Source organism: Budorcas taxicolor, chromosome 23 (genome assembly GCF_023091745.1).
Source record: "Budorcas taxicolor isolate Tak-1 chromosome 23, Takin1.1, whole genome shotgun sequence".
NCBI classification, from domain to species: Eukaryota; Metazoa; Chordata; class Mammalia; order Artiodactyla; family Bovidae; genus Budorcas; species Budorcas taxicolor.
Window position 1 is genome coordinate 29771501 of NC_068932.1, and position 72089 is coordinate 29843589.

A 72089-nucleotide genomic window follows, 5' to 3' on the forward strand; every position below is an offset into this window, starting at 1 on the left:
AGTGATGCAATCGGAAATGTGCTTCAGAAAATATTCAGTTACTATTCACATGGAAACTGGACTGGAAAGGGAGGGGACTTGCAGCCGAGATACTGGTATGAATAGGTCAAGAAGAAACAAGGCTCTGGAAAAATTAGGGCAGTGGCAGTGGGAAGGGAGAGGAGAGGGTTTTGGGGGGCCCCAGGAGCAGAATGGATAAGATGGGGTAAGGGAGAGGAGGGAACCCATCAGGACCCCTGAGAGGCAGAGAATAGCACAGCACTTATTGGATGTTCCTGGAGAAGGAAATGGCAATCCACTCCAGTACTATTGCCTGCAAAATCTCATGGACAGAGGAGCCTGGTAGGAGTCTATGGGGTCGCAAAGAGTCGGACACGACTGAGCGACTTCACTTCACTTCACTTCTATTGGATGTTCAGTAGTGGTAGGCACCTGGTGCAAGTCTCAGCCCACAGGATCCTCACTGCCCCCTAGAGGGAGGCAGCCCCATGTCACAGATGTGGTCACTGAGACACCAAGAGGTCAAACAACGTGCCCAAGCACACTCAGCTGGTTAAACGGCACAAGGATTCGAACTGGAACGAACATCTGTTGCCACAGCCGACCCTCTTCATCACAAGACCAGGCTGAATCACAGAAATTAGGAAGCTAAGAATTCAAGCAAGTTAGGGCAGGAGAGGCTGAAAAGCCAGAGAAGAACCTAGAAAGCATCAGAGAGCTGGAGGAGACCCTGGGGAGTCCAGGCGTCGAGGCAGGAGGGAGCTTCGGGAAGCTACTTACCAAGCACTTACCTCATGCCCAGAGCCACAGCAGGTACTATAAGCACCCTCTGAAGCCAGCAGCTGCCCTATGAAGTAGGTACAATCACTCTTATTCCTCTGATTTTTGATAAAAACACTGAAGCTCAGGGTTTGTGTATAGATGAGGTTCTGGGATTTAAAGTCACACCTGTTTTTTATCAAAGCCTGAGCTCTTAATCAACATTTGGCCAAAACTGACACAAAGTTAACACAAATGAGCAAAAGAGGCCACTGCACATGACTACCAAGAGGCATTGTGGCCAGAGAGCTCAGCACCTATGTCAGAGCGCTGCAGAGAGGGCTAGACGGGGTGCTAGTCCTAGTTAAGCTAAGAGAACGCGGGTGAGATGGGACTGTCCCAGGCAACCTACGCATGTGTTCATCTGGCTCAAAGGACGCTGGCTTTCAAAAAACGAATTAATTAAGCAACAAAGCAAAATGGTAGTGAGGGTGGAGTCAGTTAACAGTGAGTGGAAAAGAAATAGGGGCATGAGGAGCCGGAAAGAGTGCAGAGGGATGCAGCGTCCTCAGAAAGTCTGAAAACATTGAAAATAACTTGCGAGGCAGCAGGACCTGCCATCTGTGATCAGGGACACTGTCCATCCTGTCCTTATACAGGGCTCAGCGTAGGCACTTCCCACGTACATACTGATTCATTAATCAGGACCGAGAAAGGGGTTGTTTGCTGGAGAGAAAAATACTGAATATATTTGTAGTCAGAAGGATAAGTCTATGGGGCTGCGGGGGGCTGGGGGGGGGGGCGGGGATAAAAGATGCAAATACAAAAGAATTCAATAACAATTTGATTATTATAAATTAATAATACCCTCAAGTGTATAAGTGGGCAAAGAATTTGCCTTGAAAAGGAGAACTTTCTTCTCTAAAGAAATAATAAAATGAAGCTGTTGTGAGCAAAGGAGTTGCCAGTTGAAATAGACAGCTCTTCAGCAGAGGGAATGGAAGAGCCTCGGGGTAAGGACAGCTCCCGTGGTGAGGGTATCAGCAACACCCACTCCACACTTCAACCATCAGCTGAGCCCCACCAGGTGAGCTTCTTCACCTTCTGGAGCCCCACCCACCACCCCAGCAGCCAGAACCCTTCCTGCACTAGCGCAGCCTCCAGCTCCGTGGTTCCTAAAGAATAAGGAAGCCGAAAGCAGCGAGGGGTCCCGGAGTTAAGCTTCAAGCTGCAGACTCACTCTGGCCAGTGACTTGCTTTGTCACCCAGAATGGGTGCCTCCCTTCTCAGGGGCTCCGTTTCCTCCTCTATCAAACGTAGAGGTTGAACTTGATCAATGGGTCCCCAAAAACTAAAGCCTCAGGGTAGGCAATGATGATGCAGGTGTTTTTAACACTTAATTCCTGTATAAGGCATACAGAAAAGTACAAGTTTTATAAGTGCAGAGTTCTCTGGATTTTCACAAACTGGACATGCTATGAAACCAGCACCCAGATGAAGAAGCAGAGCATCACCAGCAGCTTTAGAGTCTTTCATGCTCCCTTCCAGTTACTTACCCTCAAGCCCAGGTAACCAGATCCTGACCTCTGGCCACATAGACCAGCCTTACCTGTGTCTCCTGGAGGGAGCCTCACCTATGCTCATCCTTTCTCTATGTGACTCCTGGAGGGCGCCCTATTTGTGCCTAGTTTCCTCCATTTAGCATCTTCCATGGTGCTGTGTGTAATAAGGATGTTTGCAACAAAACAATCCCCCAAAATGAGAAAAAAAAAAGTGAAGCTAATATCATAAGTTTTACCATGAGTTAAAATGTGTTTAAGTTAACTGTCCTCTATTCTGAGATGATGTGTGCGTATCTATTTCGTAATAGTGTCCTGGAAGTTTGGTTGGTTTTTGTTTTGTTTAATGGTTGGTATATTTGGGTTTGTCTCTGTTTAGCAAATTCTCTCTTTAAATTATGTTGACTTGAAATTTGACTGGGCCAGGATGGTGGGCCCTGCTGGTCTGAGCTCCCTGTTCTGGGCCCTCTACTAGGCAGAGTTTCAAGTCTCAGCTTTCTGATTGGAACCGTCTGATGGCTAACTCTGAAAGATAATTCCACAGATTTTCAGCTGTGCCTGGGAAGCTGCAGAACTAAAACATTTGACTTTTCTCGAAAGGAGAGAGAAATTGGAGGAGGGATTTGTAGCCTCCATGTACTGGGTCCACACAGTGACCCATAAACAATAGCTTTAAATTCTTTTTAAATAAGACTGCTGTTCAGTTGATAAGTCGTGTCCAATTCTTTGCAATCCCATGGACTGCAGCAACCCCAGGCCTCCCTGTCCTTCACTATCTCCTGGAGTTGACTCAAATTCATGTCAGTCCTTATAGGAACTTTGAAACAGTATGCCTCCATTTCTTCCTTAGTCCTTCATGCTGTTGTTTTTATATTTTAACAACTTCAGTCAGTTCAGTTCAGTTGCTCAGTCATGTCTGACTCTTTGTGATCCCATAAACTGCAGCACACCAAGCTTCCCTGTCCATCACCAACTCCCAAAGTTGATCAAATTCATGTCCATTGAGTCAGTGATGCCATCCAACCATCTCATCCTGTCGTCCCCTTCTCCTCCTGCCCTCAATCCCTCCCAGCATCAGGGTCTTTTCCAAAGAGTCCATTCTTAGCATCAGGTGGCCAAAGTATTGGAGTTTCAGCTTCAGCATCAGTCCTTCCAATGACTACTCAGGACTGATTTCCTTTAGGATTCACTATATAAACCATACTCTCTTCAGCTTTTATACCACGTCCATCTCCTCTAAGCAGTACATAAAGGTACCAGTTTTCAACATCTTACCAATATGTTGGAACTATCATATATAAAATTTTGTCAATGTGGTATTTTTGAAATGATATATCAAGATTATTCTTCTTTTCATTTCCCAGACAAAATGTTTGAGATAGAGCATCTTTTCATTGCTGTTTAGTCGTTAAGTTGTGTCCAACTCTTTGTGACCCCATGAACTGCAGCACTGCAGACTTCCCTGTCCTTCGCTATCTCCTGGAGTTTGCTCAGACTCATGTCCACTGAGTCAGTGATGCTATCTAGCCATCTCATCCTCTGCCATCCTCTTCTTCTCCTGCCTTTAATCTTTCCCAGCATCAGGGTCTTTTCCAGTGAGTTGGCTCTTCACTTCAGGAGACCTAAGTATTGGAGCTTCAGCTTCAGCATCAGTCCTTCCAATGAATATTCAGGATTGATTTCCTTTAGGATTGACTGGTTTGATTTCCTTGCAGTCCAAGGGATTCTGAAGAAAGACTAGATGAGGTTTTTTCAGGCAAGAGAGAAGTCTTGTAACCCACTCATAGGACAGGATCAGAAAACAGAGCAAGAAAGCATCAAGTCTGATAGTCCTCAGCCCAGGGTTTCAGGGAAGAGGAGGGTGGGCCATGGGCTGTGTCCCCAGGCCCTCAGAGCCAAAGCAGGACTTTGAAGAGATGGCAGTGCCTTGTGACAGGCACTCAGGTTAAAAAAAAAAAAAAAAAGGACACGTTGCACTCACTTCTGGGGCAGAAGGTAAGAAAATGGCCCAGGCTGCTATAAACATACAATTTGTGGTGGAGTTTGAGCCTGTCTATACCAGCATCTGGAGAAGGCAATGGCACCCCACTCTAGTACTCTTGCCTGGAAAATCCCATGGATGGAGGAGCCTGGTAGGCTGCAGTCCATGGGGTCGCTAAGAGTTGGACACAACTGAGTGACTTCACTTTCACTTTTTACTTTCATGCATTGGAGAAGGAAATGGCAACCCACTCCAGTATTCTTGCCTAGAGAGTCCCAGGGACGGGGGGAGCCTGGTGGGCTGCTGTCTATGGGGTCGCACAGAGTCGGACATGACTGAAGCGACTTAGCAGCAGTAGCAGCATACCAGCATCCATTCAACGTGCACCCTATGGAGAAACCTCAAAAGAAAAACTAGTCTCCTCCCTGCCCTGAAGGAGCCGTGGAGGCAAACGGACAAACATGAAGCTAAAAAAAGTAAGAAAATCCCAGTGTTCCCAGTTTTCAAAAAATAACTGTCTGGTGAGATGATGGTGTCTGTGATGGAATCTTCCATCAAGATCGATTCAAGGAGAACTCCCTTCCCTAAATGTGTGCAGTTACTGAGGCAACTGCATCTCCCCACCCCTACCATCATGGTCCAACCCATTAGCTCTAATTTTGCCCACCTGGTCACTGTTAGTTTTTTAACATAATTATTGTTAAATCCAGCACAGATACAAAACACATGAAAGAAATTTGAGGCCTAATAAACAATAACAAACACCCTAACCACAGCCCTGTGTTACCCCATTTCTTCTTCTCCAAAATGTTGCTGCAAAAGCTAATGGCAGTCTCATATATTTTCTACTGTGTGACTGGATCATTCGTTTGACTACTAAAGAATTCATTTTCCTTTAAGGTAGAATAATTTTCTGATGGTTATTTTGGGGTTCTCAAGTCCATCGAGCACCCCTTCATAGTGCCCTTCTGCACAGCTGCTGACAACACACTGGTTACCCTGCACTGACTCAGTTTAAGAAGGTGAAAAATTCAGGATGTGGATGGTTGTTGACAGTTGCACAACAATGTGAATATACTTAGTCACTGAAATGTACAGTTAAATGTGGTTAAAATTATTTTATGACTTTTACTACAATTTAAAAAAAAATTTTTTCAAGTTTGTGGGGATTCATGTCCCATATACTTGGTATAAATCTCATCCATGAATTTCAGTGTGCTGTCCCGGCTTCTCTGTGTTTTTAGGGAATGATTTGAAGAGATTCAAAACCTATGACACAACAGCCATCACCTTGCCAGAATCTGAACTTTTGTTTTCAAATTCTGATCCTATGAGTTTCTCATTCTTTGTACTCCATCTGCTTTCAGGAACCAGCCACCAGAGTACTGGCATTAAAACTGCCAAGCACCCCTCCTGTCTTCTCCCAGCCTTCTGACTACCCGCTTCTGTCTCTCCCTAGGAGCCAGCAGGGCTCAAGCTGAAAGGTGTCACCAAAGGCAGCCTGTGAGTCTTTATGTCATTGTTGGTATAAATCCCCAGCTGCCAGGAAAAACCAAGGGCAAGCCCTCCCTCACAGCTTGTGAGTACGTGAATACCTGCTCCAACCTGACAATAAATGGTTGTTACTGCGGGGTGGCTAAATGCTGGCCCTGGCCTTTAGGCTGGATAGGTACTGAACGCGAGGATGGTGGGGCGGGCCCCTCTCACAGCATAAGCAACACAGGTTTTTTTTTTTTTTTGGCTGAACCGGGTCTTCATCATGATGCCCAGGTTTCTCACCACGGTGGCTTCTTTTGTTGCAGGGCACAGACTCTAGGGCGCACGAGGTCAATAGCTGTGCAGGAGCTTAGTTCCTCCACGGCATGTGGAGGACCAGGGATCAAACCCATGTCCCTGGCATTGGCAGGCACATGCCTAACCGCTGGGCCACCAGGGAAGCCCCCCACAGATGGATTTTTAACCAGAGGGTGAGCAAGCTTCCAGAAGGCAGCCTCTGGGCTATTCACAGCAGAGGCCCCATATCATAGCCATTTTTGAATCCCATCTTGTACCTAAAACTTCAAGGGACGGTAAAGGAAGAAAGACAAAGACACAGAAGAGCAGCTTCCCTGAAATTCTTCCACAAATTTAGCACAATGCCTGCTTTCGCACTCAAACTTTTATCATTTAAAGTGAAGAAGAGTGATTCATTTGATCCTCATTTTTAACTCCTCATCGTCTCCTCTGAGCTCTTGCACATCACAGTTTTATTTCGGTCCTCGGTCTTTTTGGGGCCATCTCGTCTAGTTTATGGCTCTTGAACTTCATGCCAAGACACGCGGGTCGGGCAGGAAGCTCTTGGCACCAGGAAATTTTTGTTTCTTGGGCTTGAGCCAATTAAATCAAACTCTGCTCTGAGGCTGCCTTGGGAAGTGACAGGCTTAACAGCCTGGTGAACGAACAGTGGAGTTGCCGTCACACTTGAGTTACAGTCTGTTTAAACTCCAAAACAGCTGCAATTCACAGCTCCCATTTCCTGAGAAAGGGGAAGTTTCAGGATATCACAGAGGAGAAGATGGTCTGGATCCTCAAGGAGGTAGGGGTGGGGCTCCAACTTTCAGGTGGATGAGAGGCTGATTAGTAAGTTCTATTATCAGAGGGAAAACATCTGTTTTAAGTCTAATCTTATGGAACATATTCGAAATATGAGCAAGGGGGAACCAAAGGCATTCAAGAATTGATCTCTGGCTGATCAAAATATATCCTGTTACTGTGTGGCACTGCTTCTGTGTTTTCCTAGCTTTGTTACAAATATAGCCTGAGAACTGGCTGTCTATCTTGCTTCCTCCCACACAGCAAGTTGGAATCAATGACCCTTGGGAGGAAAGAAGGCAGGATGAGTGGTGTAAATGTTGACAAGTCCATTCGTAGGTATTCTGGCAATTTAGGGTCACCCTATCAGTCAAGTTTTCTTTGCTGCCCCCCTGGTTCAATACAGATGGAAAGTGAATGTGTTAGTTGCTCAGCCGTGTCCAACTCTTTGTGACCCCACGAGCTGGAGCCCACAGGCTCCGCTGTCCACAGAATTCTTCAGGCAAGAGTACGGGAGTGGGTAGCCATTCCCTTCTCCAGGGGATCTTCCCAACCCAGGGATGGACCCTGGGTCTCCTGCATTGCAGGCAGATTCTTTACCATCCGAGCTACCAGGGAAGCTCTAGTAAACACAGATTAGTTCATTTTCTGCTCCCCAGCTGGAGACAGTAATGGGCACTGGCCCACGCCAGCCATGCTTTGGTGAAAAGCCAACGTATGCTTCTACTTACCTTTCACAAATCAAAGATGATTTGATTTACTGCCCAAATCAAAGATGTAATTTAAGATTCAATGAGACTGGTTTTAAAAAGATATAGCCATGCAACAGAATAGTCTACAGTCATTAAAAACAGTTGGATCTATGTGTACCAAAATGGAAAAATAACTTGGTATATATATTGCCAAGTTAAAAAAGGAAACTGCATATGTATAGAATGGCCCCATGTCTGTACATATGATGTGCATGTGTGCAGAAATATTCTTCTATCTGTGCACACACATTCAACATACTACTGAATACTAAACACAAAGAAAGAAACTGGCAAAAAATATGCTGCAAATAGTGGTTATACGTTACAAGGTATGTCTTGGGTTCCTAAATAAGCAGACCCAAAGATAAGGATTTGCATGGAAATGGCCTCTTGGGAGATGACTCCAGGAAAAAGGAAAATGAGTCCCAGGAGGAAAGGAAGAAAATAAAGGGTGTGTCATTGAACAAGATCCCACATCAGCAAGAAGGGCTCAGTTCCACTGAGAAACCCCAGGAGAGAGTGTAGACCACACCTCGGACATCCCGGCTAAGGGCTGAGGGGTTCATTTTCCCAATCCAATGCTCACAGTCTGAGGCCTCAGAATTATAAGCTCTGCCAGCCCTTCAGGCTGCTCCACGTGTGCAAGTGCAGGGAAGGCCCAAGGACAGGAAGTCACAGGAACCAGCCAAAGACCACTTCCTACAAGCAATGAGACAAAGGGACATCCACACTGTCCACTGCAGACTGGATCACAGAAGGCTGTCATTGTCGACATGATTTTTTGTTGGTTTATTTTTTTTTTTGGTATATCAATGACATTTTAAAACCAGAGGCAGGGAAGGAAAATAAAAATACTCAAAAAAACACTGGGCTTTTAGAGAAAAGAAAAAGAGGCTGAAAATTAAGTCAGAAGAGATACAGGGAGGCCAGGGAAGTCTCCCCAAAGGGCACTCCCGCACCACCTAGAACATGTGCCCTAAAGAGGAGCCTACCCCACACACAGTAGGGTAGATGGTGCCGGGAGGACAGAAACAGCAGAGACGAAGCCCATTCTGACATTTTAATCTCAGGTCATAAATACAGTCTCGTGCGCATGAAGGGGATCATAAATGAGGGACTAGCACCGGGAACGTGGCCATCGCAGAGCATTGCCTGCTTCACCAGCGCGGGCCAGAGGGCTCCCTGTGGCCGCTCGGGGCGCCCACCCGATCAAGCACTCGGCTTATAGGTACCCTCCTTCTGGGGCAGCAATCTATTCTTGGCTCATTCAATTAAAAAAAAAAAAATCATAAAAGATTGCGTGTCTGCAAGAAAATATCAAAGAGGATAAGAACATTCTCAGTTCTTCTCAGAGTCTAAAAGTAAAAAGGGGCAGTAAGGAAGAAGGAGGGGACATGGGGGAAATGTCAGGGGTGTGCCGGGCTTCTTCCTTTCCCCAGAGCATTTTCGTTTGGTTTTTTGTCTTGTTTTTTGTTTTTTATAAAAACCAAGGAGGTATTAAGGCTGTTTGGAGATGGGCTGCGTCTCTCTGATGAGCCACTCGAGGGCTTCCTGGCGGCCCTGCTTTTGCAGCTCCTTCCCGATCACGTCCCTGCAGGTCAGGTGGTAGCTGTTGAGCCAGTCGCACTGCCAGAGGGAGGGAAGACAGACGCGTTTTCACCATCACACCTGCACCAAAGCCTGCCCATCGAGCAGTGGGGCCCCACATGCAGAGCTCACAGGGTGAGAGTAAAGGAGCACAGGACCCTCCCTCCCTGCCCAGGGACAGCGACCTCCTTGTGTTCTGCCGCCCTGGAAACAGACAGGACGAGCCACAGGGCTGATGGTGCAAACGTTCCCAGAACCGTCTGCTGCACACGGGCGTCAGTGACTCTGGGGGAACAGTGAACACCTGACGGCAGGCTGTGGCTCTGGGCTCCCCTGAGTGCAGGGAGACTGGCAGCCAGAGCTCCCTTCAACAGCCCCTGCCTGGAAGCCACGATGAGAGAGAGGGGACCAGGGGGTCACCTCGACCGCTGTGAAGACACACCTGAGGCTGTCCTACCGAGGCACTGATTTCCTATTCCGTATCCACCTCCTACAAAGCTGAATAAAGTAGGATCAGCTAGGTCCATGACAGTCATGCCAGTGTGGCCGTCCAGATGCACCCAAAGCCTCTGGTGGTCAAGGGCTGTGCTGCAGAGTGGGGTGGGCAGTAAGCTTGACTTTCAGACACTCAACTGAATGAGGCCACCACACCAGGAGATTAAAAAGGAGGCAAAAAGGAAGGACTTGGGGTGTGTGTGGCAGGGGGTGGGGTGTTGACGTGCTGAATCTGATAACAGAAATTGTGCCTGTGTAAAAGGTTAGATCTCCTCCTCGTGAGGAGGCAGGGAGGCTGAAGTATGGAAGAAAGCAAGTTCTACCTAGAGCAGAACCCACTCTCTACTGTCCATGAAGGGGGCCTGCCCATTTCACATTAGACAAACAGGGGGATGCTGCCAATGGCTTTGACCCAACTAGGACTCCAACTCTCACTGATAAGAGTCACTAGTCTGTCTGGGAGGTGGGGGCATGGGGGTGGAGGGCTGCAGTACCAAAAACAAGCAAGCTGCTACATGTCAGCAGCAAGGCCAAGCAGGGCTGTAAGGCAGCTCAACAGTGCAAGAGACAGGAGCAACAAGGGGCCACAGAGAAACTCCCAAGACTCTTTTGGTTGGGGGAAAACGGGGCCCCACCAGCAGCCAAAGCACCACCACAAAAGCCCTGGCAGCCTGCAGCGCCCACACTCGTGTCCAAAGTCCTCTGCTGCCACCTGGTGACAGAGGGATGGGAATGCAGACCCAACCCCAAAATGCTAAGACTGTGAGACAGTAAAGGGCAAGCACTGGGAGTTTCAAAGCCCGGTGGGCAGTATCTTGTTGTGGGGTATCTCTATGTCTTAAGACAGAATGAAGTCCCAGATTTATTGAATGGTATATGGGAAATGAACCCTTCTGCTACATGAGATAATAAATATATTCTGCTTGGTTATATCAAATACTGTCCTCTACTTGTTATTTGTGGAAACTTGCTAATGATTCCAAGGTAAGAAAATATTCCCTGTCCTACAAAAACTGACTGACTAAGAGAATAGTTCAGTGATTTGAGTCCATAAGATATAGTCATGAACAATGGTCCAGTCACAGGTTAACAAAACTCTCCCTCAAGGAAAAACTGGCCTCGCTTAACTTTCCTCATGCGCTGTTTCCCTGGATAAAACGGAAAGTCACATGAGAGAAATGTCTCCTGACTTGTACAGCTCACATGGACAGCAAGGCCTCTCTGACCCGGGATTACTTGGCGGACGACACAGCCTTCAGCATCCAAGAGTGCAAAGCAACTTATTAGTAGAGACTCTTTTGCTCAGAGCCTGGAAGCTGTGCTTGGGGGCCATGAGAAGAGACTGGTTCCTCGGGGCTGAGGGTTGCAAGTGGGGGCTCCCACGCTCACTTCTGTGTTCTTATCCGCTCCCACCTAAGCTACCCCTGCGGGGACCAGGGAAGACCCCCAGGACCACAGGAGAGAGTCTTCCTGCTGAAGAGACACAGCCGGTGCTGCTTCCTGTTCCATATCCATCTCTGACCTGAATAGAGCAGCCTCGGGGGCCTGTGTCGGTCCCGTGAGCAGGAACGCTTGGCTGAACCAAGGACACTGAGGTCAAGAACAAGTGCCCACACACGGAGGGCATCAGAGTGAGAAGTGGATGACCTTCCTGTCAGCCATCTGTGAACTGATGAGGCAGAAGAAGGGGCCTCTGGTGGAGAGAGCCCCATCCCACAGGCCTGTAGCAGGGGCTCTTCAGCCCCCCGAGGCACCTTCCTCTGGTGCCAAAAACAAGACCCACGAGGGCTCCACTGAGCATACAGTCCCACCTCACAGCCCCTGGGATGAGGCCAGCGGCTGCCCCTGGTAACAACCACCTCTTATTCCCACCACGCTGCCCTGCCTTTGGCTCCTGCTAAAGTCTGCCTTTTGCTGGACTTCCAGCCACCTGCCTTGCTCTGGAACTGGTATCCTTCTGGCTTCTATCTTCCTGGCTCAAGCCTGACCACTTCACAGCAGATAGCTGGAGTGGTGTTATTTCTACCATTTTTGACCCTCGTCCCTGCTCTGACCTTGATCGCCTGGCCTGACCCTTCCAGTCCGCCTCCACAGTTCTGGACCTGAGCCTGGGGACCCACCCGAGGGTCTCAAGGGGTTTCAAGACCTGTCACCCTCTGAGCTCGACAGGTGAGCACGGCCATGCTTCTGCTCTGTGAAGGGTTTCAGAGCCCAGAGCAACCACCCACCTTGTCTGTGTGAAAACCACGCATATGATCATAGATTGTGCTTCTCAGTTCCTTAGTGTTTCAAGCAACACGAGAAAACAATCTGGTGTGTGCAACAGCCAACAGCCCCCCTGCCCACCTGGCTTTTTGTGGGAAGACACACAGTCCATATTTGCTAAACATGCCTCCCAGCAGTTACGGCCCCTGCCCTCCTGAGAGGCAAGAGCACACTGTTCATTCCCACCTGTGAACACTACAGCCTCCGAGGGTGGGGCAAACAGGGCTGTTATCTACCTCGAAACCCAACACCTACAGGAAAAGCACCTACAGTCCTTGGGAAACCTAGGATGTTCCAACTCAACTGGCCTAGACTCTTGACTTCAAAGTGAGGATGGAGGGGAAGGCACAGGGCAGAAAAGGACTTAAAAGTGAGGATGAACGGGAGGACTCAGGGCAGCTCTCCACCCCCCACCCCACACACACACTTCTGCCCCCTGCCCCAGGACACCCTTGTTACCTCTTTGTCTGTTAGAGAATCCACATCTATCATTTTGGTCTGTATTGGAACCAAAGTCAGAGGTTCAAAGGTCAGGCTTCCACGGTTGTTGAAGTTATACTATGGGAGAGGGAAGACAATAGGAGCGTTTACTCCTCTTCACCATGATGACCCACCCTGAGGTCACTCCCCCCAGACAAGACCGCCCCTCAGCCAGGTGTAGCAAGAAATCAAGAGTGGTTAGCCGGTCACCATTTCTAACAGATGAAGGAGACACGAACAGGGCAGGGCCACTTTCCAAGAGCTGCTCCGCTGTGCAGACCACAGCCTGCACCTTCAGGAAAGGACAGACTGAGTGCTGAGGACCTGGTCAGCAGGTGTACAAGGCTCCTGTCTGCTGTGATGGGGAGAAGGTATGGCAGGGGGCGGGGCATCTAGAAGCAGGCACATCTCTGGTTTGCTTCTCAAGCCTCTGCTAAGCTATAAGCCCCCAGCAGATCTTTTTGGTTTTTTTTTTTAACATCAAGTACACGACCTGCCTTGCCCCAGCCAGGCCCCTCAGGTGATGTTAAGAGGTCTGTCCAGTGCACGAGGCATGGAACGGCAGAGCACACAGGCCATGCTGGGTCTCTCTTTCTGGCAGGGCCTGTGGGATGGGGAGAGGCAAGGCTGCTCCAGTGACGTCAGTGTGCAAGCAGAGAGCAGACCCCGGGGGCCAGCCGCCCTGCAGGCCTAGGAAGTCACTTCCCTCCAGCTGTGGAGGAGGAGCAAACAGGTCTTGGAGGTAAAGCCTAGCACCTAAAACCTACCTCCTCTTGGTAATGTGAAGGGGAGTGGGCACCACACCCGTCTTCTCGCCCATGTGTGGTACCTGACCCAGCGGCTAGCTCAGGCTTCCTCAGTTTTACCTGATAACAATCATCTGGGACATTTGTTGAAAACAGTTCCCAGGTCCCAGCCCTGGAGATTCAGTTTCAACATCTGGAGGGAGATTTTAAACAAGCACCCCCCACCACCCCCCTCCATGCCCACACACACACAGTGAAGGTTTCATGATGAGACCCTGCCTCCAGTAAACTCAGAGCCCCACGTTATATGAAGCCTGAGGCTCCCTAATGTCCCGCTCAGGGTTCCCAGTTCACTCAGGATTTTCTTTCTAGCTTTGCAGAAGAGAATGAATTCCAGGAAAAGACCCCAATACCAAGGGAAGGAGACTCCATTTTGGCCCCAGAATGGCATGCTCTTGGTTTGAAGGACAAAAGCCCTCATCCTCCCCCATGAAGGAATAAGGCAATTTTTAAAACAAAATAAATACACCATTACTCACCTTGGTCTTAACAGGCACCACCAGGACAACATTCTCAATGCGAATTCCAAAAGCTCCATCTTCATAATACCCAGGCTCTAAAACAAACCAAACCCCTGAATGAGGAGCAGCCTGCGATGAAGACACGCACAGAGAAGCTCTCACTGCTGGGATGACCACACTTCGAAGGAGAAATAGCGGGAGGGCCACTCAATCCAGTGCAAGAGCCCAGATACACCTCTTCCCGTGAGGCACTTTTATCTAGAGGTCCAGAGACAGAAAGGCTTGGAATTCCTGAGAACTGGCTGCAGGGTAGGGAGTAAAATAACAGAAAATCCGCCAAACGAAGTATGGGGCAGAGCCGTAAGACACAATGATGCAGGTGTTAAAATACGTTCACCAAGATTTGGTAACGACATAGGGACATATTAGGTAAGAAAGCAGAATACAGGCCATATGTCCAGTGCAATTTCAATGATACTAAAAAGGGTATGCACATATATAAAGAAACAAGAAGTCAACATATCCAAATGTTAAGTCATGTTTCCCCTGGGTGGCTGGATTACAAATGATTTTCATTTTCTTCTTTATATCATTCCACAGTCTCACATTTTCTACAATGAATATGTATTACTTTTATAATCAAAAAATGTGGTTGTTGTCTAATTCAAAGTGACAGGAAGTCAAAGTGTTAGTCGCTCAGTTGGGTCTGACTGTTTTTGACCCCGTGGACTGTAGCCCACCAGGCTCCTCTGTTCATGGAATTCTCCAAGCAAGAATCCTAGAGAGGGTGGCTACTCCCTTCTCCGGGGCATCTTCCCGACCCAGGGATAGAACCCAGGTCTCCTGCACTGCAGGCAGATTCTTTACCATCTCAACCACAAGGTGATAGAAGGGGCAAAATTTTTCCAGTTTACTTTATAATAATTAAAATATAAGAAACAACACAGAGCTTTCAAAAAGGCAGAGGATCCACGTGCAGCCTCTAGGTGAGGGACACCTACCATCAGTGACGATCATGCCGGCCTCCAAGGGCTCATCAGAGAATGTTTTATAACTGATGCCACATGGACCTTCATGAACATTCAGAAAAGACCCAACACCATGCCCCGTTCCATGCAGGTAATCCAGGCCAGAATCCCATAACGCTGAGCGGGCAAAGGAGTCAAGGAGGTGGCCTGAAAGACACATAAAGGACCACTTGGTGATACCTGTACAGCACTTCCCAACTTGCAAAGCACTTCAGAGATTAGATTTGTTAGCTTTGGCTCCAGAAGATGAAACAGAAACCAGAGGGTAAAAGTCACTGGAGGATTCAGGTTTCAGTCCAGCACAAAGAACTTTCTGACAACCAGAGTTCCTGAGCAGGACGGCTCCCCCACCAGTTGGAGCTCACTCTACAGCTGGAGGATGCTGGTCAGGGACATCACCCGCGGCAGGTAAAGGCTGAGGTAGATGGCACAAACATTCCCTTCCCAGTGCTGGAACCCTACAGTTTTGGAACTACAAAATGAGATCCTAACCAGACTGCAAGCATGAGGAAAGCGGTACCTGGGGAGATGAGTGCCAGGGCAGTCTAAGCAGATTCGAGGACCGGGTCTTATCAACTTCCCATGCAATGGCCCACCCACCAGTCCTCAGGCAACAAGGCCTAGCTCTCAAGTCAGGCTCCCAGTAAAATAAATCCCTACACGGGTCCTGAAAGGAGCACTGGCCCAACAGCCGGGGCAGACAGGAGGCTGCACCAGCTTCCCCCGGGGCCTTCATGCCTTGCTGCCCTCTCCTGAGAGCCACCCCCCGAGCTCACCCAACACAAGTGGTCAGGAGGGAGGTACAGCTGACCCTGGGCCCGATCCCAAGTCTGGCTCCCTGGAGGTCCTCTCCGCTCAGTCCAGCAGCACCCCCACTTGCCCAGGCTGGGCCTGGAGTAGTCTGGGGGCTGTTATGGCAAGGGGAAGACATGTGTTTTCACCCAAATTTAGACATGCTTGATGCCTGAACAAGAAAAAGCCTGCCCTGTGACACAAGGCACCACCTACCTTTGGTTCCAGTAGGGAAAACCGCTGCGCTCACAGCTATGTGGCCCTTGAGGACATATGTGAAGCATTCCTGCCAAAGAAAACCCAGGGGGCATGTTCAAGATGGGCATAGATGCTTTCATCCTGCAGTTTTCAGGTGGTTCTGAAAACCTTGCCTCTTAAGGTTTCATAGCAATCAGTTCAGTTCAGTCGCTCAGTCATGTCTGACTCTTTGCGACCCCATGAACCGCAGCACACCAGGCCTCCCTGTCCATCACCAACTCCCAGAGTTCACTCAAACCTATGTCCATTGAGTCAGTGATGCCATCCAACCACCTCATCCTCTGTTGTCCCCTTTTCCTCGTGCCCTCAATCTTTCCCAGCACCAGGGTCTTTACAAATGAGTCAGCTCTTCACATCAGGTAGCCAAAGTACTGGAGTTTCAGCTTCAAAATCAGTCCTACCAATGAACTCCCAGGACTGATATCCTTTAGGATGGACTGGTTGGATCTCCTTGCAGTCCAAGGGACTCTCAAGAGTCTTCTCCAACACCACAGTTCAAAAGCATCAATTCTTCGGCGCTCAGCTTTCTTCACAGTCCAACTCTCACGTCCATACATGACCACTGGAAAGACCACAGCCTTGACTAGATGGACCTTAGTTGGCAAAGTAATGTCTCTGCTTTTAAATATGCTATCTAGGTTGGTCATAACTTTCCTTCCAAGGAGTAAGCATCTTTTAATTTCATGGCTGCAGTCACCATCTGCAGTGATTTTGGAGCCCAAAAAAGAAAGTCAGCCACTGTTTCCACTGTTCATAGCATTACCACAGAGAAAATCAGGGGAACAGGAAAAGAAATGGTGGGAAAAAAACTTGGCCTTGGGACCAATTTTCTAGAAAATCTTGAAATTCAACGTAGTAAAAGAGAACTGTCCAAGAGATGACCCCACTAGTCTTTCCTTTGAAATGAACTCTCTACCATTAGAGCCTCAGAAAGACTGAGAAAAAGTAGTAAGAAGTACTGATGACACTGCCTAACACTATCAAGCTACTCCTCGGTGCCAGGCACAATACTAAGCACTGTATGTCTAACCCCACATTTCAGGATGGAGGCACTCCTGCCCCCTCACTTTACAGAGCAATGAAGTCATTAACATGCCAGGTCACGCAGTTCATAAGTGGCAGCATCTGGCCTTGGAGCCAGGTGGTCTTGCTACTCCTCCGTGCACCTCACCACCATCTATACTCAGCGCTTAGTCCTGACTGCCCAGACAAGAAAAGTGCTGTTTGGATGGGTAGTGGCTTGCCAGTAAGGTGCAAAATCAGCACTAAAAAGCACATTGTTCAATCTGGTCCAGACTGAACACAGGAACCCCTGGTAATTAGTCACTCAGTCGTGTCTGACTCTTTGAGACGCCATGGCTCCTCTGTCCATGGAATTTTCCAAGCAAGAATGCTGGAGTGGGTAGTCATTCCCTTCTTCAAAGGATGTTCCTGACCCAGGGATCGAACCCAGGTCTCCTGCACAGCAGGCAGATTCTTTACCATCTAAGCCACCAAGGAAGCCCCAAACTAAAGGTATCTGGACCCAAGGTCAAACTCGTCCAAGGTGCTGGTGCCAACTAATGAAGGACACGAGGGACCAGCACTAGGGTGTCTGCCCTGCGGCACCCCACAAAGCCCTCCTCCCTGGACAAGCTTCCTGAAGGAGCTCCCAGGGAAAAGGGAGAGACTCAGAGATTCAGCCAGTATTTGCCAAGCAGTGGCTATGATCCAGGAACCAGCTGGGCTCACAGAACCTTCTCAGCCAGCCTTGGAGGTGAGTACTCTGCCCTCATTTTTATGATGGTCTAAGTGTCTAGGATCAAGGTCATGGAGCCTGGGAACAGCAGAGATCTGAAGCCCAGTGTCTAGACTCCTAGTATACATCTCTCTACCTTATAGCTGTATGCCAGAAAGCCCAGACACCAAGCAATGCATGTCATTTCAGAGGGTTCCTAGAGAGCTGAGCCTATAAACAGGAACACTGAAATTGAAAAAAGAAGGGGGGTAGCTTTCAGAATCAAATCTAGACACTGTTCATAAAAAAAAAAAAGAAAAAATTCACTACCCTGCTCCCTTCCCCAAAGAAGGCCAAAGTTGTTTAAACTTGAATCTGAGCCTGACCTTAGCAGACAGAACGCTCTTAAAATCTCTCCAATAATCAGTTAAATGGATGTCATAAAGCAGATAAGCCTGACTCCACAGTAATGAGCTATTTTACTGTCCCACGTGTAACTTTTACTTATTTATACAATCCCTTTTCATGAGACGGAGTGGTCGGAGAAAGCAGAGGGCCTCTCGAGTGTTCTCTTACCTTCTCATAAGCCGTAGGAGTTCCAAAATGCATGGTGCGAGTGACGTCTGTGGTTCCATCCCTGCCCAAAAGAAAGGACAAGTTAAGAGTTCACTCCAAAGAAGCTCTTCCTCAAATACGAGACAGGTGAAGATGTGGAAAAAATTGAACCCTCATGCACTGACTGGTGGCCATGTAAAATAGAACAGCCACTTTGGAAAACAGTTTGCTGGTTCATAAAAGGTCTCTTAAACATGGAGTGACCTTATGACCCAGCACTTCTACTCCCCCGAGTAAACCCCCGAGAGTGAGAGAATGTCCACACAAACACATATACACTCATGTTCGCGGCAGCAGCGCTCTTCATATCCCAAACATGGAAACAACCTAAATGTTCAACCAGTGACGGGTAAACAAGACGCAGTACATACATGCAATGAAACAGCATTCGGGAATGAAAAGGAAGGAAGCACCGGTGCGCGCTACAGCATGGATGAGCCTTGAAGGCATTATGCTAAGCGACAGAAGTCAGACACTGACGCCATATATTAACATCACATAATTCCATTTATAGGAAATGTCCAGAACAGGCAAGTGCATACAGACTGAAGTACGTTCGTGGTTCCCTGGCTAGGGGAAGATGGAAAGTGACTGCCAATGGGAATAGTCTTTCTTTCTTGGGGGGTGATGAAAATACTCTAAAATTGATGGTGGTGACAGTTGCACAACTCTAGGAACAAACTAAAAATCATCAACTGTACACTTTAAAAAGTTGAATTATATTTCAATAAAGTCATTATAAAAAATAAAATGAAACACAGTGTGAAGCAAGGATGGCCCAGCGCAGTGGGAGTGAACTCAGTCAGGCGTTGACACACACACACTCGTAGTCTACAATGTGAGGACTGTTTCATGGAAAACACCATTCCTGGGGTTATGAATGAAAGGGAAATGGACCTTCTGGCAAAAGAAGGTCAAACTCTAACTCCTCCTGCCAGGATGGCAAGCAGTTTACTAGAACCTAAAAATACCCAAATGCATCTTTTAAAACACCCCAATCTACCCCCAACAGAGAAAGGATAACTTCTAGAATGCTGCTAGAAAGTAGAAGTGACCCAAAGTTACACCATTACCCAAGTAATCTCAATACTCTTAGTTCTAGGCTGTTATTAACACCAACTTATACTTCCCAGGCTAGATTGTGGCTTCCACATACTTGGCTGAGCTCATTTAATAACAAGGTTCTCCACCAGGCAAAGTCCCAGCTGCAGTGGAAAATGGAGTATTAAAAGGCCTGGCTTGGGGCTGGTGCACGGGGATGACCCAGAGAGATGTTATGGGGAGGGACGTGGGAGGGGGGTTCATGTTTGGGAACGCATGTACACCCGTGGTGGATTCATGTCAATGTATGGCAAAACCAATACAGTATTGCAAAGTAAAACAAAGTAAAAATAAAAATTTAAAGAGAAAAAAAATAAAATAAAAGGCCTGGCTCATGCTCTCTCGACGCAGGTAACACCTATTCCAGCTCCTCCTCATGGGTCCCACCTCAAGGCCCAGTCAAGTCGTGGGTTCTCTGAGAAACTAGTCTAGATGGTGACTGTGAAAGCAGCAAGGCATGAAGAGCGAAATTCAGAAGCTCAGGGATGGCCCTCATTTCTCACTCATCCTTTCAAAATTAAGCCCTCACTCCCCAAGGCCCTGAGGTCACCGCAAGTAGGGGAGCTGGCAGGTAGTTTATGCGCTGGGGCAGAAGACTTCCCAATGGTTCTGAAAGCCTACTTTCAGTTATTTATTTAGTATTTAACAGCTTCCAGCCAAGGACTAAACATTTCTAACAAACAGTCTTTTGTGGGAACAGAATTACAACTGGACTATTTCAACAAGGGGTGAGGAAAAGGACAAGACATGGGAACAATTCCATCAGTGGCCGGCGCGGAATGAGATGACCCGCTGAGAGATCTCAGCTGGAGCCTGCCCTGTCCACCTACTCAACTGCCCTGACTTAGCGGAGGCAGGCTCTCCAGTAGCCCCAATTCACTTACTTGTATTGAGCACCCGAGTCAATGAGGTACACCTCATCCAGAGACAAGGTCCTATTCGTCTCAGGGACCGGCCTAAGAAAATTAATTACAAATTAATTATTCCACAAATGTAAATGCTTCCTGAAGCCGGGAGGAGGGAATACAAGAGATCTTTGCACTAGCCTAACAACTTATGTAAGCCTGAAATTATATCAAACCCAAGTTACCCAATAGGTTAATTATTGCAAGTACTATTAACTAGTCAACCTATCTCCCCAACTAGATAAGGAGCTCAAGAGAAGGAAGAATAACATATTTCTTTATATCTACCTCCATTTGTGACTAGAACAAAATAAGTGTTCATGAGATAACTGTAAAAACTACAAAAATAATTATCAATAGAAGCAAGAGGACCAAGCTTGAGAAGAGAGCAGTCTGGAGTCATTTGTCTTTATTTGGGGTGTGTGGTGGGGAGTGGTAGCAGAGGATGGTTCAGTCCCCTGCCTCAAGCCTCCACTTCTCTCCCTCAGTCCTAACCCCACAGGGAGCCTCCCCACTTGCTTCCTAGACCACCAGAGGGGCAGAAGGCAAGTGCCTCACTTTGGAAGAAAAACTAAAGGGACTTTTGCTGGGGAAAGGAGTAGGTCATGATGCTCTTATACTAGAGCACTATTTTCAAATGGATGTGAGGTATTTTTTAAAGTACTTTGATCCCTCCATATCTCCTTCCAGACAATACACTGCACTGGGAAAAGCTAGACAGGACATGAGCATTCCAAGTCTCCGCCCTGCAGTGCAGAGAGGGTCTCACAGAGGTTCTCCTTCATTTGCAGGCAGTAAGGAGGCCAGTAGGCATTCGATCCCAATGACTAGAAAAGACCACCAGATATGGGCCCAGCACCCTGCTTCTCAACAGGCTTCCAACAGCCACAGTGAAGAAACACAAAGGGAAAGTGAGATTCTCCCTACTTGGACTGAATTTTTTTTTTTAAGTTCTAGGGTCGTATCCAGCCAGGAAATTCATCACCTGTGCTAAATATAAGACAAGAACTCAAGTCCTTTTGATAGTTTAATGTTGGAACAGAAGCATTAATATGAGAGAACTGTAATAGCCACACCCGTGACTGTCTCCCACACAGCAGCTTCAAAATTTGTCCCAAGACTAAAAACTCTAAAAGTGATTAGTGAAAAGGATGGAGGGGGGACTTGTGCCCAAGTACAGCACAGTGATACAGCCAGAGTGCTCCACCATGATGCATGTCACAGATGGGAAGCAAAGAACTCAAGATACTCCACACGAGGCAAAACCACGTGAGCCAGGCAAAGCTGAAGCTGGAGCCCATGCAGGAAGCCTAATTCCACATCCCACCACCTCCACAGGTGGGTCTAGCTCTCCCAAATTCATCATTGCCCTCCTGGTCTCACAGTGGAAGGAAGCTCGGCTCTGTGGGTCCATGGGCTCATGTGGTACAAATCCCCATAGGCTGGGGAGGAAAGGGGGTACAGATTATCTCCTTAAGCATAACGGGGTGCTCCACAACCTAGTGGTAAGTTTGTTTGGTATGGAGGTCATGGAGCTCACAAGATGTTTGGACTAGTGCGTCAAGAAGGCTGTCGCCGTCAGAAAAGAAAAACACTAAAACTTCTAACTATCAAGATTCAGGGATTATGACAAGAGACACTGCAGTCTCAGAAGGAAAGAGGGATGATCCGTTTGACTACATCATGGAGAATGTCGATGGGCAACTTCGGTGCCAAAGAGTCGCTCCCAAAAGGCAGAGGCTTCGGATTGAGAGACAAGACCTCAAAGATCTTATTTCACACATAACAACAATCTCAACAGACACATGGAGGTGGGCGCAGGGGCCTCTGATAAAACAATGTCTCTCCCCTGCTCAGGCTCCTGTGCAGAAGCAGCAGCAAAGCCAGGCAGCGTGCTCCTCCGCATGCCTTACGCGTAGTGAATGATGGCGCCATTGGGTCCCGTACTGGAAATGGTTGGGAAGCTCAGGTCCACAAAGTCAGCCTGCTGCCTGGAACAGAGAGACACACACAGAGCAGAGCGGTCTAAAGGTTCTTACTGTACCAGGAATCAGCGCCCCGTCCAGCTTCACTGAATGTGCCAAGGACAGGAGCACAACACTCACAGGGCACCCCACAGTGACCCTTACCTGCGGAATTCTTCAGCTTTGTTGGCAGCTGAGATCTCTGTCACACCACCTTTGGGCACCTACGAGGAAGTCGCTTATAAACCACTGGGGTGTGATAAATTCACGGGTCTCCCACATACTATGAAAAGTGTTAGTCGCTCGGTCATGTCTGACTCTTTGCGACCCCACAGACTGTAGGCTGCTAGGCTCCTCTGTTATAGGGAGTACATTAAAAGCTTACTTTTTCCTCAATCTCCGTGTTCCAACTATCCATCCTACAGGACACAGCTTATGTCTCATCTTCAACAAGGAGGGAATTCCCAAAGGCTCTTACCAAAGCTATCTAAAAGTAAAAGGACTTCTATCCACTGAATTTTTCACTCAACTTTTCCCTCAGTATTATATTCTAAAACTTCCCCAAATTTAATACATGTAAATTTAAAACTTCAAAAGCATTCCCACCTACAATAGCCCAAGAAAAAGATCCTAAATAAAGATAAATGCAAAGATTATTACAAGGTGCTTGGTAACTGCAAAAACAAAAAACCACTCTTAACATTTGAAAATAGGAGGAATGGGTAAATAAAGCAGCCTAGCCACTAAACACAGTCTCCATTTGGATCATTTATTTAAAATCTCAAAGAAAATGGGAAATGCTCACACTAAGATACTAAGCAAATAAAACAGAATACAAAATGATAGCGGTACAATGGGAGACATGTAAAAATGACCTACGCTGAAAAAAAAACAAAAAATGACATACACAGATGAACAATTGCCAGACGGGAAAAATTTGTGGGAATCAAAGTATTTTCTTCTCCCAAAGTAAGCTACTTTCAAAGAGTTGCTCACCAAATATTTAAAGGGAATACGCTACCGTTTAATAAGAGCACAAAGAAATCACCTCCCTATCAGCTACAAGGAGTGAAAAGGCAAAAAACTAATGACCAAGAATCAATTTAATATAAAAAGTTTTATGGCTTAAAGCTCAGAATATACACAAAGATCTTTTTTCTCTTAATACAATCAGCTTGCCTATAAGTCATTTTTCCTTATAATGAAAGTCCACTTTATTACAAGACAATTCCTTAACCCAGAAAGGATCCATTCTATTAAGGAATTTCTTTCTTCATCTTTGTTACCATTTTCTACAGTTTTTAAAAACACAACGAATTTCCACAAAGAACTCTTAAAAGAGAGTACTAAAATTAGATCAAGATCTTAGACCTCATGGTCGACCAGAGTCACAGTTAGAATCACGTGTAGATAATTTCTGAATAATCTATGTCCACGTGTTAAACAAAGATTAAGAACCAACCTCTTTTTCCAGCCAGTTAAAGAGTTCACATAAGGCAACGGCATCTTTAATCTGTGCAAATAATAGAGACATTTTTTTAAGTTATGACTGAAAATCAGATGGGCAGATCCAAGGCCCAGCCCCAATGTAGAGGACCACACACCACCAGCAGTCAGGGCTTTCCATGCAGAATATTCCCATGACCCATCCAGTATTTTATTTTCATTCTCTCATTAACTCTGGAAGGCTCAGAGACGTTCCTACCTGCACCAGGGTCAAAGCCACACAGCAGGTAAGGGAGTTGAGCCTTCTGACCACCACACCCCCTCTTCTGCACAGGCTGCTTTACTCACGTGAGCTCGCCTCATGCCTTCTGATTCAGCAGAATTCTTCACAGCTTTGGCGATGCAGATGGGGGTGTAAGGCATACAGCAGCGATGATCCTGGGGCGGGAGGCAGCAGTGTGGGAATCACTTACCCCAGACCAAGATCATCCCTCCAGCCAGGACTCCTCACTTTAGACAAATCGCAGAGAGCTCACACTCAGGCCCTCCGTGCTGTCCCCTGCAGCCCAAAGACCTGCCCTTTTTGGGTGGTGACTCTGAGCTGGAGAAAGGGGCTTGAGCTCATCCAAAAAGATAAAGTAAACCAAACAAGCTATTTCTCGTCTCCCGCCCACCCTCTCAGCTCTCTGAGACAGCTGGCTGCCAGCCAGCAGCAAGATGCTGCTTTTCAAACCTCCATGGTCATGTCAGGGTTCACTAACGGATCAAAGCTTGACCGAAATAACCCCTTTCTGGCTGCACAAAGGAGGCCTTTTCCCACCGTCTGGGGATGCATGTGACCAATGAGGGGGGAGGGAGCTCCTGTTCCTTCCCACCTCACGCTCAGGGATCAGCTACCATTAACAGTCAGGTCTTAAAGGGCTGGGGAAGAGTCTTTCCAACTGAAAACAAGTCAGAATCCAGCCTTGTGTTACAGGGAGCAGGGGGTAATCTGCACTTGCACTTGCATGGAGCTTCTCAAAGGGCTCTCTCTCTCTTTTACATACCTGCCCCTCATGAAACAAAGGCAGGCATGACCCCAACGGAAGCAAAGCTCTGAGTAACTCCATCACACAGTGTGACAGTGACAGGGGTGCAATGGGAAAACCAGGCCAGAAGGCCAGGTCTGGACTCCGCCCAGGATGCCCCTGCTTAGTGGAGGAGACAGGATATTGCTGGCTTTGCCAAAGGCCACTCGGCAGCCAGAGGCCCAGAGTAGGGCAATCAAAAAGTCTCAACTAAGGTGGCATGGACTCTTGCCCCAGGCTTCAGTGAAAATGAGGGGGTACATGTCAGCTGCTTAGCACCACCCAGCAGAGGTTTGGTCAAGGGCATCACTATCACTATCATTTGACCTTTGATAAATCCCCAACTCTCTAACCCTCCCTGGGCCTCAGGTCTCCTTAACCATAAAATATGGTGGGGGAGGCAGATACAGAGTAGTGTTTCCCAAACTTCAGACACTCTCACACCATCTGCACAGGGCTTATCCGGGTTGCCTTCTCGCTGGACCCTTATTTACTTAAGACTCTTCTTTAGGTGATCTTTGAATCAACAGTCTATTGAAATCAACTCTCTCTTAAGAAATAATTTTTATAATACATGGTCTCATATGCTAATTATATTTTTTTCAACTACACACTAAAATGCTTTTTTTAATTGAAGTATGCTGCTGCTGCTGCTGCTAAGTTGCGTCAGTCATGTCCAACTCTGTGCGACCCCATAGACGACAGCCAACAGGCTCCCCCGTCCCTGGGATTCTCCAAGCAAGAACACTGGAGTGGCTTGCCATTTCCTTCTCCAAGTGAAAAGTGAAAGTGAAGCCACTAAGCCGTGTCCAGCTCTTAGTGACCCCATGGACTGCAGCCTACCAGGCTCCTCCATCCATGGGATTTTCCAGGCAAGAGTACTGGAGTGGGGTGCCATTGCCTTCTCCTATACAATATATTATATGTCTTAGATGTATAATAGAGTGATTCACAATTTTTAAAGGTTAAACTCCATTTAAAGTTATTATAAAATATTGGCTAAATTCCCTGTACTATATAATATACCCTTGTAGCTTTTTTTTATACATAGCAGTCTGTACCTCTGAATCTGGTACCCCAATCTTGCCCTACCTCCTTTCCCTCTCCCCATTGGTAACCACTGGTTCATTCTTTAAATCTGTTAAAGTGCTTTAAAAATAGATACATTTAAATAAACCTAAGTGTGAATGTGCACCACCTAAAATCATCTTTCATGCCACATCTTGGAAAACACGGGACTCACTGGGTTCTAAGAGCCCAAAGGGCTCATTGCAGGGACGACACCTCTGATATGACACCCAGTCCTGGGAACCTGCCTGAACAATCAACCTCTCTCTGCTTCAAAGAGAAGCCGCCTGATGCCAGGACTGGGAAGGGCCTGGTAGCCACAGTGGGTTTTGATTGGCTCTGGGGCTACCAACCTTGGGGATGGCCTCGCTCACAGCATAGCTGGCCTTGTCACTGACCCACACCTTCTCCCTTGGGGAAAGGCTGGCACACAGGATCTTGAGCTCGCTCAGGATGGACTTGTACGGAAGCACCTGGATTCTGTACTCGGCTTCCAGGCCCAAGTCAAGCAGCAGGTGTTCCTTCACAATGGGGGCGTCTATGCGGTCACCGTCAATGAAGAGCCTGCAGAGGGCCCAGAGGAGAGGTGAGAGGAAAGGCGGGCGCAGGAATCAGAGGACAAGAACACAGACCCACACACAAGAGACAGGCTCTACCTTCCAGCATCCCAAATAAGCAGCTCCTCTTTCCTCCATGCCCTTCCCAAACCTGTGCTCCCTGCCCCGTGCATGCTACCTTCCACCCTGTCCCACAAGCCAGGACCTGGGCACGTCCTCCTTGATGCCCCTCTTTCCCTCCTTCATGGAGATCTTTGAACTTATGGCCTAAGCACCCCTCAAACTTCTCCCGCTTTCACTGCAGCCTTGCCCACTTGCTGCCCAGGTTAGGGTTAGGGTTAACCACTACCATCTCTCATGGATTAGTGCCATGGCCTCCTAACTGGTCTCCCTGCCACTAGTCTTCCCTGCTGCTGCTGCTGCTGCTGCTGCTGCTGCTGCTAAGTCGCTTCAGTTGTGTCCGACTCTGTGCGACCCCACAGACGGCAGCCCACCAGGCTCCCCCGTCCCTGGGATTCTCCAGGCAAGAACATTGGAGTGGGTTGCCATTTCCTTCTCCAATGCATGAAAGTGAAAAGTGAAAATGAAGTCGCTCAGTCGTGTCCGACTCTTCGCGACCCCATGGACTGTAGCCCACCAGGCTTTCCTGTCCATGGGATTTTCCAGGCAAGAGTACTGGAGTGGAATGCCATCGCCTTCTCCAAGTCTTTCCTATCCACTCTATTTTTCAATAATCATAATCCACCCCATAATTTCACTCCAATCATAAATTCTCTATGATTTACAAGCCTGACCATGTGGTTCCCTGTGGAAACTCACAGCATCCTCAGGACAAGGGCCCAAGCTCCTGAACCTGACTCACAAGGCCTTGCTTATGTGGCCCTGACTACCTGCCAGTCTCCCACTCCAGGTTTCAACCACACTGGACCACTCTGGGTCCTTCACCTGCACTGCACTCTCTCCTGCCCAAAGTCTCTGAGAATGCTGCTCCCCAGCTTAGATCACCTGTTTCTCTTCCTCCTCATTCCCTACTCACCGAGCTAACTCCCAAGCACCCTGAATCTCTGTCTCAATATTACTGTCTCCTCTGATCAGGTCAAGGCCCCTCCAATAACATCCATACCTGCCCCACTGACAAGTGAGTGCCAGCTATGCATTGGAATCCCCAACTCTAACCCAGGACCCTGTCTGCCTCATTCACCCCAACACCTAGTGGAGACTCTAGCACATAATAGGCACTCAATAAACATATCTGAATGCGGAAAGCCACTCAAACAAGAAAAGCAATGGCAAGAAGGCCGCAAGCAGCAGTTTAAAAGATAATTCAACAAGGCAGGACTCAGGGGTTTTTCCTGCATCACTTCTGACTTTCTGAATGACGGGGTCTATTTGCATTGTGGACCCAGGACTGTGTATAACAAAGCCCATATCCCTCTCTGCCTTGGCTGTGAAGAGTCCAATGTGCGGCCTAAACAAGTCTTTGCAGCAGGGATTCTGCGAGCTAAGCTTACTCTCTCCGGTTTTGTTCTGATGTCCTTGACACTAATTTTTTCATCTTCTAGTACTACCAATAATTTTCAGGATTATAAGAGAGGCAGGATATAAATTAATAACTATTGTTAAGGAAGGCAGAAGGGAAGGGGAGGCAGGAAAGGGCCGGAGAAAAGCACGACCCTGGTGCACATCAGGCCGAGACCAGTGGGCCCGGGCCAGGGTGGTGGACTGGGGCTCCAAGGAGCTGTGGGGAAGACTTCAGGTGCGGGGCCAACACTCACATGATCGTCTCTAGTCCTAAGATTGCATAGGAGAAAAATACAGGATTGTGCTCTACGTCTGATCCTCGGAGATTGAATAGCCCTGGAAAAAAAAAAAATTCCTGTCACCCGCCCGACTGCGAGTTAAGGGGCAGCTGGGAGGATGCAGAGAGCGCTTCCACTGGCCGGGAAGGGCCGGCCAGACCTCTCAGAGAGGCCGGGAGCCTCCCTTCCCTGTCTCGCCTCTGAGCTGCAGTTGCGCATATCCACCAAATGAGGGCACCAGAACTGTGTCTTTCGCTGCCACATCATCCCGGGAAGGGAATGGAAAGAGTTATTAGTCAGAACACCCGAGAATTGCCCTCCAGACAAAGAGTTGAAATGGTCCACCCGGCGGTGACCCGCCAGGCCTGGCCTTGCCGCAGAAAAACCTCTGGCACTCCCAAGTACAAGCGCGGGAGCCAAGCACTCGCTCCCTTCTGAGGCAAGAGACTGAGGGTAGAAAAACGGAGACCCACCCACCAGGGAGGCCAGATGAGCCCCTCTGTGTAAGGGTCAGGAGCCCCGGGGAGGCGGAGCTTCCCAGCAGAGGAACAAAAGCAGTGAGTCAGTGGGGCTCTGGGCCCATGAATGAAACCCGAGCCGGCGGCCCACCCGGAGCCACGGCTGGGTGGAGGACCTGCATGGCCAGAGTCAGGGCCCTGGCGAGGTCACTGCGCGCTGGAGAACGAGAGGGACCGGTGCTGAGCACAGCTCTCATCCCGGGGCCTCCCGCAGCCTAACACTTGCTCTCCTGAGAATCAAGAGTGCAAAAAAGACCCTGGTATCAAACGCACTGCCGCTATTTTAAAACCACAGCTTCTTCAAGTACAGCATGGAGGCAACATGTTTTACCCATCAAACCCAACTAGCATTCTTTTTAAATGATAGTACCTGGGGTTGGTGAGAGTGTTGCAAGAGAGGTGTATTCATGCTGTGCAACCTCTCTGGCAGGTACGTGGCATAAGGTCAAAGGCCCTACCATGCACACACCCTCCAGCCCATAACACCACCTGCAAAGTCAACCAAAAGCTGAAAGAAAATTATCAGAAACTAAGACACAGATTGTGATGCACCAAGACTTTGATGGCAGTCCTGTAATACAATCATGAGAAAATGCAGAAATAACTCAAAGGTCATCCTGAGAGGAATGGTTAAGTAAATTGCACTATAACCATATGATGGGATATTTAATATTCACTTAAAATTATGTTTATATATGCTTAGAGTAAATACAGTGGAAAAAACCAAGTTACAAAATTATATATGCACAGAAATGTTAACTGATTCTGTGCAAGATTATAGGTGACTTTTTTTTTTTCTACTTGCTCTGCACTTCCCAGATTTTCCACAAGGAAAACAGGGGATATTTAAATAATCAAGGGGAGAGATTAGCTTCATATGTTATTTTCTCTGATGTTGATGTTGTTAAGTTAATCAGGGATATAAATCACTGATACATGTGACAAAGTTTGAGAGCTACACATTAGAGATTGTGCGGCAAGCCATCTTTCTCTAGTGAGAAAATAAAAGGATAAAGCAGTGCCTCTTCTCAGGTACCTGGGTCAAATCCAGTCAGAAAATAGAAAAAGAAGGTTCACGCTTATTCATTCAGGTTCTAGAAGGCATTGAACAATTCCATGAGAATAGTTTAAGATCTAAAGATTAAAAAACTGCTATTGTACTGAAAGGTTTGGTGAACTTTTCGCTCCTGAGTTTTCTGAAGCAGAAATATTTCTAGAACAGCCTCATTGTGAAGAATCTGGGAAATACAGAAGTATAAAGAAAAACATATCTCCTCTGAGCTCACTTCCATACCTATAGAGACAAACCAATGTTGACAGACACAAAGAGTGTGGAGAAAGCGCCCCTCCTCGGAGCTGTCACACCACTGAGCACCCTGGCCAGAGGGGGACACCACCACAGATTTAGCATCAGCGCCTGGCTGTAATACTGCTCCAGACCAACCACAATCTCCTCCCCAATGCCCTGTAATTCTCCATCCAAAATAATCCCTTCTCCATCCCACCTGGCATGCCATATACCCACTGGTGATGGTCTTTTGCTTATTCTCTGACCACGCAGAAAACTGAATTCTGTGAACACACAGATTCCCAGAGAACCAACTGAGAGACTGGGTAACACGCCCCAACAGTGAAACCAGAGCACTCACACGCAATCTCATCCAGGGCAGTGACCACAAACCACACGACGCTCCTCTCAGCCATTTTCGACCGAAGGTCTGCAACCTTGTCCTTCCAGGAGATGCCTGCAAGAAAAAACATACTTGCCACTCCAGCCCCTGGTCTGGTCCCGGGGACTGTTGAGAGCCAAGTGAAAGAACCCATTCCAAACATTCACCAGCACCACATTCCAGGGAGCATGTTATCTGAGCGGACAGAATGCCTGGATACCAATCCCATACAAGAAAAGTGACTCCGTCTAAGCTAGTTGACTGTCCAGAGCCCGGACTGCCTCACAACAAATTTAATCCATTTGTTCATCCAACAAATGTCTATGGAACCTCTCTCCTGCCCAGGCATCAATATCTGCAGATGCTTTGCTGGTCACGGCAGTTACAGTTCTGAGCTACACGCAGTCCCTGCCCTCATGGGGCTTACAGTCTGGAAGGGAAGACAGATAATTAAACCAGCAATCAGTTACCCTTCTGTAAAAGGACTGCTGCCATAGAGGAAGCACAGGGAGCTTTGAGAAGACACTAACCAGCAGAGAGAGCTCACCGAATCTTCAGAGGTCAGGCAAATAGCACCCTCCATCTTACACTTCTAGAGCCTCAAGACCTGCCTTTCAGTGCTAAGATCTAGGAATTCTCCACAGCCTGTTTCAGTGTGACTACCACTTCCAAACCACACATGCACTGTCAGACACAGCCAGCGACTCCCTGTTACTCCTGTGGGCCCCAGAGCAGCTCACCCCACTACCACCACCACCACCTGACATGAGACAGCACTTGGACCTCATGGTACAGCCACCTATGAACAGGGCAGGCATCTGTCTCATGCACGCAGCCCCTGGCAGTGCCCTGCACATGGTAGGCACTCACGTGTCTGCTGACCCAAAGTCTCACCAGCCAAGCTTGCTCTCCCTGCTCTGTAAAGAACAGGTCAGAGCCTTTCCTTCAGTTCAGCAGAATCCAAAGCATGCTGATGGACACTGTTTAGCTGACCCAGGGCCCCCCACTCCTCACTCCCCTCCCCAGTCTGCAATACCCTCTGGTGAGAGTGTCACAAGGAAGCAAGCAGACTGGGGGTGTCCCCACAACCGAACGCTGCTGTGAAGATCAGCTCGGGAATTCTGCTTAAAACTTGGCTGAGAGTCTGCATTGTAATGCTTTCTTCCCAGGACCCCTCCGGGCAATGTGCCTGCATTCCAGACAGCCCCGCTCCACCTCTCCTCTGCTGTTTCTACAGCAAGATTCACTCCCCTCTGCCCCACCTCCAGGCCTTTCCCTCTGCACTCCTCACTCTTCCATAAATCCACACTTTCATCTCCCACAGACTGTTCACAGAACTTGCTCCTCACTCACCACTATCACGCAAGCCAAAGAAACCCACCCACTCCCCAAAGCCTCCAGGGCAGAGGACAGAGAGAGAACAGGGGAACTGGGAAGATTAACCTACAAGAGCTGGCAGAAGAAAAGGACATGGAATCTAGAAACCTCTAGGCTCTGTGTCCAATATCAGACGTGTGAGAGGGGCAGTGAGCAACTGAGTGGTAAAAAAAAAAAGCCATCTCAGCAGCACGCATGGGTCTGCCCAGAGGAGCTCTGCGAGAGTAAACTATGCCCACGCAGGTGCCAACAGTGGAAGCAAACTGAACTCCTGCTGCACCCAACGCGCCACGTGCCAGAGCAGGGCCAAATCCTCCCATCGGCTCAATGACCTGGCTCCAGAGGACTTCAAGTGGAGGGGACGATGGCCAGGGCCTGCTGGGCGCAGCCGTGGTTCTGACCTGTGTAATCCAGGCCCAGTGTGATGAGCGGTTTGCAGGGACGCTCGGGGCGGTCTGTCCAGATCTTGTCCACAAGGTTGTCCTTGACAGGAATGAGGTGGTGGCCAGCACTTCTCAGAACCTTGGCCATCTTCTTCCAGTAATCTGAGGAGAAACACTGGTGATCTAGCTGTGAACTGAACACTCTCTATAGGCAGCAGGGCTCTGAGAGCCTGGCACCTTCTGACAGGCAATCCTGCGGCCCTCTGCTAACTCTTCTCCTCACCCTGACCTCCGCTGTGACCTCATGTCATGCTGAGCCCCCAAAGGTTCCACCACCCACAAGCAAACGAGGAGGGTGGGGAGGCATCTAGAACCCCAGGCCTCACCCAAGCTGGCAGGGCTTCAGCTTACTCACCTGTAGGAATGATCAGTGGGTCTACACCAACCCTGGATCCTTCAGGAAGTACACTCACCAGCCAGTCTTCCTGAGTTGGTGTGTCCTTCAGACCTACAGAGGGAAGAACTGATGAGAAACAATTCCCAGGGAGCCTGGGCTCGCTATCCTACCCAGAAGGGTGCAATTCACCGATAACATGAGAACAGGATCTTTATGAAGAATCTTCTTTAAAAAGGGTTGACAGCACTTGGAAAATCTGAACTTCTCTTCATCCTGGAAGGCTAGAAGGGTTAGATGCTATAAAAGGAAAGCATAAAGTAAGATGGTATATAAGGGGAGGGTGAGACAGAAGAAAGAAGAAGCAGGATTTTCCTAGACCCCTGGTAAAAGGCATCCTGGGAATCATTGCAACACAGGTGCATGATGTCATCCTGAAGATCATCTCATCGGCCTTCTATGACGCCCCCACTAATGGTGATGAGAGCGTGAGTGGTGAAATGGTACAGGCAGAAGCTCAGAGTTTCCCTCACGTCCCACCCAGGTAAGGCAAACACACACGCAGGGCTCTCACCTCACCTGGAGGGCATCACTGCAAAGGAAAGGCCCTGCCAGACGATTGGCCTGACTGGAGGGCTGAGCCCAAGTCTCAGCAGCAGAAATCTATCCAGAGACTGTAAGAGGAGCACACAGGAACCCAACATCATGTCCTTAACTGGCTCCCTGGGCTTCCCAATTACCAAGAGCACACAGCCCTTTCCGTTTCTAAGAGACTAGTCATAGGACACCAAGTAAGCTTCACAAAAGGAACTAAAATTATTTTTGATATCCCAGTTTTTCTTTAATCCAACCCAGTATATCTTGTACATTTCAGATGTATACGTTTTCATCAGATTTTTGCTGAACAATTAACAAACATTTCGGTAAAATATCAAAGAGTGAAAGTTCTCATATTCCAAAATAGTACTGACTTTTACTACCTTCACCACATAATGGACGTTCAAAGGTTTATAAAGAAATGAGCTCATGAACTCAGTTCTAAAAGCCTGCCTAGAAACTGTCACTGAGTGATTTTCCTATCTGATTCTTTCCTATTTTTTTCCTCAAACCGCTAAACAAGCCAATTATTAAGGAAGTTTCTTGAATGCCCCTAGTATAACTCACAGAGTGAAGTCATATCATCTCCTAGCAGACAGATGTTGGGCAAAACCCCAGGGATCGATCACTCCCCAGCCACACCCACCAGAACCTCCCTACACAGGAGAGCCAGCCAGGAGGTGGGCTGCGGGCAGAGGCTAGAGACGGCTTGGAGGGAAGAACGGCTCCTCCCCCAGGGCTGGTCTAGGGAAGAGGCAGATTGTATTCACTCCTCTGACACTCTGACCCCCAAAGCACTGACATCCCTAACAGCTGGAGTCTAGGCCCCAAAGAGAGATGCTCACATCCCAGAAGCACACTAAATGAGACCCTGGGGTGCAAGCAGAAAGTGTCAGAACTTCCATTTGTACTTCTTCTTAAAAATTAAGATATTAAACTTTGCTTGTATCTGAAATACACATGGACATAGCACATGCATCTAACATATAAAAAAAATACACATATATGCTAAGGGCGCATGAACCAGCAACAGAGAGGCATGTAATCAAATAGTACAAAGGCCTAGAGAGAGGCCTATCCACTCCTAACAGCCCCACAATCCCGAAGGCCTGTGCTTGTGTGTGTGAGAGAGAATGCAACTGGGACAACACCAACCTGCAGTGTTGCCGTTTCTATAGTTTAAAAGAATTTTGAGAAACCCACATTTGAAATAAATCCATTGCCAGGATAAAAACATTCTTAATTCCTCCCTAAGCCAAACATTTATACATGTATATGGAGAGTGTGTGGAGCATGAAGGCGTGCATGCGCGCGCGCACACACACACACACACACCCTCAGTAAAATAGATCCTGGGGTCAACTCAACTCAGTATCAACAGCCCTCTGTTCCCTGAACTGTGAGTCTGGTAACAACCCGATTTCCTCATAACTTCCAACAACAAACAAGAAACATCAGGGATTTGGCCTTTTCTCCTCTTCCTCACTCAGCCCTGGCAGCTGCTTTCCCCTCCTTCTATTGTCCAAGTTCAAAATGCAGCAGGCTGTACCTTTGTACAATCACTAAAACCGTATTTCAAAAGACTACTCTGATGACAAGGAAAAATATAGCATGCAATTAAATGAAAACCCATGTACACACACACATCATTATCCAATAAACACTGAGCTCCATGCTTTCCATATATTATTTCTTTAATCCTCACCATTTTATGGTACTATTATCATTCCACTTTATAGATGAGGAAACTGAAGATGAAGTAACTTGCCCAAGAAAGCTGCAGACCTATGCTCTTGCCCTGTGGCTAAGCTGCCAGAAGTGAGTCAGGATCCTCAGAGGGAGAGCTTCCTAACTCGGCTGCCAGGGGCTCCTTACCTTCACCTCATTTGAAATCATGAGGCAGCAGAGAGCAGTGGGAAGGCCCCAGGGCATGAGTCAAAGGCACAGGGTCCTCTCTGGCCCTCAGCTACTCCCCACTGAAACGAGGGTTCTGAGCCAGGGCCTTCCAAAATTGAATGCATGATGGTTTGTATATAGAAGCCTGTCACTCTCTTGTTCTTCCTTGTACCATGAACTGGACTGTTTCCCCTCAAAATTCATACACTGAAACCCTACCTCACAATGCGATCTATGTTTGGAGACAGGGGCTTAGGAGATACTGAAGGTTAAATGAAGTCATAGGGTAGAATTCTAATCCAGTAGGACTGGTAGCCTTCTAAGAGGAAGAGAAAGAGAGAACCATGTAAGGATAAGTGAGAAGGTGGCTGTCTGCATGCCAGGAAGACAGCTCTCACCAGAGCCTGACCACACTGTCACCCTCATTTCAGACTTCCAGCCACTAGCCATGAAAAATTAAATTTCTGTTGAAAAAAAATTTTTCCCAAAAAAACTTTAGACTTTTAGATTTCCAGCCACCAGCCATGAAAAGATAAATTTCCATTGAAAAAAATTTCTCCCCCAAAACTTTAGACTTTTTACTTTGTATTGGGGTATAGCTGCAGTCCATGGGGTCACAAAGAGTTGGGTACGACTGGGCAACTGAACAACAACAGCCGATTAACAATGTTTTGGTAGCTTCAGGTGAAGAGCGAAGGTACTCAGCCATACATATACACGTATCCCTTCGCTAAATTTCTGTTGTTTGAGCCACCCCATCTACGGTAGTTTGTTACTAAGACACCTTGGATTCTAAAAGGGGTCCCTGACCCCATAAAAGGGTTAAGATTCACAAGCCCTGAGGAGTTCCAGGGTCTCCTCCTGAGTCGGCCAGCTAAACTTAAGATGGCTTTGCATCTACGCACCCATCTTCATGAGCGTCCAGTTGCTGTCCATTTGCTTGGCAGCCTGGAGAAAGTAGCGCCCGTCAGTCCACATGGCCGCATGTTCTTCTGTGACGATGGCTGTGCCTGGAGGAGGGGAGCAAAGGAATGAGAGAGGTTCCTGACAAACACCTAGAAGCTGCCCAAAATGACAGCAGGCAGGCGAGCATGGTGAGAGGCCCCAGACTCCGTGGGGCCCCACCACCAACCCCCACTTTGGCGGGGCAGGTGGGCCTCTGACTCCAAGGAAACCTCCAGGCAAGAGAAGACGGTACCACTGACAACCAGTTGTGGGCCAACTGCTGAAAGCAGCAGTCTGGAAGCAGCCTGGGTACTGGTCCCTGCATAGAAAGGACCCCATGTGCACAAGGTGAGTCAAGGCCAGGAGGACAGGGGTCTGTGGACAGAGGGCCACAGGGCCTCTAGTCAACAGGAGTGAGCTGGAAATGGTTCCTGCTCAGCAATCACAGCCACCTGCTCCAACAGACACCCCAAGGGAGGTGTTTTGCCTTTCCCAAGAGAGACCGCTTGGGCGCTGTGAGCATTCAGGGAGACGCAGGGAGTTTATGTCTCCACCTCTACCTGCCCTCAGCTCCCACAGGCCCAGAAGAACTCAGGGCTTTCAGCAGAGGTGTCAGCCTAAACCAGCTGGAATGTGCCAACCAACACATGCACCTACATCAATGGAAGCAGTGTGCTAATTGCGAGGAGAGGGGCTCCCGTCAAGCCTAGCCACTGAAGAGGATGGGAGCCTGAAGGGGAAACCCACCCTGAAACTCAAGGGCACAACAGCTCTTGGAAAAGTAATGCAGAGCGCCAGTGTAGCTCAACATTAATCTTTATTATTCGAGTTGAAAGGGAAAAGGGGGAAACCAAGAGTTAAGCGCTTAGAGAATTACAGGGGACCAGAAAGCTAAGGAAGGGGTCCTGAGGATGCCATTCATGTCTCATTTCTTATCTGCAGTGCCAGTTACACAGGGGTACTCATGATATACTTATCTGTGTGTATGTTATATTTCATAAAAAGTTCAACAATATTTTTTTTGGCTATACTGGGTCTTCATTGTGGCAGTCAGGCTCAAGAGCCTGCAGGCTTCCCTAGTTGCAGAAGGAGGGTTTGGCTGCCCCAGGCATGTGGGATCTTAGTTCCCCCACCGGGGATCAAACACGCATCCCCTGCTTTGAAGGCGAATTCTTTTCTACTAGATAACCAGGGAAGTCCCCCAAGACTATTTTTAAAATAAAATTTTTTGACTTGAAAAGCGAAAGAGTCATTAAAAAGAAGCATCATTAACACATGAGAGAAGAGAGTCACTAAAACGTAAGCTTAGGAGCTGCAGGCACTGGGACCATGCCCCTCTGCAGAGGGTCAATGGGGACATCTGGTCTGTATTTTCTTTTTGGTTCTGTATCACAGACTGAAACTGGGTCCAGCTATTTTAGGAAGGCGAACACAAGTACCACAAGAACAAAGAAAGAATTTAGTGACTCACCTGCAGAGCCATCAAATCCAGAGACAAAGGCACGCCGACAATCACACGGAGCAATGTACTCACTCTGGAAAACAGAGAGGTCAAGGAAGTGGACCTTGATCAGTCACAGCCCAGCAGGACCACAGAGGCTGGCAAAAGCTGGGCACCTGCCTTCAAGGAACTGACAATCTAGCCGAAAAGGCAAGCTGAACATTAAAAAAAAAATATATATTAGTGCACGCTACAGGCAACCCTAATTAATTAAAGGCTCCCTTGAGCCTCAATTTTTTCACCTGGAAAACAAAGCAAGTGAAATAGATCAAAACTGCTCTTTCCTCGCTGAGATCTTACTCAAAAAACAATCTGATAGCCTTCTCCCTTCCTTGCCACTGACATTTAGGCATCTGTTATTTTTCTGAAAAGCCTGAATTTCTGTTTTATGTGCCAATAACTCTCTAACTTCACTCTCTTTAGCTATCAGCTTATTTCTGAACTTCCTGTCTGCATCCCCTATCCAAGGCAGTGTCACCAATCTCTCCCACGCAGACCCTGTCCCTTCCTGTTAGGGAATAAATGCTTCCTCCAACCCAGAAGGCTTCAGCAAAATAAAACATCATGTTCAACTCCAGGTCCTCCCCAGCCTCTGAGTGGAATGGGATCAGAGAGAGGAAAGTAAGAGGTTCCATTCCTGGGGACAGGGTATGAGGCCACAGTGTGTACTTTTGTGCCAGTGAGGCCCAGAGACTCAAAGAACTTGTCCAAAATCACACAGCTCAAAAGTAGCAGAGTCAGGATTTGAACCTGGGCAGTCAGCTCCAGAGCTCAACTCAAGCCCTATGCCACACTGCCCCCCTAAACACATCATCTTGCATCCTCAAAATGATTCTCCGGGATAAGACCAATAGCAAATTAGAAAACTGAGGTTCAAAGAGAGAATCTTAAAGTAACTAACAGGTCAGCAGCAGGGCCAGGATCTGACCTGCTTGAGCCCAGAGCTGCTGTTCCTCCTCCTGTCAGCGGGTTGTTCCTGAGCTGAAGGACCTGGCAGAGTTCAGAAGGCTTAGGATAGGGTGGTCCAGGGGCTAAGATTCTGTGCTTCCAATGGAGGCGGCTCAGGTTTGATCCCTAGTGGGAGAACTAAGATCCCCAGTGGTGCAGCCAAAGTGCTCAGGATAGAGAAGGAGGGCGGGGGTAGGCACTGGCTGGACCTGAGGGCATTTCGGGACAATCAACACAACATAGGGGAAAAACTGGCTCCCAGGTTTCATTCCTGCCATGTGGATGAAAGCCTCGCCTTTCACCAAGGCAGTCAGAATCGCAGCCTCAGACCAGTCACAAGACCGCGACCCACAGAGGTACTGGAAGGGCCACAGAGAATCACAATGGTGGCATGAAGGAGCTCTGTGATCTCTGAGCCACAGCTGCCCTCCAGCAGGCCCAGTTACGTGCTCAGTGACGCACCTCTCCTGCTCTCTCAGCCTCAGTCCTCGCTTCTACAACGGGTCGTTTCAGATGGTTGACTGCAACGGCAAGCAAATGTTTGATCCCCAAAACACAAAGGAACATTGACCAGATAGCACTAAGCACACAGAAAGAAATGGCCACCAGCATCACTGATGAACTGTAGAGCCCTTTGTTTATTAACCCAGCAATTATTGAGTGCGAGACTGAAAAAAATAAAAAATGGCCAAGATGGGGGAGTGGGTTCCCACCCTTCTCCAAGTTGTGCTGTGAGGAATAGCAAGTACATGTTCCACACAACTCACCAGAAACCCGAGAGAGCTGCACATACACAGAGAAGAGATGATACTAATGTTTGCTTCCTGAGTGCTGAAAAAAGCATCCGAGAGGCTGGGAAAACTAAACTCTTGTGCTAACAGTCACAGCACAGAAGAGAGAAGACCTGGAGCAGACACGCGAGCGACAAGGAGGTCCCCTGGGCTTGGGGCTCTCCCGCTTAACACACAGCGAGGACTGGAGTGAGGGGCTGGCAGAGAAGAACTGCTGGCCTTGATCTGGCTTGGCCCTGGCACACAGGGACACTCTTGAAGAGTGCCCACTCCCAACTTGGGGAAGCCTGGAAGGAGGCATGGGGGCCCCCCAGGGGTTTACCTAGAGTTTCTCTGAAGAGAGGTGGAATTAACAGCAGGTGGATGTGTTTGGTTTGGGATCAAGATGAGAGCTGGGGTAAGAACGTCTAGACATGACCTAAGTGGTCAACATGCCAGAAAGACATCGCTGACCGAAGCTGTCACCTCCACACCAACAAGGCTAAGCAGACGCCAGACAGGCACTGGCCCAGGCCTCCCCCACTTCCCTCAGCCATGAGGCTGGCAAAGCCTGGGAACATTCTCCCTAGAGAGCAGCAAAAGGCCTAAAATAAGCCAAAGCCTTAGTATACAAGGGAAAAGTCTCAAATAAACACAGCCATGGGCTTTTTCTCCAAAACTGTGATGTCTGTCCATCTTTAATACCCCTATCCAAGCCTCCCTCATCTCTACCTGGACCACTGCCCCTGCAATCCACTCTTCACACACATAGAGAGCTTTCCAAACTGTGTGTGTGTGTATACATCATATTAGCATGTGTCTATGTGTGTGTGTATATATTAGCATGTGTGTGTATCATAATAGCGTGTGTGTGTATATATTAGCATGTGTCTATATGTGTGTGTATCATAATGGCATGTGTGTGTATATATCATATTAGCATGTGTCTATATGTGTGTGTATCATAATAGCATGTGTGTGTATATCATAATAGCATGTGTCTATGTGTGTATCATAATAGCATGTGTGTGTATATCATATTAGCATGTGTCTATATGTGTGTGTATCATAATAGTATGTGTGTGTGTGTATATGTTATGATTTTCAAGGGGATGCATGCTTAGTCATGTCTGACTCTTTGTGACCCTATGGATTGTAGCCCACCAGGTTCCTCTGTCCATGGGATTCTCCAGGCAAGAATCCTGGAGTGGGTTGCCATTCCCTACTCCACCAGATCTTCCTGACCCAGGTATCAAACTCATGTCTCTTGCATCTCCTGCACTGGCAGGCGGATTCTTTACCACTGGCACCACCTGGGAAATCACATCACGTTAGCAGCATACTTACAACCCATCAATGACTTCCCATCACACTTAGAGTAAAATTCAGACCCCAGCAGAGTCCCCAAGGCATGGCTTGATCAAGCCCTGCTCTCCTCCCAGAACTGCCCTCCCACAACCCACCCATTCACGGCACTCCAGCCACACCACCTGCTTCTTGCTCCTTGCACTTTCCGATCTCATTCATCCTTCAGGGCCTCTGCACGTGCTCGTCCTTGTGCCTGTAAAAGCCTCCCTCTCATCATGGCATGGCTAGCTCCTTATATTTCAGGTCAGATGTCTCCTTCACAGAGAAGCTTACTATCCAGCTCCAGGAGCCACGCAGCCTCTTCTATCTCTCGGTTTAGCACGTGCTCTCCTTCATGACTCTCAGAATGTGAGAATTCTGGTGCCCAGAATGTAAGCACCAGGGGGTCAGGGTGTTTGTCTGTCTTGTTTGTCACTGTCCCTGAACCGGGCACAGGCCCACAACCAATACTTGTGGAATAAGTAAACGAGCAGAAAGAAAGATGAACCTTTCTTCATACTTAAGACTTTAGCCACCCCTTTGAAAATGGAGAAAGAGCTCCAAGGCAAGAAATGGAGGTGGCCTCTAGAAACTGGAGAAGACAAGGAAATGGATTGTCCCCAGAGCCTCCGGAAGTCACCAACCCTTGCTGATTCCAGCCTTCCACAGCTGGAAGATAATAAATGTATGCCACAGTAAGCCACTAAGTTTGCTACAGCAGCAACAGGAAGCTAATGCTTTGTCCAACAGGAAGAAGACCAGAAGGGATTATAACTGGGGTTTTGAACTCATAAGCCCTAGGGTACTGCAGGTAAACTAACAGAGTAAAGCAGGACAAGGGGCTGCCTTTTCTAGAGAGCAGCTCCTACTCAGCTCTGATTCCTGTCATGCTGCGGTGTGGGCTCCACCTTCAGTATTTCAGGAGAGGCTAAACAGATGTATGCTCGTGAGATACCATCCCATTTTTAAATGTTGGCATCTAATTCAAACAATGAAATAACACACAGCCAAATAAAGCATATCAGCAAGCTACAGAAAAAAAAAAAAAAAAAACAGAAAGAAAGCCTCAGCCATATCTCATAATCCAGCTCACACTTGCCCCTTTCCACAAGCTTTCTGACCCACCCAGCTTTCAGAGACCTCCCACATCTCTGAATTTCACAGAACCGTCCACATTGGCATTGATCCATGCCCCCCACCTTGGGTGATGATAACAAATAATACTGGCTAAGACTGCCTAGTTGCCAGTAACTATCTTCATTCCCCCTGATTCTAATCTTAACAGCAGCTCTGGAAGGTATCATCCTACCTACCTATAGGTTGAAATAAAAAAAAAAGAAAAGAAACAGCAGCTCAGAGAAGTAAACTACCTACTTACCTCCCCAAGACACCACTGCTCTAAAAGCAGAGCTGAGAATCTGACCTCAGGTCTGACATTCCAAAGTCCATGCCCTTACCACACTGCCAAGCAACATCTTTCATTCTGTATACAGACTGCACATCTGGTCTGCACAACTGGATTATAAACTCTGAGGGAACAAGGATGCCCCCCATTCACCTCTACTTTCATCAGCCACGTGACAGATGACTCCTGCACCCAGGAATCAAACCTGTGTTCAAGCCTGGCTCCCGCACTTACTGGCTGGGTAAAGCTTAAGGTTCAATTTTTCATCTGTAAGGCAGGGATGATAAAAACACCTATGCGGGAGGGTTGAGGTATGACATAACGCAACTAGCACATGCTAAGCTTTTGATAAACTACAGCACTTATTATGCACCAGATGATGAACTAGACTCTATGGGAAACATAGGAAAATATCTTCTCAGAGTGGGCAGTCCAGCAAACAAAAGAGACAGGTGTCAGTGAAACGTCAGCCCTAATGACCAGCGCATAAATTATGCTGCATATGCAGTATGGTATCTGCTATAGTTTCAAGCTCAGATGTGCTTTGAATCCTTCAGGCCAAGCTCAGAGGTTAGACCTGGCCCACCAGACAGGTGAGGAGAAGCAGGAAGGTAACACGGAGAGGGGAGAAAGTTCAAGAAGGCCCAGAAGCAGAGGTTTGTGGCAGGACAGCGAATGATTAGCCTGACTGCTGAGGCAGAACGTTCTAGGGAGTGGCAGCAGAGATTCCTGGAAAGGCAGGCTGAAGACAACGGTCAAGGACCTCAAACACCACACTTAGAGGCTTGAACTTCCTCCTGCAAGTTCTAGATAGAGAACAAAAGTTCAAGAGGGGGTAGTGACGTGACCAGAGCTGGGTTTTAAGAAGAGTGAGCAACATGGACACGTGCAGACTGAACAGGGCAAGCAAGGCGATGGCTGGGTGCCATGGTAAGCACGACTCAAGTTACGTGAGCCTGTGCGGGGTGACATCTGTGCCCCTCACTGGCCCTTCACCTCATAAGCCATAAGCCTGGCACAATGCCTCAGATATACGAGGTTTTCAAAAAAAATGAAACCGAAAGACTAAATGGCTGTGTGTGCACAGGAAGTCCCCAAATTCAGACTGTGAACAGAGACGAGAACCACCAAACCCCAAATACCGAGGTAACATCCAGTCCTCAGCATTTTCGTCTCATTTAAATGAAACCAAGTCAAGGTAACAGGAAAAACACTGAATAGCTGTCCAAAGAGTCAAAGATACCCTTTCCCTACTGTATAGTCACTGAAAGTGGTTGGTTTCCCATCTAGGACTTCATTTCCCAGGCCCCCTTGCAGCTAGGTGGGGTCACGTAACTGGTTCTCACCAATGCAGAGTGGGTGGGAAGTGCTGTCTAGGTCAGGGCAATGCAAGACAGATGTGCCCTCTCCATACTACTCCCCTTCCGCCAGCTGGAATGGTGGCATCATAGGATGGAAAGTGCCTGGATCCCTGAATCACCCCTCTTCCTAGTGGAAGAAAGTCACCCACCAACCACGAGCACCCACTCTGGACTGCCACAGGAACGAAATAAGGCTCTACAGCACCGAGTCATTGCAACTTTGAGATGTGTTCCCACAGCAAACATTACTCCAATTAAGACAGCGGCTGAAATCACTGTGGGATAAAAATCACTACCTCCACCCCAGGAGAGAGCCTATTTAAGAAATAAAAAACAGGAAGCCAGCTCCGGGAGGAATGGGAGTAGAATCCAAAGAGTCTAGGAAAATCTGATTCATGTCTTCCAGAAGGAGGAACCATAAACACAGCCAAAATCTCAAGTTGGCAGAGTCAGCCCCACCAGAACGTGATCTTTTGACTAAGCTGTGCCCAAAAGCAGAATGAGGGGCCTTACAGAAGGAGAGGATGAAGAGTTCAGATTTCTCAAAGGTGGTGCCAGTGCAGTTCTGGCCCCAGCCAACAATTCTCCTGGTTTGGGGCCAGCGGTGCCCACAAATCCCAACATTTGACTTCAACAGTACATGAAGACTGTAAGAGCGAAAGGACACATCTATGCAGTAAAAGTCCCTCAGGGCCCAAACTCATTAACACCATAACCCTTGTTCTGAATTTAAAAGGAAAAACCCTCAGAGTCGCAGAGGACAGAGAAGAGCAGACCCCCGGAGCGCCAAGACCTTGCACAATCACGCATTTGGGATGCATATTCTCTCCAGCAACAGTGTGTGGGTGTCTGCATTTCTGGTTTGGAAAGTACACAAAGAACAGAATTCAAGATTCGTCTTCCCTTCTCCAACACCCTCCCTCCCCGACCCAGAGGAGAAATTCCATCAACCCAGAATCTAGCCTGAAAGGAAACAGCTAGGGACAAGAGCCCCAGAGAACAGCAGCCTCTCTATGACTAAGGAGGCTGCTGTGGCAGGTCACATGCAAAGCCAGCCCTCCTTCCTGTCCTCAAAATCCTGGCGCGGACCCAGGCCCCACTTCACAGTCATCCCAGCTTTGCCCTTCCTCTTCACGGACCCGATGCAAGAATGTGGGGCTTCTCATTTCTTTCTGTGGATGGCACCACAAACCCTCCCAGTCTCCGAACTTCCCCATTCCCTCATTCATCTGCCTGCAAGGTTCTTGCTCAGTCTATCTGCTGCTGCTGCTAAGTCGCTTCAGTCACGTCCGACTCTGTGCAACCCCATAGACGGCAGCCCGCCAGGCTCCCCTGTCCCTGGGATTCTCCAGGCAAGAACACTGAAGTGAGCTGCCCTTGCCTTCTCCAAGTCTATCTACTGCTTCTCCTCTAAATCCTTCCCTTCTTCCCTGCTCCTAAGGACAACACCAAAGTCCAGGCCCTCTGCATCCTCACTCCAGGATCCTGCAAGGACCTCCAAACAGGGCTCTCAGTTCCCAGTGTCTCCCTTCTCCAATCTACACTGAACACTGCTCCCACTGACTGATCGCATCACCCTCTTGTCCAAAGACCCACAGTGGGTCCCTACTACATTTAAATAGAAATGTGAACATGATGCAATTCCATCCTTACCCTGCCAGCTTCAAATACTCTCTCTGACCAATGAGCTCAGTCTGCACTTTACCAAAATCTGTGCTGACCATTACAGTAGCCCCCAGACACATGTAGCTACCAAGCACTTGAAATGTGGCTAATGTGACTGAGAAACTAAATGTTTAAGTTTATTTCATTTCAATTAACTTAAATTTTAAAACTGATGCTCAAGACTCTATTATTATAAATTTTTTTACTATGTTTGGAACAACTTTGGCACCTAAGTCCACTTTTCAACTGCAGATCTTATGAAATCTAAATATAGATCAAATATTTCCAACGAACAGTCCACACTTAAGTTGAGATGTTCTGTAATCAAGTAGATACCAGAATTTAAGACCTAGTATTAAAAAAAGAATGTAAATTATATCATTGATGATTTTTATACTGATGATGTGATGTTTGGAAATACTGGAGTAAAAAAAATTATTTCACTGTTTCTTTTTACTTTTTTTCCACCATAAATATTAGAATTGTTAAACTACATACATGCCTCACATATTTCTATTGGACTGATTGAGTTCTTCTCTATGACATTTACTAGTTGAACTTTGTGTTATATTTGTGACAGGGGCTATCTACTCTGTAATCTCTTTAAGGGAACATTTCCCTTCATTCATCGCTGTAATAGTAATAATAGCAACAAATATAAAGAGATTTATTAGGTGACAGATACACTTTAAGCATTTATATCTGTTAACTCATTTAATCCTAGTAACAGCCCTAAGAGATAGGCATGTCACTATTCCTTTTTTGCTGATAGGGAAACTGAGACCCAGAGAGTTTAACGAACACTTAGGAATTTGAGCTAACTAACTTGAGATCAAGCAGCTAGTTAAGTGATAAATCTGGCACCAGAACCCAGACAGTTTCTAGAGCCCATACACATATCAATATGCCAACTGCTGGCCCTCTACTTAGCCAGTACCCAATACTTAGCCCTGTTATGGCAGTCAGGAGACAGGCATCAAACAAACAAAACACAACTTCTCCTGCCTGGCAAGGCCGATGGCTAGGCTACAGCAATAGAAATGATAGTCAAAGATTATAAGAGAAAAATGGGGGGCGGGTGTGGTGAAGGAGAAGGGAACAGCAAGAGTCCAAGAATATAAGTTGATGAGCCTAAACAGTAACTTCTGCAATGAAAGTGACAGCTAATATCAAGCAAGCTTAACTTTTCTGTTTTAGGACATTGCTGGAAAACACATTTTTCCACAATTAGAGATTCAGCTTTCTTATCCATGGAGGGGCCATCCAATTCTGAAATTCCAGACCTGTTATAGGAGATGAGACACTAAGCGGAAGCCTGGAACATCACCTGGGGTTTGGCCAGTGTCACTGCCGTTCCCAAAGTTGAATAAGAAACTGCTTTGGGCCTATTTGGTTATTTAGTCACTAAGTGGTGTCCGGCTCTTTGCAACCCTACGGACTGTAGCCTGCCAGGCTCCTCTGTCTGTAAACAGACAGATTTTATCCTAACTTCAGGCAAAAGAAAACTAAAACACCAACATCACAAAGTTTCCAAACACTCTTAAGAGGAAAAAACCTTCAAAGGTTGAAGCAAGTAATACTCACAGGTCACATCTTTCCATATAATAAGGCCTCACCTGGAGGTGAAGGTTCATAAATAAAGCAAAACTATTAGGAGTTTGGCTGGGACTCCATGACAGCTTGTGAGACTCTTTGAAAGGAGAGACGCGATTTCAGACAATTGTGTGCGAGGCTGTGAGGGTTAATATTAGGTGGCAACTTGACTGGGTGAAGGGATTCCCAGATAGCAAGCTGGTAAAACATTATTTCTGGGTGTGTCTGTGAGGTTGTTTCTTGAACAGATTAACATTTGAGTTGGCAGACCCAATAAAGATCACCCTCACTGATATACAGGGGCAGCATCCAATCCGTTGAGAGTCTGAAGAGAACAAAAAGGTGCAGGAAGGGCAAATATGCTCTCTCCTGTTCGAGACGAGACATCCATCTTTCCCTGCTCCAGACTTCAGCATTCCTGGGTCTCAGGCCTTTGATGTGAAAGCATCCCTGGTACCCTCTGCAAGCTGAAGAACCAGGAAAGCCAGAGGTGTCATTCCAGTTCAAACCGAAGCCTGAGAACCAAGGGAGCTGATGTTGTGTGAGCCACCGCTCAAAATATCATAATATCTCTTTCTTTTCTCTCCCTCTCTCCCCATATGCATGTGCTTGGTTCTGTCTCTCTGGAGAACCTTACTGATACAGGGACTTACAGAAGACCCTAAACCAACTGCTACACGACGTGCTCTGCCATCCCGCCCAATACTGCGATAAGGCAGTTACAGTCAAATCAGTCCAGGGCAACTGCCTGATGCTTAAAAGGCAAGAGAATGAAAAACCCCACTGATGAATCCAGCAGAGAATCCATGTGACCTGAAGCCCAAGTCCAAAGGCTGAACTGTGGGGCAGACAGGAAGCAGGTAGGGGCCCATCAGAAGTACCCAGGCAGGGGAAGAAGAAAGGAGTTCCCTGAGGATGAGGCCAAGGTCTGTCCTTCTTAAAGGGTGGGATGCCCGCCTCCTCTGCCACCTACACTCCTCAGGCCCAACTTGTGCAAGCTACGCTACGTACTCACGTTCAGTCCTCAGTCAAGACAAAAGGTGAAACCCTGGTTCCTGTGAAGTTAGTGAATCCTGTTCATCTAAACAACAGAGGCGGATGGCAGAATTCCATTACCAAATCCCCACCCTAAATCCCACGTCTCTGTCTGTCTCCCCACTGCCTACTAAACTTCGCATTAATGTACCCGGTCACCACGTCTTCCCACATCCAACAACCCCGCGTCCTGCTTGATCTTCTGCTTCTACACTTAACACCTGCTCTCCCACCTCCTCCTTCAACCTTTCAACCACTTTCACGCGCCAAATTCTCCTCTTCGGCAGCCTCTCCTCTTTACACACTATTCTCCCCTTTCTCTCCCCTCTTCAAGGAGCAAGTTCGAACCCATTTATTGTAAAGAAACTGCTACTAAAGATCAACAGACAAAGGAATTCCCTGGAACACTGAGTCCCCTACTTCACTCTGAGATGACTGGAAATTCCACAGACATTTAAATCTGGAAAATGCTGAATATTTCATCTGCTTCTTAGAGTTACACAGCGCACCCTAGTATATCAAAGGCTCTGAGAAATCCTACAGTTAAGAAACTGTTCAAATGGACACAGTTCCCTGTGCCAAGCCCTGGAGGACACACTTAGATGTGGTTTGACAACTAGAATCCTAGAGTACAAACACACTGAGTGGGGAAAGGAGGAAAAGAAAGGAGGGGTTGATGAATCCCATCACCAGCCCATCTCCACTCAGTACCTGGTGAGCGTCTCCCGACGGGATGATGTAGGCCTGGATTGGTTCTGTCACGTACTCCAAGTTCCTCATGGCTTGTCTCAGCTGCCGAAGCAGCTCTGAAGTTACCTTTGGAGCCATTCTGCTGTCTGCAACAACAGGAAGAGTTTGTTCCAAAACCAGTCAGACTGCCCCACGTAACTCAATGACCAGCTGAGTTCCAGATAGGTACGTTGTATAAAAACTGATGATCTACACTGAGACACCATGATCCTCCAAAGTCCATAGTTTACCCTGGAGTTCACTGTTGGTGCTGCCCATTCTATGGGTCTTGACAAATCTATAGTGACGTGTACCTATCATTATGATTTAAGAGTTTAATAGTTTTCATTGCCCTAAAATCCTCTCTGCTCAGTCTATTCATCCTTCCCTTCTCTCCTCCAATCCCTTGGTATGACTAATCTTTTTACTGCCTTCATAGTCTTGCCATTTCCAGGAAGTCACATTGTTGTAAGCACACAGTATAAAGCCTTTGCAGATTGACTTCTTTCACTTAGCAACGTGGATTTGAGGTTCCTCCATGTCTTTTCATGACTTAATAGTTCATCTCTTTTTATTGCTGATTATTATTCCATTGTCTGAATGTACCACAGCCTATTAATATTTGTCCATTCACACACTGGAGGACATCTTGGTTGTTTCCAAGTTTTGGCAATTTTGAATAAAGCTGCTATAAACATCCATGTTGCAGGTTTTTGTATGGATGTAAGTTTTCAGTTCCTTTGGCTAAATACCAAGGAGCATGACTGCTGGATCATATGGTAAGAGTATATTTGGTTTCTAAGAAACTACCAAATGTCTGCTAATGTGGCTGCACCATTTTGCACTGCCACCGTTAATAAATTCAAGTTCCTGCTGGTCTACATCCTAGCCAGCATTTGGTGTTTGGGACTTTTGGATTTTACCAGCCAATTTTTCAAACAAATAAAACATACTTGGCTTAACCAAAAACATCCTAATGTACCATCCTGTTAATAATGGAGAGTTATATTGAGGCCATTGTAATACAGGTTATCTTTAAGAATTTACACCCTGGGGCTTCCCTGGTGATCTAGTGGTTAAGAATCCACTTGCCAATGCAGAAGACATGAATTCGAGCCCTAGTCCCAGAGGCTCCCACATGCCGCAGATCAGCTAAGCCTGCCTGTGTGCCACAACTATTGGGCTATTGCTCTAGTGCCTGGAAGCCACAACAACTGAGCCCATATGTTGCAACTACTGAAGCTCGCGCACCCTGGAGCCGACACTCCGCAACAAGAGAAACCACTGCTATGAGAGGCCCGCGCACTGCAATGAAGAGTAGCCCCCTCTTGCTGTAGCTAGAGAAAGCCCAAGTGCATCAAGAAGACTCAGCACAGCCAAAAATAAAATAAATCAATAAATCTTTTTTAAAAAGTGTACACTCTGACTCATCGTAGCTTATAGTCTGCTAGGTATGGATCTTTTTTTTCATTTTGGTTCTTTCTCTTTAACAGTTTTATCTGGTGCTTCTCCATCACCATCACCACCTTGGGCTATAAAACCCTCAGTCTCTATGGTTATCTCCAATAGATTCCCCTACAGGGTACGATACTAATCCTGGGACTCACTGGGAAAGTGCCCCATCTTATTTGTAACCTGCAGGGGCAGCTACAGTTACTGGCCTCAGGGCTCCCACTCAGAAGTTTCCGAAAGACAGAAGTCTCCAAAAGAGAGAGACACCAGAAACAGTCCTATTCATGAGTCAAACATATCCATGATCCCTGCATTTCAGTCGCTTCTGAATACTTTTCAGAGGGACATCCTTTCCTTTTGTCTGTCCTACTGAGCCTATAATTTCTTATGTACATGAAAAAGAGGGATCAGAAGTATCTAATGACCTAAATTTATACATTAACACCTCCACTGCGTTCAAAATAAAGCCTATTGTGACTTCACAAGCTTGCCAGCATCTGAAAACTTTATTATGACATCTTTCGGGGTTTCAAAATAAATTTGTGCTTCCAAATCATATTTCTGAGCAATTTAATATTTTTAAAAGTCAAGCAAAAACATAAACATCCTTTGGAGCAGTATTCCAACCTTGGTGGCACATGAGAGCTACCTGGGGCGAGTACAGCCTGAGCATCTGGAATTTTAGAGCGCAACTATATGATAGAAACCAGTATATTTTCTTTTGACATCATTAATTTCCTCTGTTCTTCCAAATAGAAGAATTTGACTTCTATTTGGACATATCCTGACTTAAGGATTTTGCTAGCACCGACTAGGTGTTTATTGTGCTGACTGTAGCATGGATCAATACTATCAGTTACTGACTTCATCAGTAAAGTCAACAGACCCAATGGCAAGCACAAAATCTTCAGTTACAGGTGGCACTAGTGGTAAAGAACCTGACTGCCAATGCAGGAGACATAAGAGACACGGGTTCAATCCCCGGGTCAAGAAGATCCCCTGGGGGAGGGAATGGCAACCCACTCCAGTGTTTATGCCTGGAGAATCCCACAGACAGAGGAGTCTGGCTATAGTCCTTAGGGTCACAAAGAGTCCAACACGACTGACATGACTTAGCACAGCAAGCACATGCTGAAAACCATCAAAGGCAAGATGGAGCCGGTCAAGGACATCTCTGCTTCCTGGTCACCGCAGCCTGCTTCCTCAGCACACACTCTGACCTTTATCACCATCTCTCGCCTCACCAATACATTCCTCCTCCAGACTGGCCTCCCTTGGGATCACCAGCATCCTCAGTTTCTCTCCACTATAGGGCCATCTTCACGCTTTCCTCCACAATGCCCCCTGCCACCCTCACCACTATTAACATCTCCCCTGAGCCTGCCTTCCTCACCCCTCATGCCCCTCACATTTGGTCAGGGTCCTCGGTCTGATGCAGACACGTCTTTGTCACCTATATGAGACTCAACAAAAAGATTCCCAATACCACAGCTAGAAGATAGGATGGCTGTGGCTGAGGCAACAAATGGGCTGCGGCCACGGAGGCAGCTATCATGGAGATGGATACAGTGAGAAAAGGTGGCTGCAGGACAACCGGCCTTACAAGTGAGGGAACGGGTGAGCAGCTAGAGTTGAGGAGGAGACAAAGCAGGTACAATTACGAGACCCAACCACTGCGGCGGCGGCAGCTGAAATGACAGTCACGATGGAGGAGATGAAAACCATGGCTGGCGATCCTCATGGGCTAGTTTTTATGAGGATTAAATGGACTACCATATGGAAAGCATTTAGAAGCAGCACCTGGCACATAGTAAATATTGTGTTTGCAATTACTAGAGGTAGATACACAATTAGCTACAGTAACTATGAAAGCAATGTGAGAAACGGTGAGAATTGGCTATACTGCTTCTCCTTAAGGCAGAGGCCACGTCATCTTCATCCCTGAATCCATGTATCTAGTCCAGCATCTCATACATGCATAAGCTCACTCGAAGATGGCTGAATGAGTATCACAGCTCTGTGCCTATCTTTTCAGACTCAACATAACAGTGATGAATCTTCTGTGAAAGAAAGCTAGGATCCTAGAAGATGCCGTATTTTAGCATCTGCTCATTGCACATCCCATTACTTTTCAGAAACGTTAGAAGCAGCCAAGAGCTAATCAGGGTGTGCAGAGACATGGGGAGCCAAGAACAACAAACCTAGTGCATGATGTAAAATTAGCCCATACATTGCCAGGTATTTTTAAACCATGCTCTAAAAAGAATGACTCATTTGCAAGTCTCTTGCATATGTGGGTCTGCTTTTAGAAATAAGTTCCTAAGCCTTCAAACTTTATCACAAACAAAAGACTTTTCGCCACTTGGAATTACATGAAGAGCACACCCTACTTACCTCACTGGGTGGCTAGAAGAATTTAACATGACAGCCTGTGTGAAAGTACCATACACGGCAACTGATACACTGTAGAAGCTCAATCTGAATCTGAAGCACCAGCTGGGATTCCTACATGTCTTGTTACAAAAATAGAAGGGGCTGGTTTACTCCAATTTCAGCATCTTAGCATTTTCACAGATGCCAAGCTGCTCCTCCAGCACCCAGAGCTTTAGAGTTTGTTGCTCTGTCCCACTGCTGAGCAAGGGCCAAGAGCTTTACATACATTAGTGGTTAATCCTCATAATAATCCCCACCCAGGGAGGTTCGACTCTTCCCATTTCACAGATAAGTAAACAGAAGTCAAATACTTGATGACCCAAGTTAAGTGGATCATCAGGACGAGGACCCAAGGCCTATCCAATTACGAAGCCCACGCACTGATACATCATCTTATCTAGAGAACATAACAGAGGCGGCTCTCTTAAAGCAATTCTAAGACCCAAGGAGTCAAAACAAGTGGGCTCCAGTTTCCAGCTGGAATTTACAACCTCGGACAACTGAAGCTCCTTGAAGCTCTATTTCTTCATATGTAATAAAAAGAAAGAGAAATTCTCACCAAACTCTAAATCCAATGGTTCTATCACTTTTCCCTTTCCTACTTCCTCTTCTTCTCATTCCTTCCTCTCCTTCCTCCAACATGGTCCAAAATGTGTTGGACACAGCTACATTTGTCAAGAAAAGGGACCTAAAACTGCATATAGTTACAGCATTGATCTTCCAAAGAGAGATCAGTTATGGTTACTAACGTGCTTCGTGGGACTGATCTTTTTCAGTCAGTTGAAAAAGAAGGAAACACTGTAGTTCTCCTGAGCAGTCTGCAGAAAAGGGACTGGAAATATAGAAATATACCACTTTGTTTTTTTTTTTTTCCGGAATTTGGGTTTCTGGCAACCCAACAATATAACTAATCAGTTCTGGGAAGAGGGTATGGTTCCAGAAATTTTTCCCCAAAGGACTTTCCTGAATGCCTGTTCAATTTATAAAGCACAATAATACATTATAAACTTATTTCATAGTCGTAAGATGAAAACTGAAAGCCAATCTCTAAGGATGTCAATAAATTATATTAGAAATTAGAAAAATCAGACTAGAACTTTTTCAATAACAACCTGTCTCTACCACTACCACCACCATCACCACCATGCCAAGAACAATGAATTCAAAAACCATCTCTCTCCACTTTCTACTGAAAAAAAGTAACATATATATGTGTATATACACACACACATATATATATAAAATATACACATACACACAATAACCAACAACCCAGGAAGCCAAAAGACAAAATGGTTTTTAATTTCCAGACATACATCCCCTCATCCCTGCTGCTGCTGCTGCTAAGTTGTTTCAGTCGTGTCCGACTCTGTGCGACCCCATAGATGGCAGCCCACCAGGCTCCCCTGTCCCTGGGATTCTCCAGGCAACAACACTGGAGTGGGTTGCCATTTCCTTCTCCAATGCATGAAAGTGAAAAGTGAAAGTGAAGTTGCTCAGTCATGTCCGACTCTTAGCGACCCCATGGACTGCAGCCTACCAGGCTCCTCTGTCCATGGGATTTTCCAGGCAAGAGTACTGGAGTGCGGTGCCATTGCCTTCTCCGATAACCAATAACCCAGGAAGCCAAAAGACAAAATGGTTTTTAATTTCCAGACATACATCCCCTCATCCCTAGACATGATCAATTATTAATCCTTACCCTCCCTTCTCTGTCAACTTGGTGCTGAAGTAGAGGAATCTAAAATCCTTCCAAGATGTTCCATCTAAAGTAAGAGGCAAAATTATTACCTGTTTCCACACCTGGGTCTCCTGAGTATGTCAGCTCGTTAGGTTCAATTATTCTTAAGTTTCTCAGCTGAAAATCCTGGTAATTTGCCCTAAGGAAGAGAAAGAACAGGCTATTGCATACTTTGACCTCAGTAAACGTGGCAAGGTTTAGTCAGAGAAGAACGTCAACTCGACTTAGCAATTTTCCTTTATGAGATGGAAAAACTCTCACCCCAGTATCAGTGATGAAATAAGTAAGTTTCAGATAAAACATCACCATGGCAGGTAAATCTCAATCTCAGTCTCTAATTCATGAGTTTTCTTCCACTATAAGCAGATCCTAAATTCATACAGAAATGCAAAGAATCTGAAATAACCAAAACAATCATGAAAAAGAACAAAGTTGAAGGATTCAACCCTTCCTGATTTCAAAATTAATAAAACTACAGTAATCAAGACAGTGTGGTACTGGCATAAAGATAGACATATATCAGTGAGGGCTTCCCTGGTGGCTCTGTAGTAAAGAATCTGCTTACCAATATAGCAGACATGGGTTCAATCACTGGGTCAGGAAGATCCCCTGGAGAAGGAAATAGCAACCTACCACAGTACTCTTGCCTGGGAAATCCCATGGACAGAGGAACCTGGCGGGTTACAGTCCGTGGGGTCACAAACGAGTTGGACACAACTTAGCGACTTAACAACAACAACCAGATCTACCTCCTAAGAATCTGTATGCATGTTAAGAAGAAACAATTCGAATGAGACATGGAACAATAGACTGGTTCAAAATTGGGAAAGGAGTATGTCAAGGCTGTATACTGTATTATTTAACTTACATGCAGAGTACATCATAGGAAATGCTGGGCTAGATGAATCAGGCTGGAATCAATAGTGTCGGGAGAAATATCAACAACCTCAGATATGTAGATGATACCACTCTAATGGCAGAAAGCAGAGAAGAACTAAAGAGCCTCTTGATGCGGGTGAAAGAGGAGAGTGAAAAAACTGGCTGAAAACTCAACATTCCAAAAACAAAGATCATGGCATCTGGTCCCACTGCTTCATAGCAAATAGATCAGGCGGAGGCAGGGGGTGGGGGGCAGGGGAGTGTGCAGAATGGAAACAGTGGCAGACTATTTTCTTGGGCTCCAAAATCACTGCTGATGGTGACTGTAGCCACAAAATTAAAAGATGCTTGCTCTTTGGAAGACAGCATATTAAAAAGCAGAGGCATCACTTTGCCGACAGCGGTTCATAAAGTCAAAGCTATGGTTTCTCCCATAGTCATGTATAGATGTGAGAGCTGCACCATAAAGAAGGTGAGTGCCAAAGAATTGATGTTTCTGAACTGTTTGTGCTGAAGAAGACTCTTGAAAGTCAGAGTCCCTTGGACTGCAAGGAGATCAAACCAGTCAATCATAAAGGAAATCAACCCTGAATATTCATTGAAAGGACCGATGCTGAAGCTGAAGATCCAATACTTTGGCCACCTGATGCAAACAGCTGACTCATTGGAAAAGACCCTGATGCTGGGAAAGATTGAGGGGAAGAGGAGAAGAGGGCAACAGAGAATGAGATGATTGGAAGGTATCACCAACTCAATGGACATGAGTTTGAGCAAACTCTGGGAGATGGTGAAGGACATGGAAGCCTGGCACGCTGCACCCCATGGAGTTGCAAAGAGTAGGACACGACTTAGGGACTGAACAACAACAACAACAACATCTAATGGAGAAATATTTAGTCTCTTCAACAAATGATGATGGGACAAATGGATATCCACACGTAAAAGAAGGAAACTGAACTTCCACCTTCACACCATATACAAAAATTAACTCAGAATGGATCACAGACATAAATGTTTTCTTAGAAGAAAACAGAGACATAAATCTGCCTGACTTTGAATTAGGCAATGATTTCTTAGATATGACATCAAAAGCATATGCAGCAAAAGAAAAACAGACGGGACTTCATTAAAGACTGTAATGCTTCAAACGATACGATGAAGAAAGTGAAAAGGCAACCCATAAGATAAAACATTTGCTCAAATATATGATAAGATTCTGGTATCCAGAGTATATAAAGAACTACTATAGGGACTTCCCTGGTGGTCCAGTGGTTAAGCAACCACCTGCCAATACAGGGTACATGGGTTCAGTCCCTGGTCTGGGAAGATCCCACAAGCCACGGGGCAACTAACCCCATGAGCTGCAACTACTGAAGCCCACATGCCTAGAGCCTGAAATGAGAAGCCACTAAAATGAGAAGCCCATACACTGAACTAGAAAGTAGCCTCTGCTCACCACAACGAGAAGGCCTGCACCCAGCAACAAAGACCCAGCACAGCCAAAAATAAATAAAACGTTTTTTAAAAAGGACTATTACACCTCAACAATAAAAAGAAAAATATTACAGTTTTTAAATCGTCAAAGATTCCAAATAGACATTTCTCCTAAGAAGACATACAAGTGGCCAATAATCAACATGAAAAGATTTTCAGCATCATTATTCATAAGGGAAATGCAAATGAAAACCACAATGAGATACCACTTCATACCCACTAGGAAGATTATAATTTAAAAAAAAAAAAAGGACAAGGGGCAAGGACGTAGAAAAATTGGAACAACCAGAAAATCACTGGTGGGAATGTAAAATAGTACAGTAGCTTTGAAAAACAGTCCAGCATTCCTCAAAAGATTAAATACAGTCTTATGACCCAGCAATTTCCCTCCTAGGTACATAGCAAAGGAAACTGAAAACACAAGTCCACATAAAAACTTACACACAATGTTCATAGAAGCATTATTCATGATATTCAAAAAGTAGAAACAACCCAAAACATCCATCAATTGATGGATAAATAAAAGTGGTCTAAACATACAATGCAATATTATTTGGCAATAAAAAGGAATAATTACTGATATATGCTACAACGTAGTAAAGCTGGAAAACATTTTATGCTAAGTGAAAAAAGCCAAAGATGATCATATATTGTATGATTTCATATGCAGTGTCCAAAAGAAACAAATCCATAGAGAGAGAGGAGGCAGTGGTTGCTTAGACGTAGGATGGAGCTGGAAATAAGGAGTGACTGCACTGTGTACAGGGCTTCTTCCAGGGAGGATTAAAATGTCCAAAAAACTGATCATGGCCATGGTTGCACAACTCCGGGAATATCCTCAAAACCACTGAAATGTACTTTTTAATAGGTAAATTGTGTGGCACATGAATTATATCTCAATAAAGTTGTTATAATATTTTACAAAGTAAAAAACCTCTTTTCCTTGGACAGAAAACAAGTCACATTCTCACCTGGTTTCCCTTGACTTCATATACACATTTAAAAGACGGTGAGCCAAGGAAGTCAATTTCTCTACATACTCAAGTGACTGGTTGACACACAGGACAAGAGAGCTGGAGGGAAACTATTCAAAAGCAGCTCTATTCATTCACTTTACATGAGAAGAAACAACTCGCCACAGGCCATAAACATTAGGAGCTGCAAAGACCAGACCAGAAATCAGTCTGACAGGTGACGTTCCCAGAGAACTTGAGTTCAAGCACTCTCTGTCAGCATCACCAACTCCATCTTCCTGTAAGGATCAAAGGAGCCACAAAGCAGCTGAACATTATAACAATCATGCTCCTGTCATATCCTGGTCTCTGCAGAGTCTGAAATCCATCTACCCTTCACTTACTTGGACAGACACATTATCCGGCTCTCAGAGCAAGGTTATCATTAAATGTTAGAGCTAGGATATACCTGAGGGATGATCCAACTCAGCTCCCACCTCTAGAAAGAAACTGAGAAACAGAGGTCAACAAATTGCTCAAGGCCTCAGAGCTATTTGATGGCACAGCTAGGCTAGCACTGGAGTCTAGGCTTCCCAACTTTCACTTGAGTGCTCTTCTCCTGCCCGGGACTTCTTCAGCCTGTGGTTGTTGTTTAGTCACTTTGTGTCTGACTCTTGCAAGCCCATGGACTGCAGCCTGCCAGGCTCCTCTGTTCATGGGATTTCCCAGGCAAGAATACTGGAGCAGGTTGCCATTTCCTTCTCCAGGGGATCTTACCCACCCAGGGATTGAACCCGTGTCTCCTGCTGGGCAGGAGAGTCTTTACCACTGAGCCACCTGGGAAGCCCCTTCTCCAGCCAACACCTTCTCAGTATCACGATGCACCATGAGATGAGTAAGAGGAAAGAAGCATGCAGAGAACTTCCTATTCAATCTATATTCAATCTATTTATAAGATGGTTATGGCACATTTTTCTCCCTCTCTCTTTTTAAAGAAATCCCAGCAGTGTTATTACCCTCCCCATGCCCCCAGTCCAGGATGAGAATCACACATGTATATCACTCAGGATGGGGCAAAACAAGGACCAAGATGCTCAGTCATGCCCTGTAAGGTGAGACAAGGGTAGAATGGAACAGGTTCTAGGGTGAAGAAGTGGGCAATGTTATTTTTGCCTACCCAGAATCCAACCCTCCCTCTCTTGGTCAGAGCACCTTGGTTTTCCTTCTGAAAATGTCTCTTCTCCACTTTCAGCCCACAGAGTTGGAATGAGTCTCACCTGTTCACCCACCAAGTTCTGGGATCCAGGCCTGCTCAATCCATCCTTCCAAACCAGTGAAGGACAAAGGATCAATCCATCCTTTCAAACCAGCGATGAACATAGGATCAAATCAGTCCAGTGAGGATCAGATTTGGAATTTCTGCTCCAACCATTAGGTAAAAGGACCCTATTTCTGCTGGGGCTGTCAGACTACAATTGTCATAATCTGCCAAAGGAGAAAGTCTGCCTGACAATGAAGCCAACACTGAAGAAATCAGAGCTAAGAAGTGCAAGAGAGAAACCAAGTCTGAAGCTGGTGTGGTCACCTGGACTCAGCGGCACTAGAAGCTGGCTCAACCCCTTAACTAAGTCAATTTGAGTTCAGTTTCCATCATCTAAACCGAGTCATGTTTACAATGATAGCACTCAAATTCTGCCATTGGGGGAAGTACCTGGGGCAAATGGCCCCCCCTTCTCTCAGCTCTCAGTGGCCTCCTGTGTGAGGTAAAGAGACTCTTTCAGTTGATACCTAAAGACCCTTCTACCCCTAAAATGTTGTGAATCTATGAAACCAGCAAAGACCAACTTGGTCCTCAAAGGCTACTTCTCAGCCTAGGGCCCTAACTCAGGATCCACTTGTCTGAACCCACCTCCAGCACTTAACACACAGGCAGCTCTTTCCCCGTGCAGGTTAGCCACACATCAGACATCCTTTCACAGGGTGGGCAGGTTCTCTACTCATCCCTAACATGCTGTGGCAAGGCCAAGTTCAACTCAAGGTCGGCTTGGGATCCCTCCACTCACAAACACCAGCACAAGCCTTGGTCTGTGTTCAGCAAGTGAGTCTGCCCAGGCTGCGAAGCCTATTCATTCAAGTTTCAGCTAGGATGGCTGACCTCGTGTGGATAGCCAGGGTGCTTGGCTTCTGACCTTTGTGACCCTCAACTTATCTCTCAGCCTCCTCCCATTTTGTTAGCTGCTCTGATAAGTATTCCCTGGGTATGGGGGAAGCACAGGTTGCAACCTGTTAATGTGAGGCCAGGGGATTATCCTTCTCACCTCCCTGAATCCAGGGAGAACCCAGGGCAGGTTACCGGTGGGACTTTCCTGGAAATTATGCCCAAGTATTTCCTAGCCTCTGAAAACACTTGGGTGGGGAAGGGCCCGTGGTTGCCTATGCTTGTGACGGTGACAGATCAGTAACGCGAATTGCAGGTGTCATACTGTCAGGGTTGTAATTTGAGGATTAGATTCCCAGGGTAGAGGAGCGAGGGCAGGGGCTCGCCCGCCTCCCCGAACCCCGAGAAGAGCCAGTAGGGGTCAACTTCCTGCCAGAGCGGGCCTTCTCACCCGGCCGGGGAAGGGGCGGCGATGGCCACCGCCCCCTCGGGCCGATCGCCGCAGCTCCGCACACACACACGTCCGGGAACCTGGCTCGGGCTGCCTGGGGGTGCCCGCGACCGCTGGAAACCAACCGGAACTTGCCCGGCTGCATGGTTCCCTCCCCTGTGGCCTCGCTCGGGGGGCTCCAGCCAGCCCCAGCCGGCGCCCGACTGCGGTGGGCCGCCCGCAGCTCCTCACCCGCTTGTCCCTGCCTTCCGGGGTGCAACATGCGTGCCCAGGCCCGGGGGGCCGCGCGCTGCCCGGACGCCGGATCCCCGGCAGAGCGCCCTCACCTTACTCGCGGTGCCTTTCTGGAGGCTGCCATTCGGCGGTGACGTGCCGGGGCCCACGTCAGTGGAGCGCAGACCAGCTGATCGCCGACGGACCTGCAGGAGCACAGGAGGCCGGCGCGCGCGCCGGGCCGGCCACGCCCCCCTCTGAGGCGTGCGCCCGCGCCGCGGCCCCGCCTACCCCAAGGCCCCGCCCACTCACCCCCGGACCGCCCCACCGCGCTGAACCCGTCTGCGTTCCCATCCCAATCCCCAAGCTTCTTTCCTCGCGCCTAGTGAGGGAGTGGAGGCTGTGCCGTGACGTGTGGTTTCGGTTCATTTTTCTCGCCATTCCCCAAAGAGGAAAAAGAAGGGCTTTGTCGGCCGAAGGGGCTGCAGAGGCGCGATGAGCTGCCTTTCAGGGATGTTCTAGCTTTTTTAGGAGGACGTGCCCAGTTCTGAAAGTGCCTCAACACGCTCTCACTTCCTGAAGCGTAAGCATGTTCCCAAAATCAATTATACAGGCAAAAGCCAGCTGCTCACTCCACTTGAATAGCTAATAGGTATCTCAGACTTATGTCCGAACGGCACTCCTGGCCCAACGCACCAAAACAGAACCGTGCTCCCTCAGTCAGTAGATAGATCTTGGAGGCATCCTTGCCTCCTCTTTCACACCCTACATCCAGTCTGTCAGAAAATCGTGTTGGTCCTGTCTTCAATACAAATCCGTAATCCAGCCTCTTCTTCTCATTACCCCGACCTCTCCCCCCTCCAGGTCTGTGTCACTACCTTCTCACCCTTGTGATTGATTATTCTGGCTTCCCTAATACCACCGGCACCTGCACAGCCTAACCTAAACAGCAGCCAGGTCAGCCCTTTCACGTCTGAGATCTTGTCCCTGCTCTGCTTAGCACTCTCTGTTGGTTCGTCCTTTCATTCAGGTTAAAAACTCTGCTTGATTTGTCCCGAACCATTTCCTCTGTTCTCACATTGCTCACTCAGCTCCAGCAAAACTGACCTCCTTGCTTTCTTTGAAAAAGTTGGGTACACTCAGAGCCCGTGGACTTGCTCTTCCCCCAAATATCCAGGCTCCCTTCCTCACCTTTCCCTCCTCTTGCCTTCAAGTCTTTCCTCAGGCATCACCTTCTCAACAGACCTAACATGCTCACCCTATTTAAAATTGTAAAAACCTCCCAAATTCCTAATCCCCTTACCCTGCTGTTTTTTTTTTCCACAGCACTTACTACCTTTTAACATGATAAAAAATATATATGTATATGTATATTGTATTCTGCCCCCACCTTATACACACACACATCATAGCCATTAGTGCAGAAGTGGTGTCTGTGTTAACGATGAACAATATGGGACATGTACTAAGTTCTCATTACATATTTTCTGTTTGAATGAATGTCCCCAGAATGTGCAGTACTCAAGGGTAGGGACAGTGGCTCTCCTGTTCATTGTTATGAACCTGGTGATTAAACCAACACTCGGAACAAAGTCAGCACTTCAGAAACATTTGCTAACTAAAAGCAATCTACACCTCTTCCTTTGACCTTGGTGAAGCCCTGATACATCTGTAGCAAGCAGTTATGCTGCATGCAAGAGCTTGGAGTCCTAGTTGTTATTCAGTCAGCATCTAGACAAGCTAAATTAGGGCCTGTAGAAAAAGTATAAAAGAACTAAAAGATGTGGCGCCTTGGAAAGTAGCAGATGTCTGTTTCATTTCCCCAAATTTATGAAGCCAAAAAAAAGATTGTAAATAAAATGACTGGTTCCAGCCCACATCTGAAAGATAGTGGGAAAGATCAAGTTGTAAGGAAAAAAAAAAATAGATGTCAGAGAGACAGATTAAGTGGAACCTAAAGGGAGCAGGTATTTCATAATCACATCGCCTAGAGTCTGCTCAAGATTTATCACATCTGGCTTTAGGGGAAAAAGAGAAATACTTTGTGTTCTCTGAACCGGATTTGAATTTCTGTTTGCAGGATAACAAAGCATCCCTCCCCATCTTGAATTTCTTTCAGGAGAAGCTCAGGGAGAAATTGTTGAGCCAAATCATCAGCAGAGGGTGAGAACACTGGGGTTATGTCAGGCTCTCCTCCCATCTCTGAAGTCCGCACATGTCTGAAGAGACGGATCAGTCACATTGATTCATGCTTACTTTGTGCCTCGACCACAACAATCCAAGGAGTAAAAGACTGTCATCCTCATTTTACTGTTGAGGAGACCGATTTGCAGAGGTTAAGTCACTTTCCCAAAGTCCGCAAGCTGGTAAGTGGTTGGACTGAGGTGTACATTCAGGCGACAGGTCGTATTCCTCGCCCTCAGACACTGAATCATCACTAGGTTATATGAAAGAACACTAGAGGTCACCTCATACAATCTCGTAGTCCTCATACAATCTCTTAGTCTCACATCATGTGTGGATGTGAGAGTTGGACCATAAAGAAAGCTGAACACCAAAGAACTGATGCTTTTGAACTGTGGTGTTGGAGAAGACTTCTGAAAGTCCCTTGGACTGCAAGATCAAACCAGTCAATCCTAAAGGAAATCAGTCCTGAATATTCATTGGAAGGACTGATGCTGAAGCTGAAGCTCCAATACTTTGGCTACATGTTGTGAAGAACTGACTCACTAGAAAAGACCTGGATGCAGGAGGAGAAGGGAAATGATTGAAGGCAGGAGGAGAAGGGGACGACACAGGACGAGATGGTTGAATGGCATCACCAACTCGATGGACACGAGTTTAAGCAAGCTCCAAGAGTTGGCGATGGACAGGGAAGCCTGGCGTGCTGCCGTCCATGGGGTCACAAAGAGTCAGACACAAGTGAATGACTGAACTAACTGACTAGGGTTCACCTCATACACTCTCTTATCCACACAGTGGAAAGCAGGAAGCAACTGGATTCATCATTCCAACTCAGACTGGATGGGTTTTAAATGTAGCCAGAAACATTGTTAGTCACTCAGTTGTGTCCAGTCCTTTGCGACCTTATGGACTGTAGTACACCAGGCTCCTCTGTCCATGAAATTCTTCAGGCAAGAATACTGCAGTGGGTTGCCATTCCCTTCTCCAGGGGATCTTTCTGACCCAGGGACTGACCCTGAGTCTCCTGCATTGCAGGCAGATTCTTTACTATCTAAGCCACCAAAGAAAGACCCTGTTACTGGGAAAGATCTAAGGCAAAAGGAGAAGAGGGCAGTAGAGTATGAGTTGGTTAGATAGCATCACCGCATCAATGGATGTGAATTTGAGCAAACTCTGGGAGATAGTGAAGGACAGGGAAGCCCAGCATTCTGCAGTCCTCGGGGTTGCCAAGAGTCTGACACGACTTAGTGACCGAACAATAACAACAACAAAAAAACATTGTGTGGATATATGTTATGGCTTGAATTGTGTCCTACCAAAATTCAGATGTTGAAGCCTCAACCCCCAAACCTCAGAAGGTGACATTATTTGGAAGTAGAGCAGTGTAGATATAGTTAGTTAGAATGAGATTGTACTCAGGTAGAGTGGACCCCTAGTCAGAATTACTGATGTCCTTATAAGAGAGAATTTGAACACAGAGAAAATGCCATGTGAAGATGAGAACAGAAATCAGAGCAATGCCTCTATAAGTCAAACAACTCCAAAGACTGCCAGCAAGCCACCAGAAGCTAGGAGAGAGGCTTGGAACAGATTTTCCATCATGGTTCTCAGAAGGAACCAACACACAGCACCTTGATCTTGGACTTCCAGCCTCCAGAGCTGTGAGTTAATAAATTTCTGTTTGAGCCACCCAGTCTGGTATTTTGTTACGAAAGCCCTAGGAAACAATACGAAGTGAGTTCTAAACGTTCCAAGTATATGAACTGTGAGCTGTTATTTTGGCCACACAGCACTCATCCGTTATCTTTCTGGTAACCGTTCTTGTATTTCCCTCTGAGGATCCATCTTTGCTTCCATCCTTCCCTCTCTTTCTCTCAGTCCAAGTTATCTGGTGAAACACTTGGATTCCAGCACAAGCCACAGGGATAGGCTCAGAAATAGGACCAATGCAACGAAATTTCCGTGGCAATTGCTGGAAGAGAGCCTTGTTCTCCTTTGCCAGGCAAGAACCCAGAAGCACCTACTCTGGAGCTGCTGGCTGTCCATGCAACATGTGAATGGCACTAAAGCAGCAGAAGGCAGAGCAGGGAGAGAGAAAGAGAAACAGAAACCTCTTAATATCATTTGTGCCCTGTATCCTGCAAGCCTGAAACCAGATCTCCCTCTGGACTTTTTAGATGTCAGCCAAAAAGTTTCCTTTTGTGTTTAGGTCAGTGTGACATGAATTTTCTGTCACTTGCAATCAAAGAGCCCTCACTGAATCATTTAAGTAAGTTATGTTCCATCTATACAACTGGATTTTATCTATGAAATGGGTATAATTGTGTTAATATTGACAATTGTGAATTAAGATATTGGGCTTCCCAGGTGGCACTAATAGTAAAAAAAAAAAAAAAAAAAAAGCCTGCCAATGCAGGAGACATAAGAGACGCAGGTTCAATCCCTGGGTTGGAAAGATCCCCTAGAGGAGGGCATGGCAACCCACTCCAGTATTCTTGCCTGGAGAATCCCATGGACAGAGGAGCCTGCCGGGCTACAGTCCATAGGGTCACACAAAGAGTCAGACACGACTCAAGTGACTTAGCATGCACACCTATTTAATACTGATATAGATTTATTTTTTACAATAAAAAGTAATCGGGGACTTCCTTGATGGTTCAATGGTTGGTACTCATGCTTCCACTGCCAGGGGTTAAGGGTTCGATCCCTGGTCAGGGACCTAGCATCCCACATGCTGCACAGTGTGGCCAAAATTTTTTTTAATAAATAAATAATCATGAATAAAAAGAAAGCAATCCACAGAATATTAATAATGCTTACCTCAAAGTGGCAGAATTTGGGATGATCTTAATTTTTCTTTGCTTCTTTGGTTCTTCTGAGATTTTTTTAATCTAAAAGAAATTTGAAGTATCAATATTGATCAATTCTCTGATCCTTTCACCTTTGAAGAGAGAAGGTGAAAGAAGGAAAGTTATTCCATCCCTCAAATATGAGCATCACAAGTTATAGTAGTCCTTCAATGTTCAACTTGATAACTGGTTGATGGCCTGACCATTGATTGGGGAGGTGGGACATCCCTGTTGGTAAACCCCCAAATGAGAGGACTGAAAAGATAGAGATTCCTGTAGGCTATTAAACAAAATTACAACTTCAGTGGATGATTTTAACCTTTTCAAACATTTCAATTTGTTCTAATAAAATTGATAGTTATAGGAACAGTGATGAGTGAGGCTCTCATAAATTGTTTTAATATGGTCTTATTTTCTGTAAAGTTAACTAAAAGATAGGCCTGTGGTTACACCCTAGAAAGGAATCAGAGAAGAAAAGCCAACTTTCAGGATCGTAGAGTCTGCCAAAACAATGTACTGTAAATTAAGGGTGGGAGAATGCATTTGGCTCAGATCAGAATCCACTCACCCTTTGTATTCAATGAAAACTGAACTCAGACTTTTGATATCTGAGTTCCATTTACTCTTGGCAAAGCTCTGTGTTCTGGTTTAAAAAAAAAAAAAAAAAAAAAACCTCAAGAGGCCCAGAAGATTTCTTGGACATCAAAAGTTTCTTGCACAAACAACATATTGATGAGCTAAGTGTAAATGAATCAGAAACATACTGAGTAAGTGACTCTAAAATACACACACCCTCCCATGCTATACAAAAAAAAGAGGCTCAGAGAAGTGCAATGTTTGTCTCTTCCCTTAAGGAGGATTCCTTTTAACCGTATTTTATCCCTTTCTCAAGAAGTTTTGCGGGGACCTTTGTAAGATGCAACAAAAGAAAGAGCATATTTCGCTGCTCCCGACATTAACTTCTCACATTCCCTTCCTGGCTGTGCCCTGCAAGAGGGGCTTTGAATAGAAGGGCTTCCCAGTAGCTCAGCTGGTAAAGAATCCACCTGCCCTGCAATAGACCCCAGTTCGATTCCTGAGTCAGGAAGATCCCCTGGAGAAGGGAGAGGCTACCCACTCCAGTATTCTTGGACTTCCCTTGTGGCTCAGTTGGTAAAGAATCCTCCTGCAATGTGGGAGACCTGGGTTCGACCCCTGGGTTGGGAAGACCCCCTGGAGAAGGGAAAGGCTACCCACTCCAGTATTCTGGACTGGAGAATTCCATGGACTGTATAGTCCATGGGGTCACAAAGTGCCAGACATGACTGAGCAAATTGCACTTTCACTTTCACTTTCACTTTCAGCATGGCCTAAAGGTCAAAATCAAAAGACAAACTCTGGTTCTGGCTCTGCCTCTAAAAAGGCACGTGACTTTAGAACTGGTAGAGCAACTTCTTCCCTGATTTCCTTAAAATTAAATGGGACCAGCCCCTTCCAGACCTCTTGTTCATTTGATCAAGTCCTAGTAAGAGAACCTGAAGTTGGCAGCCTAGCAGATATGTTTTATGTGGCCCTCACTGTATTCTTTTTTAGTAACAGCTTAATGGGTGTATAATCCACCTACCATACAATTCACCTATTAAAGTATGCAATCCAGAGGTATTTTAGTATATTCACAGAGCTGTGCAGCCATCACCACTATCAATTTTAGAACATTTTCATCACACTGACAAGAAATCTACACCCTTTAGCATCAACTCTCCAATTCCCTTCATCCTCCCCACTCTAGGCAACCACTAAGCCACTTTCTGTCTCTATAGTTTTGCCTCTTCTGGACATGTATGAATGGGATCATAATATATGTGGGGTTTTTTTGTGGCATCTTTAGCTTAGCATAATGTTTTCAAGGTTTATCTATGGTGTCGTGTGTATCGCTACTTGATTCCTTTTTATTGCCAAATAATATTCCCTATAATGTCTACCTATATTTTAGTTGATGAACATGTGGGTTGTTTCCACTTTGGGGATATGGTAAATAATACTTCTATGAACTTCTATGATAAATATGACTTCTATGAAGTCATGTTTAAGTTTTCTTGTGGACATATGTTTTCATTTCTCATGATTATATACCTATGTGTGGAAACATTGAGTCATATTATTGCTCTGTGTTTAACCATTTGGGGAACTGCAGAAATATTTTCCAAAGTGGCTATATATTTTGCATTCCCAACATCAGTGTATGAGGAATTCAGTTTCTTCATATCCCCACCAATATGCATTACTATTTTTCTTATTGATTCTGGCCATCTAACTGGATGCAAAATTGTACCTCACTGTTTTGATTTGCATTTCCCTGGTAGCTAATGATGTTGAGCTTATTTTCAAGTGCTGTTTGGTCATTTGTATTTTTTCATTGGAGAAATATCTGTTCAGATGTTTTGCCCATTTTTAAATTGGATTATTTCTTTCTTTTATTATTGAGTTGTAAGCATTTTTTATATATTCTAGATGTAATTCCCTCATCAGATATATGACTTAGAAATATCAATTTTTTCTCCCATTCTGTGGGTCATTGCATCTTTTATTCTAGTTAGATTGCAACACTTCAAAAGGAGACATTCTCTATTTAAACACACACACATACACACACACACACACACACACACACACACACAGATCTTGGAAATTCCCTGGCAATTCAGTGGTTAGGACTCCAAGCTTTCACTGCCAGGGGCCTGGGACCAGGGATCTAAGATCCCACAGGTCACATGGCATAGCCAAAAGAGAAAAAAGAGAGTGGGAAAAAGGATGTAAGTTCATTAAATAAATAAATAAAAATTTAAAAGTTACATTTTCATCTTCTTTTTGAAGATCAGAAGTTTGGTTTGGCAACACTAGTCCTTCCTCCTATGTAGCAGCAACCAGCCAGAGAAGGGGCTACTCCCTTGGGATAGGATGACGTGATCTTTTCTATTTAACCTGCTAGGCCCCTGTATACATCTTAGTTTGTAATTCCTTCTCTTAGAGAATTTGACAAAACATGAGCTGAATTTACACTCCACTGAAATAACCCTTGCAATTAATCAAGCACTTCCTGCTAGGCTTCCCTGGTGGCTCAGATGGTAAAGAGTTCGTCTGCAATGCAGGAGACCCAGGTTCGATCCCTGGGTTGGGAAGAGCCCCTGGAGAAGTGAATGGGTACCCAAGCCAGTATTCTTGCCTGGAAAATTCCATGGACAGAAGAGCCTGGCAGGCTGCAGTCCATGAGGTCGCAGAGAATCAGACACAACTGAGTGACTAACACACATACTTCTTGCTAGAATGTTTCTCACCTTTGGCACTTAAACACCAACCCCCCCAAACATAGCACAATTCAGCAAATTCCCCCACTCTTCCTGTTTTGTGATTTGGATTTTGTAAGGCATGGGGCTTGGCAAGGGCTCCAGAGTTTTGGCAGCCCTATTGGTACTGATGTCATGAGTGTCCCTTGCCATAATGCATCCTCATCACTAACTCAAACCACCAAACTCAAACAAATGTAGTTAAAAAATAAAGTAACAGGCTTCAAAACACTGCATAAAAATACCAGAAAAACAATTTTGTGCTTAAAACCACTGCCAAGAGTGGAAAATCACAATTTCTGATTGCTAACGATCCTTTTCCCTGATCATAATTTGCCTGTCAAAAAAAAAAAAAACCAGTCTTCTCTCAGAATAAAATGAAAATCTCTAAAAAGATATATTAGTAATTTAACCTGGTCATAGAACATTCTTTTCCCCTGTGTCTCATTAATTTTTGTTTAACTGTTTACTCATCCATTCCTTCATTTAAGTATTTTTATTCTTACTCTTCTTTTTTTTTAATTTATTTTTGGCTGTGCTGGGTCTTCACTGCTGCACATGGTCTTGCAGTGACCAGGGGCTATTCTCCAGTCGTGGTACATGGGCTTCTCACTGGGGCTGGTTGCAGAGAACGGGCTCTAGAGCTCAGAATCAGTGATTGTGGCACACAGGCTTAGTTGCTCCACAGCATGAAGGATCTTCCTAGATCAGGGACTGAACCCATGTCTCCTGCATTGGCAGGTGGATTCTTAACCACTGGACCACCAGAGAAGTCCTCGTACTCTTCTTTTTTAAAAACAGCTTTATTGAGATATAATTCACATACCAAACAAATCACCCTTTAAAGTGGACAAGTAAGTAGTTTCCAGTATATTCACAGAGCTGTGCAACCACCAACACTGTCTAATTTCAGAACATTTTCATCACCCCAAAAAGAAAATGCTTACCTTTCATCATCACTCATTTCTCCCATTTTTTCCTCAGCCTTGGGCAACCACTAATCTGTTTTCTGTCTCAGTAGAGTTGTCTCTTCTGAGCATGTCATGTAAATGAAATCATACAATATGGCGTCTTTTGTGTCTGGCTTCTTTCATTTAGCATAATGCTTTCAAGGTTTATCCATGTTGTAGCATGTATTAGTGCCTCATTCCCTTTTATTGCAGAATAATATTTCACTGTATTCCCTGGTGGCTCAGACAGTAAAGCGTCTGCCTGCAATATGGGAGACCTGGGTTCAATCCCTGGGTCTGGAAGATCCCCTGGAGGAGGAAATGGTAACCCACTGCAGTACTCTTGCCTGGAAAATTCCATGGACAGAGGAGCCTGGTGGGCTACAGTCCATGGGGTTGCAAAGAGTTGGACATGACTGAACAACACTTTCTTTCTTTATGGGTTTACCACATTTTATTTATCTGTCCAAATAGACATTTGGGAGATATAAAGAACTCATACAAACCAGTAGCAATAATAATAATAATCCGGTTTAAAAATGGGCAAAGTACCTGAATAGAGATTTTCCCAAAGAAGATTTACAAATAGCCAATAGGTATATGAAAAAGTATTCAATATGACTAATCATCAGGAAAATACAAAACTAAACCGCAATGAAATATCATCTCACACCTCTTACGATGGCTATGATTTCAAAAAATTAAAAATATAACAAATGTTGGCAAGGATGTAGAGAAAAGGAAGCACTTCTACCCAGTTGCTAGGAATGTAAACTGGCACAACCATTTGGAAAATAGTGCGGAGGTTCCTCTAAAAATTAAAACTGAACTACCATGTGATCCAGTGATCTCACTTCTGGGTATATTACCAAAAATAAATAAAATCACAATCTCAAAGAAATCTGCACTCCCATGTTTATTATAGCATTGTGCACAATTGCCAAGATATGGAAAAAATCTAAGTGTCCATCAACGAATGAATGGATCAAGAAAATGTGGTATATATACAAAATGGGATATCATCCAGTCTTCACAAAAAGGTAAGACTCTCATTTGAGATATGGATGAGTCTAAAGGACATTATATGATGTGAAATAAACCAGACACAGGAAAAACAAATATCACATAATCTCACTAATGTATGAAATATTAAAGTCAATTTCTTAGTAACAGAGTAGAACAGTTATTACCAGGGGCTGGTGGATAGGAAAAAGAGGATATATTGATCAAAGGGTTATCTTAGGTATAAGATAAATGAGTTCTAGAGGCCTAAGGTACAGCATGCTGAATAGAGCTAACAATAATGTATTATATAGTTGAAATTTGCTGAAAAGGTAGATCTCAAGTGTTTTTACCATCGAAAATATAACCATGGGAGGTGATAGACGCATTAGTTTGATTATTGAAATCATTTCACAGTGTATACATATATCAAAACATCACATTGTACATCTAAATATATATAATTTTTACTAGTCAAAAATTAATTAATTTGATTTTAATCAATATTTGAGTTGCTTTCACTTTGGGACTATCATGAATAATGCTGCTGTGAACATTCACATATAAGTTGTTTTGAGTAGATATAAGGTTTCCTTTATCTTGGATATATGCTTAGGACTAGACTGCTGGGTCATCCGGGTCATGTGGTAACTCTATGGTTAATATTTTGAGGAACTATTTCTTAAAGTGGCTGCACTATTTTATACACCCACAAGTGATGAATATGGGTTGCAATCCCTTCACATCCTTGTCTGTTCTTACTATTCTTTCATATACATATATATAAATATTCATTAATGTTTATTTCACTGCATTGGTCCTAGTTGCGGCACGTGGGGTCTTCGTTGCAGCATGCAGGCTCAGTAGTTGCGACACGCAGGCTCTTTAGTTATGGCACATAGGCTTGGTTGCCCCACAACATACAGGATCTTAGTTCCCCAACTCAGGCTGGAATCCACATCCTATCCATTGCAAGGCATATTTTTAACCACTGGATCACCAGGGAAGTCCCTGTTCTTACTATTCTTGATTGAAATGTTTGCCCTCCTTCTCCATTAACTCTCCCCAGATTTCACTGAAATTCCAAATGGTTTTTGCCACTGCGGAAGTGAAGAGGCACTTCATTTTAGAGAACCCACTCACTTTAGCCTCTCTTTTCAGGGAAGTCATTGGAAAAATTATACTTCAAAGGTCCCCATTACTCTAGTAAATCAGATATGTAAGTACCAGAGTCTGTAAGTACCTAGTCTAGATATTTTAGATACAAACAAAGGAAAGTAATTCAAGTATGTAAATTAAAGCTATAGATTTATGAGATTTAGGAACTGGAAGGAACCCTAGCAGTCCCTCAACCAGTGATTTCATTTTTATCAATGAGAGTGCTCAGCCCAGGAGATTCATGTGAGCAAGGCCACACAGCTGGTTTCTTGCAGAATAAGCCTGGATCCCAGCACTGCTGGTTCTTTACTATCACTCACTGATCTGAGCAAACCCAGCTCAGCAAACACCAGGACAGTTATAATTTCAAGAGCAAGGACTGCATCCATATACACACAAAGCAAAGAGAAGAATGAGATGATTCTCTGGATAATTCCTACCACAAAACCAACTCAAGTCAAAACCTAGATCAAAGATTGTGAGTTGGCTTCCTGAGAACTGGGCCTAACACATAGGCATGTTTAGCTTAGGCTACATGGTATTTGGGGCTTCCCAGGTGGCACCGGTGGTAAAGAACCCGCTTGTCAATGCAGGAGACATAAGAGACATCAGTTTGATTCCTGGACCAGGAAGATCTCCTGGAGGAGGGCATGGCAACCCACTCCAGTATTCTTGCCTGGAG

The 72089-nt window shown here is 46.1% G+C and overlaps 1 protein-coding gene across 3 annotated transcripts; it reads right to left on the reverse strand.

Moving 5' to 3' along the window:
* Positions 1-8668: 8668 nt before the first annotated feature.
* XPNPEP1 (X-prolyl aminopeptidase 1) lies at positions 8669-60097 on the reverse strand. Of its 3 annotated transcripts, XM_052660677.1 has the most exons (21): positions 60055-60097; positions 53844-53932; positions 48150-48274; positions 37285-37348; positions 35774-35878; positions 32397-32489; positions 32000-32143; positions 30201-30296; positions 28010-28091; positions 26031-26241; positions 23891-23980; positions 23559-23609; positions 22262-22320; positions 22046-22123; positions 20112-20183; positions 18088-18148; positions 15753-15822; positions 14718-14891; positions 13735-13811; positions 12429-12527; positions 8669-9248 (listed from the first exon to the last, which is right to left on the reverse strand). In XM_052660677.1, the coding sequence occupies exons 1-21, from the start codon at positions 60084-60086 to the stop codon at positions 9120-9122; spliced, it is 2001 nt and encodes a 666-aa protein (XP_052516637.1). In that variant the 5' UTR covers positions 60087-60097; the 3' UTR covers positions 8669-9119. The 3 variants fall into 3 exon arrangements, with proteins under 3 accessions (XP_052516637.1, XP_052516640.1, XP_052516639.1); XM_052660680.1 differs by lacking the exon at positions 30201-30296 and having other exon boundaries at positions 60055-60091; XM_052660679.1 differs by lacking the exon at positions 20112-20183 and having other exon boundaries at positions 60055-60091.
* Positions 60098-72089: the final 11992 nt, after the last annotated feature.

Coding starts and splice junctions, on each gene's coding strand:
- XPNPEP1 (XM_052660677.1), bottom strand. CDS start 60,086: ATGGCAGCCTCCAGAAAGGCACCGCGAGTAAG. Junction 48,275..53,843: donor AGACCCAGGTGTGGAAACAG/GTAATAATTTTG, acceptor CTGTTGTTGCAG/ACAGCAGAATGGCTCCAAAG. Junction 22,124..22,261: donor AAAGCTGAAGAATTCCGCAG/GTAAGGGTCACT, acceptor TCTCTGTTCCAG/GCAGCAGGCTGACTTTGTGG.